The sequence below is a fragment of the Ylistrum balloti genome, unplaced genomic scaffold, assembly GCF_031769215.1.
Source record: "Ylistrum balloti isolate Yb309-2 unplaced genomic scaffold, AGI_CSIRO_Ybal_v1 Utg370046, whole genome shotgun sequence".
Classification (NCBI taxonomy): domain Eukaryota; kingdom Metazoa; phylum Mollusca; class Bivalvia; order Pectinida; family Pectinidae; genus Ylistrum; species Ylistrum balloti.
The window spans coordinates 241,241-313,329 of record NW_026782101.1 but is presented as its reverse complement, the minus strand read 5'-3'; the positions used below and the strand labels follow the sequence as shown (position 1 = coordinate 313,329).

General features: G+C 39.3%; 1 protein-coding gene across 1 annotated transcript; it reads left to right on the top strand.

Annotated features, from left to right (window-relative positions):
- The first annotated feature begins 12,837 nt into the window (after nt 1-12,837).
- On the top strand, nt 12,838-71,432 carry LOC132549193 (potassium voltage-gated channel subfamily C member 3-like). Its single transcript, XM_060213109.1, has 3 exons — nt 12,838-13,117; nt 69,811-70,076; nt 70,296-71,432. The coding sequence occupies exons 1-3, from the start codon at nt 12,838-12,840 to the stop codon at nt 71,430-71,432; spliced, it is 1,683 nt and encodes a 560-aa protein (XP_060069092.1).
- Nucleotides 71,433-72,089: the final 657 nt, after the last annotated feature.

Genomic DNA, 72,089 nt, shown 5'->3' with positions numbered 1-72,089 from the left:
TCTTTGTAATCACGTTTGCCATATACCTCCTACTACGTACAAGGAATCTGATATCTGGTCCAGAACTGTTCTACTTACTCAGAAAAAAAATGGCGAAGATGAGAGAGTATTTTCTGTTTTGTCAGACGCTTCCTAGGACTATTGACAAACAAATGAAAACAATCTGTAACTCATTCCCGTACTACTTCAACATGTAATAAAGATCACTTTGAGACCAAAAAGTCGTTGTCACAAAAAAAAAGAAGAAAAACTTCCTCAGCCAGCCTCTGAACACGATCTTATCAGTGAAATATAAAAAAAATATATCTATTTTATCAATAATTTGAAACAAGTGATCAGTCTTGTTAATCCCGATTCACTGCACTGTGGGACGAACCCTAAGTACACCAGAAAACCTACGTTGTCTGGCAGGCGACTGTTAACTATTACGTCCACTCGGGGTATCGGACTCTGGCTGTCCAGGTGAAAATCGAGTCGTTTCCACAACACCACCACAGCCGACCTCGACCCCACCATCGAGTCGTTTCCACAACACCACCACAGCCGACCTCGACCCCACCACTGACCCGTGTTTTAAATTCCCTGTTGTAATTGATTTCGTTTCTCGTTATTAACGGTGAAGATAAATAAGTATTGATTTTGAACATGGCTGACACTTAAATATTAGCCTCTAGTCTTTTGATAATGTTTTACAGACCCATATAACACCAGGAAGTACTGAAGGAAACGTGTAGCACGTACATATTATAGTCATATACATTGAATGGTCTCGTTATAATATTGATACTGGAAGAATTTCTCCAGGATATTAACGTGAACGGTTTTATTTCGTGTTCATAATTAGGAAATAGTTCGTTTAAAAACCTCTTTTTATGCTGGTTTTAAATTGACGCTGTTGAGGTGAATTCTACAATATGATATGCTGGTCCATGTCTAGTCGATCTATACTTGTCCGGATATTCAATTTCTCCAATGTATTTTGTAAAAGATGTTTTAATTGTAAATTAATATGTTTATCAACAACTTTTGTGGAGCCCAAGTTATTAATGGTACACACACTATTCCTTCCTAAACACTGATGATAAAAATAACACACTGTTTTGTAGGTATTTATCTAACGGGTTATACGTCCACTGTTACGGCCTTTCGGCCTTTTTCAGTGGAATAGGAAAGATAGGAAAATGCTTAGAAGGGTAGGGAAGAAAAGAGTTCAGAATGAGAAGTGATGGGAGAGATTGGGATACAGAGATGAGGCAGAGAGGGGCTGTTTCTTCTACTTGAACCGTTCTTAAACTATAATTTAGAAGATCCCCTGGCCTATTTGTAGACCTCGCCTAACACTAAGCACGTCACTGTAAATGACCGGTTAAGGACACAGAGGAAGGATGAGGAGATCCAACACTAGGCAAATTGTTGATAGTATTTGGGAAGTCCGTGTAAACTGCTTCATAAATAATCCCTATTGCTAATCTAACCCTAACCTGGGGGTCGGCGTTCTTACGCCCGCTTTTCTTCGAAAAAAACTGTTTTATATTGAAAAAACCAAATAGATGGGAAAGTGCCGGTAGCATTTAGGGGATCGAACCTAAATCCTACAACTTCGAACAACAAACTCATCGATTCGTTTTCCCTTTGACAAGAACCATAATTTACACCCTAGAAAACAGATCAAATGTTGATGGTGAAAACCAAGGATTAACGTGCACATAGACACTGATAGGACGGCGTGTAGAACAAACTGCCACCCTCGATCTTTACTTTAAGGATGCTGTGTGTACAGTGGACGTGTTGGTGTAGCAACAATAAGTGTATAGCTGATGTTACCGGTGACCACTCTCTCACCTCGAACTGGTGTCCTGGCTGGTTACCCAAACACCAATCATATCCCAGGATACTAGTGTACTTAGAAGGCGATATTACATGGCCCTACGTCTCGTGTACCGTTGCTTGCTGAATATACTATTATACCTTACAGCGAATACTATTTTACGAAATCATCCTCCTTCCATGTCCCCGTTACCATGGATAAGGTATCTTTTTTTGCATGTCATTCCAATCACAGCAAAGTCAGAATATCTTTGAAATTCGTGCAGCAATTGAGTACAGGCAATTTTACTAGCCTTAGCTAGTGGGAATGTCCATCAATAGAGGATAGAATGTCCAGCTAGACACCAAAGGGTTGCTAGTTCGAACCCCAGTAGTGGCAGTGTGCTTTCCGTTACTCCTTCCTATGACAGATTTGGTGCTGTTGACCACTCCAAAGGTAGACGCTATAGGAGATGCTTCCTTGGAGATATCGAACTTGGGTTGTTGTCTTCGGGGTTGTTGTCTTCGGGGTCGCAGCGCTAGACCAACAGTACAGGTCATCTTACTTCGAGACCAAAGGGTCGCTGGTTCTAACCTCAGCTGTGACAGTTTTTTCATTATTCCTTCCTATTACACATGTACCAAATAAGTATTTTTGTAAACAAAGAGCAAAAACGTGTCCATGTATATATTTGTACATGTAACCGGCATTGCAATGTTTCCTTACAAGGAAATATTTTCAAGCAATGATAGTAAATTAAAAAAAATACCAACACCACTGTAGAAATGTGATTTCTGTAATGGTAGTTCGCGTTTTCAACAGAGTTTGATAAAAAAAATATATCTAGCGGAAGATGTTCTCATGTCAGATACCTATAATTTGTTGATGTAAATTTCCCCGCGTCATATACCTATAATTTGTCGATGTCAATTTTCCCGTGTCATATACCTATAATTTGTTGATGTAAATTTCCCCGTGTAAGATACCTATAATTTGTTGATGTCAATTTCCCCGTGTCAGATACCTATAATTTGTTGATGTCAATTTCCCCGCGTCATATACCTATAATTTGTTGATGTAAATTTCCCCGTGTCATATACCTATAATTTGTTGATGTAAATTTCCCCGTGTCAGATACCTATAATTTGTTGATGTCAATTTCCCCGCGTCATATACCTATAATTTGTTGATGTAAATTTCCCCGTGTCATATACCTATAATTTGTTGATGTCAATTTCCCAGTGTCATATACCTATAATTTGTCGATGTCAATTTTCCCGTGTCATATACCTATAATTTGTCGATGTCAATTTCCCCGTGTCATATACCTATAATTTGTTGATGTAAATTTCCCCGTGTCAGATACCTATAATTTGTCGATGTCAATTTCCCCGTGTCATACCTATAATTTGTCGATGTCAATTTCCCCGTGTCATATACCTATACTTTGTTGATGTAAATTTCCCCGTGTCATATACGTATAATTTGTTGATGTAAATTTCCCCGTGTAAGATACCTATAATTTGTCGATGTCAATTTCCCCGTGTCAGATACCTATAATTTGTCGATGTCAATTTCCCCGTGTCATATACCTATACTTTGTTGATGTCAATTTCCCCGCGTCATATACCTATAATTTGTTGATGTAAATTTCCCCGTGTCATATACCTACAATTTGTTGATGTAAATTTCCCCGTGTCATATACCTACAATTTGTTGATGTCAATTTCCCCGCGTCATATACCTATAATTTGTTGATGTCAATTTCCCCGTGTCAGATACCTATAATTTGTTGATGTAAATTTCCCCGTGTCATATACCTATAATTTGTTGATGTCAATTTCCCCGTGTCATATACCTATAATTTGTTGATGTAAATTTCCCCGTGTCATATACCTATAATTTGTTGATGTAAATTTCCCCGTGTCATATACCTATAATTTGTTGATGTAAATTTCCCCGTGTCATATACCTATAATTTGTTGATGTCAATTTCCCCGTGTCATATACCTATAATTTGTTGATGTAAATTTCCCCGTGTCAGATACCTATAATTTGTTGATGTAAATTTCCCCGTGTCAGATACCTATAATTTGTTGATGTAAATTTCCCCGTGTCAGATACCTATAATTTGTTGATGTCAATTTCCCCGTGTCATATACCTATAATTTGTTGATGTCAATTTCCCCGTGTCATATACCTATAATTTGTTGATGTAAATTTCCCCGTGTCATATACCTATAATTTGTTGATGTAAATTTCCCCGTGTCATATACCTATAATTTGTCGATGTAAATTTCCCCGTGTCAGATACCTATAATTTGTTGATGTAAATTTCCCCGTGTCATATACCTACAATTTGTTGATGTAAATTTCCCCGTGTCAGATACCTATAATTTGTTGATGTAAATTTCCCCGTGTCAGATACCTATAATTTGTTGATGTCAATTTCCCCGTGTCAGATACCTATAATTTGTTGATGTAAATTTCCCCGTGTCATATACCTATAATTTGTCGATGTAAATTTCCCCGTGTCATATACCTATAATTTGTTGATGTAAATTTCCCCGTGTCATATACCTATAATTTGTTGATGTAAATTTCCCCGTGTCAGATACCTATAATTTGTTGATGTAAATTTCCCCGTGTCAGATACCTATAATTTGTCTCCTCAGATTAAATCTGTAAATCCAGAATCAGAGAGGAAGTAAAAATCAAAGTGGTTTTGGAGCTGGATTTTGACATTTCAAATACATCATCATGAGAGTAAAATCTAAAATATAGCCATAATTTAGCAATTAAATATACCAACGCGGTTACAATGTAGCCATATATCATCGAGACTTAAACAAAGAGAATACGAAGTGTCGCTTTCATTCGATTTATTTCCTGTTTTCCCGCCCACTTTCTTTCCGAATAAAATATTGATTTTTTACACTAATTGCCATGTATATGGAGGGGAATAGTAATTTTCAACGTTTCTTTCCCGTGTTTCAAACTACAAAGACCAAGGTCATCAAGTGAAGCCTTACTGGTATATTGTACAGTACAGCAGGCGTGATCAACTTCTACAAATCAAACAAGATGGGTTATACGCTATAAAACATTCTGATAAATTAATAAAAAATTACTTTAGAAATTTCCCATATTTTATCAATATGTTTCCCTGTTTTTGTATGTTACATATTGATAAATATTATGCGGGCCTTTATATTGACGTTAGTACTATGTGCCCTTCCGTGTACTTTATTAACAGTTCAGGTGTGTGACACCAATAAACATCGAATCTGATCGTTTGATATTTTTGGAAGTATATAAGCAGACGATATTGCTTCTTCACCAATAACTCTGTCTGCATTGTTCTCCAAGTTTCTACATTAAGAAAGTTACCGGCGACTGGTACGAGTAAGGAGAAATATACCTTTCCTTTAAATTTTGTTGTCGGTAGAGAGTGAAGTTTGATTATGTCTTATGTACAAAATGATAGAGGTTAGTGAGTCGACAAGCCCATGTAGACAATCCCAGGTAGACAATATCAGGCACCATATAGACAATCCCAGGTAGAAAATATCAGGCACCATATAGACAATCCCATTTAGACAATATCAGCACACTGTAGACAATCCCATGTAGACAATCCCAGGTATACATTATCAGGCACCATGTAGACAATCCCATGTAGACAATTCCAGGAAGACAATCCCAGGACACAGTAGACAATTCCAGCATACTGTTGACAATTCCAGCACACTATAGACAATCCCAGCACACTGTAGACATTTCCAGGTAGACAATCCCAGGTAAACAATATCAGGCACCATGTAGACAATCCCATGTAGACAATATCAGGCACCATGTAGATAATCCCAGGTAGACAATATCAGCACACTGTAGACAATCCCATGTAGACAATCCCAGGTAGACAATATCAGGCACCATGTAGACAATCCCATGTACACAATCCCATGTACACAATCCCATGTAGACAATCCCAGGTAGACAATCCCATGTAGACAATCCCAGGTAGACAATCCCATGTAGACAATCCCATGATGACAATCCCATGTAGACAATCCCAGGTAGACAATCCCATGTAGACAATCCCATGATGACAATCCCAGGTAGACAATCCCATGTAGACAATCCCAGGTAGACAATATCAGGTAGACAATATCAGGCACCATGTAGACAATCCCATGTAGACAATCCTATGTAGACAATCCCATGTAGACAATCCCAGGTAGACAATCCCATGTAGACAATCCCATGATGACAATCCCATGTAGACAATCCCAGGTAGACAATCCCATGTAGACAATCCCATGATGACAATCCCAGGTAGACAATCCCATGTAGACAATCCCAGGTAGACAATATCAGGTAGACAATATCAGGCACCATGTAGACAATCCCATGTAGACAATCCCAGGTAGACAACTCCAGGTAGACAATATCAGGCATCATGTATACAATCCCAGGTAGGCAATATCAGGCACCATGTAGACAATCCCAGGTAGACAATATCAGGCACACAGTAAACATTCCCATGTAGACAATCCCATGTAGACAATTCCATGTAGACAACCCCAGGTAGACAATATCAGGCACCATGTAGACAATCCCAGGTAGACAATATCAGGCACCATGTAGACAATCCCACGTAGATAATATCAGGCACCATGTAGACAATCCCAACACACTGTAGACAATCCCATATAGACAATTCCAGCACACTGTAGACAATCCCAACACACTGTAGACAGTCCCAGCACACTGTAGACAATCCCAGTTAGACAATATCAGGCATCATGCAGACTATCCCAACACACTATAGACAATCCCAGCACACTGTAGACAATTCCAGCACACAGTAGACAATTCCAGCACACTGTAGACAATCCCAGCACACTGTAGACCATTCTAGGTAGACAATCCCAGCACACTGTAGACCATTCTAGGTAGACAATCCCAGCAAACTGTAGACAATCCCAGCACACTGTAGACCATTCTAGGTAGACAATCCCAGCACAATGTAGACCATTCTAGGTAGACAATCCCAGCACACTGTAGACAATCCCAGCACACTGTAGACCATTCTAGGTAGACAATTCCAGCATACTGTAGACAATTCCAGCACACTGTAGACAATCACAGCACACTGTAGATAATCCCAGGTACACAATCCCAGATACACAATTCCAGATACACAATCCCAGATACACAATGCCGGATACACAATTCCAGATACACAATCCCAGGTACACAATCCCAAGTACGCAATTCCGGATACCCAACTCAGGTACACAATTCCAGATAGACTAGCAATGTAAGAGGTATGATGCAAAGATAATTGTTCTTCTTTTTAAATAGTAGACAAGATTCCCGTAATCATATGCATATGAGTGTAAGTTTTCTCGGACGATTACATTCAGTTCCCGTGTATACCCACAGCTACATAAGGGAGCCTCGTTTCATATCATTGTAACGATAAAATGCTGCGCCTGACACCAAAAGGGTGCCGTTATGTTGTCTTCGACCCTAAAAGGACGCGGTTATGATGTCTCCGACACCAAAAGGACGCGGTTATGTTGTCTTCGATCCTAAAAGGACACGGTTATGTTGTCTTCGACACCAAAAGGACGCGGTTATGATGTCTTCGATACCAAAAGGACGCGGTTATGATGTCTTCGACACCAAAAGGACGCGGTTATGATGTCTCCGACACCAAAAGGACACGGTTATGATGTCTCCGACACCAAAAGGACACGGTTATGATGTCTTCGACACCAAAAGGACGCGGTTATGATGTCTTCGATACCAAAAGGACGCGGTTATGATGTCTTCGATACCAAAAGGACGCGGTTATGATGTCTTCGATACCAAAAGGACGCGGTTATGATGTCTTCGACACCAAAAGGACGCGGTTATGATGTCTTCGATACCAAAAGGACGCGGTTATGATGTCTTCGATACCAAAAGGACGCGGTTATGATGTCTTCGATACCAAAAGGACGCGGTTATGATGTCTTCGACACCAAAAGGACGCGGTTATGATGTCTTCGACACCAAAAAGATTATTTTCATCTGACATAGACAGCATTAAATTTGTGTGTTCACTAAGTCAACACTAAACTCGTCATTGTGTTGTCATAGTCAACAATAAACTTGTCATTGTGTTGCCTAATCAACACTAAAGTTGCCATTGTGTTGTCATAGTCAACAATAAACTTGTCATTGTGTTGTCATAGTCAACCATAAACTTGTCATTGTGTTGTCATAGTCAGCAATAAATTTGTCATTGTGTTGTCATAGTCAGCAATAAACTTGTTATTGTGTTGTCATAGTCAGCAATAAACTCGTCGTTGTGTTGTCATAGTCAGCAATAAATTTGTCATTGTGTTGTCATAGTCAGCAATAAACTTGTTATTGTGTTGTCATAGTCAGCAATAAACTCGTCGTTGTGTTGTCATAGTCAGCAATAAACTTGTAATTGTGTTGTCATAGTCAGCAATAAATTTGTCATTGTGTTGTCATAGTCAGCAATAAACTCGTTATTGTGTTGTCATAGTCAGCAATAAACTCGTCGTTGTGTTGTCATAGTCAGCAATAAACTTGTAATTGTGTTGTCATAGTCAGCAATAAATTTGTCATTGTGTTGTCATAGTCGGCAATAAAATTGTCAATGTGTTGTCTTCGACAACAATAAAGTTCTCGTTGTGTTGTCTTAGTCAACAATAGAGTTGTCATTGTGTTGTCATAGTCGGCGATAAAATGGTCAATGTGTTGTCTTCGTCAACAATAAAGTTCTCGTTGTGTTGTCTTAGTCAACAATAGAGTTGTCATTGTGTTGTCATAGTCGGCAATAAAATGGTCAATGTGTTGTCTTCGTCAACAATAAAGTTCTCGTTGTGTTATCTTAGTCAACAATAGAGTTGTCATTGTGTTGTCTCAGGTAACATTTTATATGGGATTGTGTTGTCTCAGGTACATGTAACAATACAGATGTGATTATACTGTGTCCGTTGTCATTACATCACTTGTCTTCGTTAACAAGTCTCGTTTTTACTATATGGAGCATTTTAAGTTAGTAGTTCAAAGCTTTGCAAGTTTTCTGGCATGTCTGTGTTGAGTTGATTTAGAATGGCACCATCTGGATCAGTTTAACAGAACCTGTCGAAGAACTGATTTATATATGTTCAATGCCTTGAATTTGTTGGGCATTATTTCGAGAAATTACACCAGTAGGTCCTCAGCATCATCGACTTTCGTTTTTGATAGCAAACGTCTTAACGAAGACAATTCACATTCAGGTATGCTTGATAAACATTGAATTTTTATCAGCAGGCAACTGTTATTTGATGCTGGTTCATATGTCTCAAGCAAATTAACTTTTAGAATTCTTCGTCCATCAAACCATAAAACCAACCCAGATGTTGACGATACTTTTTAAGATACAAATAGTGTCACAACTTATTGTTCTAATTTCCTTTTAAGAGTAATTTATGAGGAGGAAACCTGTCATGAACTACACACTGTTGCCAATAATACTTCTATCACCATGACAATACAATAAATAAAACGTCATACCGTGTATACATGTATGTATCTTTCATTACTTTGGTTTGGGTTACTTAACTCCTTAACGATTAATTAGGAGAAACAGACAGATGTATGTACAAACATATGTTATATTATAAATTATGATGTAAATGTCACCAGTGTGTGGAAATATGTCGGAGTAGAAATGCTGACATTTATACAGCAAGGCTCCCAAATTTATCTTTTTTCTTTCATTGCAATCATTGTTTGTTAGTAAACCGTTCAATTTTCATCCCATTTAGAAATAATAAAAAAAACAGAGGGAAAGGAGAATTAGTTTGAAGTTCAATGTGCTTATGTTTGTACGACACTAATGTTGATTGACTACACTACGGCGAGGAAACCTACTGATGATCATAGAGATATGACATACTCTAATGAAGTGGTTCTTCATGGTCGGGATCGATGTGATGGAGATGACACGCTATGGGAGATCAATTTCTGAGCATCAAGCGTCCAGATGACTTGACCTGATGGGCGTGGTCGTCAATTAAAAATTGCAAAATGTCACTGAAAGTAATGCTATTTAGTAGTTTACAATAAGAGTGTTTCTGATGTTTATTTAGGTTAGTTTTGTTTCTGAATAATATTTCTTTAGGTTTTCAGACAGACAAAACAAAACGGGCCTGGAATCATAACGACATTGCGAGAGAATGAAACATATAGAGATTAGTACGTCAAACACAAAACAATCAAATGTTTGGTAGCAGCAATATTGTTTCCTATTGTATCACCTGTTGACATTGTTTGTCCCAGTAAATAACGACAGCCTACCTCCTCTGTATCACCAGTTGACATTGTTTGTCCCAGTAAATAACGACAGCCTACCTCCTCTGTATCACCTGTTGACATTGTTTGTCCCAGTAAATAACGACAGCCTATCCCCTCTGTATCACCTGTTGACATTGTTTGTCCCAGTAAATAACGACAGCCTACCTCCTCTGTATCACCTGTTGACATTTGTTTGTCCCAGTAAATAACGCCAACAGCCTACCTCCTCTGTATCACCTGTTGACATTGTTTGTCCCAGTAAATAACGACAGCCTACCTCATCTGTATCACCTGTTGACATTTGTTTGTCCCAGTAAATAACGACAGCCTATCCCCTCTGTATCACCTGTTGATATTTGTTTGTCCCAGTAAATAACGACAGCCTACCTCCTTTGTATCACCTGTTGACATTTGCCTGTCTTCACCCCTCCCTGTCTCTCTCTCTCCCCCCGTTGACATTGTTTGTCCCAGTAAATAACGCCAACAGCCTACCTCCTCTGTATCACCTGTTGACATTGTTTGTCCCAGTAAATAACGACAGCCTACCTCATCTGTATCACCTGTTGACATTTGTTTGTCCCAGTAAATAACGACAGCCTATCCCCTCTGTATCACCTGTTGATATTTGTTTGTCCCAGTAAATAACGACAGCCTACCTCCTTTGTATCACCTGTTGACATTTGCCTGTCTTCTTCACCCCTCCCTGTCTCTCTCTCTCCCCCCCGTTGACATTGTTTGTCCAGTAAATAACGATAGTCTTCCCCAATCTTCTACCGGTATCTGCACATACATACACTGCTACACGCTGACATCTGTTTGTCATCCTTCCATATCAACAGAATGGTCGATAGTTATATATTTGATGTGCTGCCTTGCCTGAGCCGACTACCTAACAACAGGCATACATTTACTTTTTTTATTCTGTCTTCAACAGGTGTACTACTCGCATGCCTCAGATCAATCCAAATCTAATCACTGGGGTTTATGGAATATTCATGAACAAACGTTGTTTTCAATCATAGCTCGTGAACTCGTGACAAAGTAACGCTATAGGTAAAACCGCGGTGTTCCCCCAAGTATACTGTCAAAAGCAGGTTCTGCGACATGGCAAAAAGCCGAGTTTCTCGTCGTACTGGCATCAACAATTATCACATCAGTTTCTACCAAGTTTAATTGACAAATGAAGCTTCTTACGGTTTGTTCCGGTACTAACGATAGGGAGAGATTCTCCATCATGCTAGTGTTCCTAGCTGGAGCGGTCTAAAAATCTTCATCTCTGGTACGGTGTGTGACCCACCCGTTGGTTGCTCCTTAGAATTGTAATAAGAAGGCGGAATCATTTAGAGTGACCAGTCTATAAAATGACTGTTTGATGGCTAGGAGTCCATGCCATAGAGCTCACGTTGGTCTTATGTAAGATGAAGCAACACTCCGGCACGCTGTACGATCGGCATTGGAAACGCTATCGATCGGTTTGGAGCAAAGGCTCGGCAAATGGATATATCTGTATGGAGCTAGCGTCATTATAGTTCTAAGTGCAATGCTGAGCTGGAAACATCAAGCAGTATGTGCTGGCACGTTTGCGGAAGAGACACATCGAAAAAATAACATAGTTTTAAAATCTGTTTATTAGGTTGGAACCTTTCTGTAATAGTTCAATAATAGTACTTTTCTAATTAGTTCTACCAGTGTTCACACCGACGGCCGTGAATAATTGTCAGCGTACCTTTTATCAGTCAGCGTGAAAATAAAATAGCAACACGCTCGATTCGCCTAAGCTACGACTTAGAGTGAACAATTTGACTCTGTCGTGTTAGATGGTATCCAACCTAACGGATATCAAAGCCATTTAACCCCCCAAAAAGATCCTGTCAGCGGAAAGGAGATGAATGACAGGTTTCCATGGCGACAGTGTATATGGCCGCATGGTTGCGGTGAGGAGTTTTCAAGAAGATGAGGTAACAATGTCGGGAGATGAAATGTGATGGCGAGCCAATAGATAAGTTTGTGTTATTCCGTGTGATGGAGAAACGAAAAAAAATCTATCGACATGACATGGACGAAGGAGGTGCACGTGTGACGGATAAGCGTTCTCACAGAGATGCTACACAGTAGTAACAGAATGGTCGCTCAGTCTCATGCCCAACATTAGGACGGTCGTGTAAATTACATGGGTACTCCAAACGGAGGATAAACTGTTGGTGACGTCAGCACCTACTAGTCATACACTTCTCATACACCAGCAAGTATTTCTCTACCCGGAACATGGACCGTGTCTTTTATTCGATTCCGAAAGTAGCGATTGTGTCGCGCAAGGGAAACTACCAAAACATTCGGAGAGCACGTGACTAGCGTCAGTTTGTGCATAACAAATAAAAGAGAATGCGGTTCCACATGCCATGGTTCAAGTAATACATTTTCTCGTCACATAATGGCGTTTCATCTGAACTCCGGGCACATCTGAGAAACTAAGTACGCTGGCACTGTTTAATATTAAAAAAAAAACTGTTTTGACTTGCAGTTGTGAGTTGGAATTTGAAATGCCAGATTCACTGTTATTCAGTGGTAAATTTTCTTTATGAAATCAACTTACCGTTTTTGTTTGTGCAATTGATTGAATTTTGAAGAGGATGAGGTTTACCTGTTAATATTAATCGGCTATGCATAATGGGAGAAAAGTTTCCGACTTCTATGAAGAAGTTGGTGCAACCCCTATCCGCAGAAATGGACCAAGGCTTTGTGGGGATGACGAGCGGATACTGTTGAATGTTGGTGGGGTCCGACACGAGACCCATGTCGCCACCCTAAGGAATATACCCTGTACCCGACTGTGTAAGTTAGCAGAGCTTCACGTCATATCTGCAGACAGCAAGAGGGATGAATATTTCTTTGACAGACACCCCTCAGTTTTCAACTCCGTAATAGACTTCTACAGAACAGGTATGTCCTTTTTTTGTACTTCACATTTCACTTTTTGTTTTAAATCTTAACAATTTCCATCTTTAATACGATGTTTCTATAGTACATGTTCTGTGTGTTTTAAATGTCATTCTCTATAAAAGAACCTACAAACAAATGTATGATATCAACTATTCACACAACTGCACGAAGATTGAGAAAGCGGAGTGGTGAGGGAGAGAGTGAGATCCCCTGAATGTCACCAAGCCGTTCTGTATTATTTATAGTATGTTGTTGACCTTACTGTGTGTATGTTTTGGTCTCTGGTGATTTCATGATACGCGTGGCATTGATTTAGTATCATGCTTTGTTTACACGTGCTAGAGCGCGGACAAACCAGTCAGGCATGGCATTTTACTGGAGGTTTATAAATGTCACCAAACAAACAGCGAAGATTAAAGGAGATCAATTGATCAAGTCCTTTTTGTCATACCGTGTATACTACTATTTGTCAAACCTAAAGCCTGTATGTTCATACTATGTACCTAGTGCTGTTCATTTAGAATGAGCTGCGAGTTTCCAGTTCGACGTCTGCTCATCAGCGTCCCGAAACAACACTGAGTAGCAATAACGCTTACATAGGAACCGTGCCGAGACAGACGTGAATCGGTAGTAATGTATAATAGTCTCGAACTTTCGGCATCGTTTATAATTCATTTCAAATAGGACATGAATGCAGCGCTTCTGTGTTGATCATCAAAATGTTTGACGTTTTAGTGGCGATAATGAAAACAGTGTAATGCTAATAGTTGTGTATGCTGGGTTGTTAGCGCGCCGCTAACGAGCTGTCGTATTACGTTTTACTAATGTGCCCAGTGTAAACGTGTTCATGTCATCGTAACCGTGTTTTGTCTGTCTTTGATTTGAAGAATCCGGTTTATTCTGTTCTGTAATAATCCCTCCCTAATTTCGACGGACGATAACCCCACTCCTACGTACATGAAATAGACCCCCGTCCCCGATCCACTACATATATACAACAGACCCCCTCACCCACCACTATCAACCAAATTCTGTAACAGACCCCTCCCCTAATGCACCAAATTCTGTAACAGACCCCTCCCCCAATCCACTACGTACTGTAACAGGCCCCTCCCCCAATCCACCACATACTGTAACAGGCCCCTCCCCAATCCACTACGTACTGTAACAGGCCCCTCCCCAATCCACTACGTACTGTAACAGGCCCCTCCCCAATCCACCACGTACTGTACTGTTGTAACAGGCCCCTCCCCAATCCACTACGTACTGTAACAGGCCCCTCCCCAATCCACTACGTACTGTAACAGGCCCCTCCCCCAATCCACCACGTACTGTAACAGGCCCCTCCCCAATCCACTACGTACTGTAACAGGCCCCTCCCCCAATCCACCACGTACTGTAACAGGCCCCTCCCCAATCCACTACGTACTGTAACAGGCCCCTCCCCAATCCACTACGTACTGTAACAGGCCCCTCCCCCAATCCACTACGTACTGTAACAGGCCCCTCCCCCAATCCACCACGTACTGTAACAGGACCCCTTCCCCACCACGTACAGAAAGAACGGGTGACAAAACTTCGACACGTGTGGATGACAGAACACCCCCATCAAGCACGTGTAGGTGACACAAATCTCCCTCCAGCACGTGTAGGTGACACAAATCTCCCTCCAGCACGTGTAGGTGACTGAAATCTCCCTGCAGCACGTGTAAGTGACAGAAATATCCCTCCAGCACGCACGAGTGACAGGACTATCTAGCATGTACGGGTGAATGAACACTCCCGTTTTAACACTTACGGGTGACAGAAATCTCCATCCAGTACGTACGTGTGACACAACACCACTCCAACACTCTTTTCCTATCATGTACTTTAACTATCCTCTCCCTCCCAGCCTTCCAATCCCCTCCATCACAATCTCGTGTTGAACACTAGTCCTGAAGATGTTTCTAAAAATCTAGCTGAGTGCTTAATTTTCCTTTGGCTTCTCCTGAAACCCTATTAAATAGGAAGCATGTTTTAAACAATATGTCTCTGGTGACATTTTGAGCAGAATGTTTATGTAAACAGTGTTTAGTAATTTCACTATCATGATTATATTGATGAAATTGCATCATTTGTTGGAAGCTGGCCATGTCAAAGCACATGATCTGACATCGTTAAAAGTCGATGGTGTTTTAGGTTACCGAATACCAGACTTTCCGCCAGAAATAAGTTTCTGCTTGTTTTGACAGAGTTGCTGGACTGGACCAGCAACAATAGTTTGTCATTGACATTGATCCGCACGTTTAGAAATATTACGGTATGAATATGATAGGCTTTACATGATGTAAAATGCTGTGTATAGAATAACAATGGGTCACGTGACTGGCCAAAGACCCCGTATACTACATAGTTGTACATTGTACGTTTTAATAGGAAAAATTAACAACATTTGATATCATTGTGGAGTATGAATACAAACACGTTTATAAATTACACTCCAGTTAATTCATTGCACGTGATTTGTATGAACAGTTTAATACATGACACGTGGATTGTATGAAAAGTTAAATACACGACACGTGAGTTGTATGAACAGGTTAATACACGGCACGTGAGTTGTATGAACAGGTTAATACACGAGACGTGAGTTGTATGAATAGGTTGATACATTACTCGTGAATTGTATGAACATGTTTGCACGTGAATTGTATGACTATATTAATACATTACAAGTGAGTTGTATGAATATGTTAATACATTACACATGAGTCGGTTGTATGAACATGATGATATAATACATGTAGGTTGTATGAACATGATAGTATATTACATGTAGGTTGTATGAACATGATAGTATATTACATGTAGGTTGTATGAACATGATAATATATTACATGTAGGTTGTATGAACATGATAATATATTACATGTCGGTTGTATGAACATGATAATATATTACATGTCGGTTGTATGAACATGATAATATATTACATGTCGGTTGTATGAACATGATAATATATTACATGTAGGTTGTATGAACATGATGATATATTACATGTCGGTTGTATGAACATGATAATGTATTACATGTAGGTTGTATAAACATGATAATATATTACATGTCGGTTGTATGAACATGATAATATATTACATGTCGGTTGTATGAACATGATGATATATTACATGTCGGTTGTATGAACATGATGATATATTACATGTAGGTTGTATATATAATATATTACATGTCGGTTGTATGAACATGATAATATATTACATGTAGGTTGTATAAACATGATAATATATTACATGTAGGTTGTATGAACATGATGATATATTACATGTAGGTTGTATAAACATGATAATATATTACATGTCGGTTGTATGAACATGATAATATATTACATGTAGGTTGTATAAACATGATAATATATTACATGTCGGTTGTATGAACATGATGATATATTACATGTAGGTTGTATGAACATGATAATATATTACATGTAGGTTGTATGAACATGATGATATATTACATGTCGGTTGTATGAACATGATGATATATTACATGTCGGTTGTATAAACATGATGATATATTACATGTCGGTTGTATGAACTTGATGATATATTACATGTCGGTTGTATGAACATGATGATATATTACATGTCGGTTGTATGAACATGATGATATATTACATGTCGGTTGTATGAACATGATGATATATTACATGTCGGTTGTATGAACATGATGATATATTACATGTCGGTTGTATGAACATGATAATATATTACATGTCGGTTGTATGAACATGATAATATATTACATGTCGGTTGTATGAACATGATGATATATTACATGTCGGTTGTATGAACATGATAATATATTACATGTAGGTTGTATGAACATGATAATATATTACATGTCGGTTGTATGAACATGATAATATATTACATGTCGGTTGTATGAACATGATAATATATTACATGTAGGTTGTATGAACATGATAATATATTACATGTCGGTTGTATGAACATGATAATATATTACATGTAGGTTGTATGAACATGATAATATATTACATGTAGGTTGTATAAACATGATAATATATTACATGTCGGTTGTATGAACTTGATGATATATTACATGTCGGTTGTATGAACATGATGATATATTACATGTAGGTTGTATAAACATGATAATATATTACATGTAGGTTGTATAAACATGATAATATATTACATGTAGGTTGTATAAACATGATAATATATTACATGTCGGTTGTATGAACTTGATGATATATTACATGTCGGTTGTATGAACTTGTAATACTCTGCACGTGAGTTATAAGGGCATGTTCTTAACGTGATATAATATAGTATGTTGTGTAAAAAAACCTCGAATAGAGGTAGGTTGGGAACACACGGAGAATATTGATTGGCTGGTTGATATGGTGTTACTGGTAGACATGACAGGAGAATGTACATACAGGAAGGTACTGGCGAGAGTATAGGACGTGGTTATGATGAACAGAACATGTATCACAGGTGTACCTGGGATTAGAACATTCATGGACGAGATTTTAAGAATACCTTGCAGGACAAATGCTCGACATATGTGGCATGAAATGGAGATGTGTACACACGTGTAGCTCAACTACATTGCAATGCGCACATAATCGATTCTTACATAACCTGAGGAGTTACCTATATCCTGTATTTATTCGTCATAAACTCCGCCAGTTTTACATCACAAAACACCGCTCACTCAAATACTATCTGCTGCGCCATAATAACTGAAAGCTGCCGAGTTAATAATAGATGAATACGATCGTAAATATCAGATATTCCGTATTATTGCGTAGATTAGTGATGAATGTTGATAGCCCAATAGATTGGATAAGCTTTTCATATTTAATTGAAATGAGAAAACAGATTTCGAAAGAGAGCATTTAATGGACCTTCGTACACCCATTGTGATTGGGGAAACAATAGATATCATTTGTAAATCCACAGTAATGGTTATGGTTTGTGCCGGACCTTGCCACGGCGGCAGTAGTGGTTTGTGCCGCGCCTTGTCACGGCGGCAATAGTGGTTTGTACCGCGCCTTGTCACAGCGGCAGTAGTGGTTTGTGCCGCGACTTGTCAAGGCGGCAGTAGTGGTTTGTGCCGCGCCTTGTCACGGCGGCAGTAGTGGTTTGTACCGCGACTTGTCACGGCGGCAGTAGTGGTTTGTGCCGCTACTTGTCAAGGCGGCAGTAGTGGTTTGTGCCGCGCCTTGTCACGGCGGCAGTGGTGGTTTGTACCGCTACTCGTCTCGTCATTACTGTTTTATATCCTTACTTGACACGACGGAAGTAATGGCTTGTACCGCTACTCTCCTCGTCAGCACTGGTTTGTACAGTTACTCGCCACGGCGGAAGTGATGGTTTGTACCGCGACTCGCCTCGTCAGTACTGGTTTGTACCGTTACTCGCCACGGCGGAAGTGATGGTTTGTACCGCGACTCGTCTCGTCATTACTATTTTGTATCCTTACTTAACACGGCGGAAGTGATGGTTTGTACCGCGACTCGCCATGGCGGAAGTGATTGTCTGTACCGCGACTCGCAACGGCGGAAGTTATGGTTTGTACCGTTACTCGCCACGGCGTAAGTGATGGGTTGTACCGCTACTCGCCTCGTCAGTACTTGTTTGTACCGTTACTCGCCACGGCGGAAGTGATGGTTTGTACCGTTATTCGCCACGGCGGAAGTGATGGTTTGTACCGTTACTCGCCACGGCGTAAGTGATGGGTTGTACCGCTACTCGCCTCGTCAGTACTTGTTTGTACCGTTACTCGCCACGGCGGATGTGATGGGTTGTACCGCTACTCGCCACGGCGGAAGTGATGGTTTGTACCGCTACTCGCATCGTCAGTATTGGTTTGTACCGTTACTCGCCACGGCGGAAGTGATGGTTTGTACCGTTACTCGCCACGGCGGAAGTGATGGTTTGTACCGTTACTCGCCACGGCGGCGGTGATTATTTTTAATGCTACTCGCCACAGCAACTTCTTATAATGAGTGACACACATAATCCCGTTTAATCTACAAAAATACTGATAGATCAATGAAATTCGCGAGCTCCTCAATCATAATCACTATACATGCCGCGTGTTTATCTCACAGGGAACCGTTTTGTTCAGATTGATAAGCAGCGGCAATGTTTCGTTTGTCCACAAGGCTGAAGGGAGAGCTTAAGGAGTTTGCGCGTCGATTTATCTCCAAATCTACAACACTATGAGTCCATTCACCAACATCTGATGTGAAATGCCATGGGGAGGACTTTATTTAGCGGCTATTTATACTACAAGTAGGTTTTAATTCCAATGTATCGGTTAATTTAGAATCGTTTACATGGCATGGATGTGCTTTTTCAGCCCGAGTTAGTCATACGATTCCTCCTTTCTATGAGATGCCAAAATTTCCGTCCTATATGGCGTCACGTGTCCATGAAAACCAATAGTACCTTACTTAGTAATGTCACGGAGAATTTTATTGGAAAAGTAAGCATGAGCTGGTTTTTCTGATTCGCCCACCCCCTTCCCCTTATCTGTTTGATTTCTTTCCTTGTCGATATCTATCCCTCTGAAATCGGACGATGAATACCGAGAGTTAGGCTTGATATCCGCTATAACTCTAATGATATATTTGTCTTGTTTGAAATGCAGGGAATTGGATGGTATAATACGGAATTTGGCCGTAAGGATGAGTTATGATAATGATAAAGAAGCATATATACCATTGCTAATATATTTAGTGCCAGCATGGCATATCACAATAAAATTTATGTTCTTGGCAAACGATGAGGATGCCGATTTTCATCAACAGATACATTGTATGACATCACTGTATATAACATATTGTCTACCCCTCCTGTGTGTGATACCACTGTATATAACATATTGTCTACCCCTCCTGTATGTGATACATTGTATGACATCACTATATATAACATATTGTCTACCCCTCCTGTGTGTGATACATTGTATGACATCACTGTATATAACATATTGTCTACCCCTCCTGTATGTGATACATTGTATGACATCACTATATATAACATATTGTCTACCCCTCCTGTATGTGATACATTGTATGACATCACTATATATAACATATTGTCTACCCCTCCTGTGTGTGATACATTGTATGACATCACTGTATATAACATATTGTCTACCCCTCCTGTATGTGATACATTGTATGACATCACTATATATAACATATTGTCTACCCCTCCTGTGTGTGATACCACTGTATATAACATATTGTCTACCCCTCCTGTATGTGATACATTGTATGACATCACTATATATAACACATTGTCTACCCCTCCTATATGTGATACATTTTATTCCCTACTTACAATCTCCCTCCCTTACCTACCGCACCACTCCTTATATCGCATATCTCCTTCTCCCTTCCCTACTCCTCCCTATATTTGCGATATCCCTCCATGCCCTACCTCCCCCTCCCTATATTTGCGATATCCCTCCATGCCCTACCTCCCCCTCCCTATATTTGCGATCTCCCTCCATGCTCTACCTCCCCCTCCCTATATTTGAGATCTCATTCCATGCCCTAACTCCCCTCCCTATATTTGCGATCTCATTCCATGCCCTACCTCCCCCTCCCTATATTTGCGATCTCCTGCCATGCCCTACCTCCCCATCCCTATATTTGCGATCTCCTGCCATGCCCTACCTTTCCCTCCCTATATTTGCGATCTCCCTCCATGCCCTACCTCCCCCTCCCTATAGTTGCGATCTCCCTCCATGCTCTACCTCCTACTCCCTATATTTGCGATCTCCTGCCATGCCCTACCTCCCCATCCCTATATTTGCGATCTCCCTCCATGCCCTACCTTCCCCTCCCTATATTTGCAATCTCCCTCCATGCTCTACCTCCCCCTCCCTATATTTGCGATCTCCCTCCATGCTCTACCTCCTACTCCCTATATTCGCGATCTCCCGCCATGCCCTACCTCCCCCTCCCTATATTTGCGGTCTCCCTCCATGCCCTACCTCCCCCTCCCTATATTTTATATCTGACCCTCACTATCTCCTTTAATTTTTACAATATGCCCCTTCCTACACTACACCTCCCTATATCTCAGATCTGTTTCTGTATCCTACCCTTCCCCTCCCTATATCAAAAATCTACTGCTCCCTGCCCCTCCCCTATGTATACGATATATACTTCCTACCTTGCCTCTCATTACATTGACGATTTTCTTCCGTACCCTACCCTATACCTCGCTCCCCTATAGATTTTCTTCCGTACCCTAACCTATACCTCGCTCCCCTATAGATTTTCTTCCGTACCCTAACCTATACCTCGCTCCCCTATAGATTTTCTTCCGTACCCTAACCTATACCTCGCTCCCCTATAGATTTTCTTCCGTACCCTACCCTATATCTCGCTCCCCTATAGATTTTCTTCCGTACCCTAACCTATACCTCGCTCCCCTATAGATTTTCTTACGTACCCTACCCTATACCTCGCTCCCCTATAGATTTTCATGACTACCCTCCTGCACTAAAAACATACTAGCTGAAATTGTAGGAGTAAGTTGTGTCTTTGTATTAATGTGCCTCATTAACTGCGTTCATTGACGCGTTACATCCACAGGTCTGCTAGTGTGTCCCCCCTCTCCCGTCTCTACTCATGTCACAGCAAAGTAAGGCGATCAAATGACTCACCATTCAGATCTCTGAGAACGCATGGTTTAGTGTCAAGGAAACTGGCTCTCTACCGAAAGCTTATAAATATGCTAATTCAAACAAATGTCAATGGAATTTCAAAGAACATTGAAAATTTACTGAGAATAATAAATTGATTTAAAGATATCGAAACACAAACGCACTATGAATGTTTTCATCAAATTTCAACTGTATTGATCTATTAATTATATATATATATATATATATCCCGACACATTTACATGTGTTTACTTACCCTGTATAAAACATATTGAGGCAAAACCTCACAATTGTCAAGAATATTTACAAACAATAAATTGTTTTATGATGTATGAGAAGCCTGATTTAGTAATATGCTGCTTCCCAAACCTGTGTCTTGGTCCTAGTAGATTGATATTCAAAGGGGTACTCTTGGTCCTAATATCAGAAATATCTTGAACCATGCAGACAGCTGACAGGTAAACACAGTGCTTAATTAGGTGACTGACCAGTGTGAAGCGCTACGACACTGAGATAACATATATAGTGTACGAGATAGCCCTCTTATGAACACCAAGATAGAAAATATTGTGACGATGTGACGATAAGATAATGGTTAAGCCGGGAGAGAGATCTTCTATCACTACATCAGTTCGTTACAATGTAAATTTAAAACTTTGGTATATGAGTTGGAGTTCACGGGCCCTCTTGTCCAGGATAAGTGTCGGCCTTCCTTGTCCTGCCTTTTGAAAATATTCCTTGTGTTTTGTTTTAAATTTGGCGTGTATACTAGTACATCCTTGTTTAGCTTTGGTGGCAGATGTTGATTTAAAACTAATTCTGATTTGTTTACTTCCAGTGTTTGCTGTTAACAGTAACATAGCGTGGACAGCTTATTGTTTTATTACGGTAGACTACCTAGAAGTTGTATACATATCTCTCTGTATACGACCCTGTGATGTATTCTAGCCTGTAGAGACCAGCAGCGTTTACATGTTCTAGTCTAGTGCAATGATTCACACACAGTCACCATAAAATATCCCTCTAGAGATTTACAGATCTGAGAGACATGAAATATTCATTTCTGTGAAAAGTTTTACTTAATGGACATCATATTAATTTCAATAGTAGAATCGTTCTGTCCCAGTTAATTACATCAGGCTTGTGTATAAATGTTCTCTTACGGAACAAAGACATGTTGATATTTAGCGTTTTAGTTTTCACGACGAGTTCGAAACATTGTGCAATAAATATTGTACATATTTTCACACAGAACATCTGATACACGCCATTGAATCCGACGACGGTTTCTCTATATTTAGAAATGACATAACTCCAGTGACAAGGATTTATTTGTTCTACATAAATTGAAATGAGCTGCTGGTAGAATGATATCAAACCCACGATATTAACATCAGCGATAAACGTCAAGCATGTACAGTGACGATCAGCCATCCAAATCACCAACTTTGTATTTATCATTAATCATCTGTTCGTTGTCATCAGATATCGAATAAATACAATGTAACTCTATTGTATGAAATGTTTGGTAACTTTGGTAACGTGTCAATATCTGTGTTTACTCTGTAGGATATTACGTAAGTCGGAAGCACGTTTCCCACCCAATCTATTTTCACCAAAGAACGTAGGGCCGAAATGAGTCAGTAGGCCGGTCTGGAGTCACAGTCCAAGATCCCACGCACAAATCTTGTACAATGAATACAATTTGTTCTAGAGCTGCAGTACAGTCTGATGTTAAAAAATATTTTAAAAACCTATTCATGCAACAGAAATTATATGATTCCCTGATTGTTATAAACCAGACTTGGTCAGGTGGCGCATGACTTAGTCAAGTGGCGCACGAGTAGGTCAGATGGCGCATGACTTAGTCGAGTGGTGCACGAGTGGGTCGGGTGGCGCATGCCTTAGTCAAGTGGTTTACGAGTAGGTCAGGTGAGGCTAGACTTAGTCAAGTGGTGCACGAGTAGGTCAGGTGAGACAAGACTTAGTCAAGTGGTGCACGAGTAGGTCAGGGGAGGCAAGACTTTGTCAAGTGGTGCAAGAGTAGGTCAGGTGAGACAAGACTTAGTCAAGTGGTGCACGAGTAGGTCAGGTGGTGCAAGACTTAGTCAAGTGGTGCACGAGTAGGTCAGGTGAGGTAAGACTTTGTCAAGTGGTGCAAGAGTAGGTCAGGTGAGACAAGACTTAGTCAAGTGGTGCACGAGTAGGTCAGGGGAGGCAAGACTTAGTCAAGTGGTGTACGAGTAGGTCAGGTGGTGCATGACTTAGTCAAGTGGTGCACAAGTAGGTCGGGTGGCGCATGACTTAGTCAAGTGGTGCACTTAAGTAGGTCAGGTGGCGCATGACTTAGTCAAGTGGTGCACGAGTCAGGTGAGGCAAGACTTAGTCAAGTGGTGCACGAGTAGGTCAAGACTTAGTCAAGTGGTGCACGAGTAGGTCAGGTGAGGCAAGACTTAGTCAAGTGGTGCACGAGTAGGTCAGGTGAGGCAAGACTTAGTCAAGTGGTGCACGAGTAGGTCAGGTGAAGACTTAGTCAAGTGGTGCACGAGTAGGTCAGACTTAGTCAAGTGACAAGACTTAGTCAAGTGGTGCACGAGTAGGTCAGGTGGTGCAAGACTTAGTCAAGTGGTGCAAGTGGTGCACGAGTAGGTCAGGTGGTGCAAGACTTAGTCAAGTGGTGCACGAGTAGGTCAGGTAGGTCACGAGTAGGTCAGTGTGCAAGACTTAGTCAGTGGTGCAAGACTTAGTCAAGTGGTGCACGAGTAGGTCAGGTGGGGCAAGACTTAGTCAAGTGGTGCACGAGTAGGTCAGGTGGGGCAAGACTTAGTCAAGTGGTGCACGAGTAGGTCAGGTGGAGTAGGTCAGCAAGACTTAGTCAAGTGGTGCACGAGTAGGTCAGGTGCAAGTCAAGTGGTTTACGAGTAGGTCAGGTGAGGCAAGACTTAGTCAAGTGGTGCACGAGTAGGTCAGGTGGTGCAAGACTTAGTCAAGTGGTGCACGAGTAGGTCAGGTGGCGCAAGACTTAGTCAAGTGGTGCACGAGTAGGTCAAGGCAAGACTTAGTCAAGTGGTGCACGAGTAGGTCAGGTGGTTAGCAAGTGGTGCACTGGTAAGTCAAGTGGTGCACGAGTAGGTCAGGTGGTGCAAGACTTAGTCAAGTGGTGCACGAGTAGGTCAGGTGACTTAGTCAAGTGGTGCACGAGTAGGTCAGGTGGCGCATGACTTAGACAAGACGAGTAGGTCAGTAAGTGGTGCAGGTGAGTTAGGTGGTGCAGGTGGTCAGGCAAGACTTAGTCAAGTGGTGCACGAGTAGGTCAGGTGGTGCAAGACTTAGTCAAGTGGTGCACGAGTAGGTCAGGTGAGGCAAGACTTAGTCAAGTGGTGCACGAGTAGGTCAGGTGGTGCAAGACTTAGTCAAGTGGTGCACGAGTAGGTCGGGGTGCACGAGTAGGTCAGGTGGCGCAAGACTTAGTCAAGTGGTATACGAGTAGGTCAGGTGAGGCAAGACTTAGTCAAGTGGTGCAAGAGTAGGTCAGGTGAGGCAAGACTTAGTCAAGTGGTGCACGAGTAGGTCAGGTGGTGCAAGACTTAGTCAAGTGGTGCACGAGTAGGTCAGGTGAGGCAAGACTTAGTGCACGAGTAGGTCAGGTGAGACAAGACTTAGTCAAGTGGTGCACGAGTAGGTCAGGTGAGGCAAGACTTTGTCAAGTGGTGCAAGAGTAGGTCAGGTGAGGCAAGACTTAGTCAAGTGGTGCAAGAGTAGGTCAAGTGGTGCAAGACTTAGTCAAGTGGCGCACGAGTAGGTCAGGTGAGGCTTAGTCAAGGGTGCACGAGTAGGTCAGGTGGAGCAATACTTAGTCAAGTGGTGCACGAGTAGGTCAGGTGTTGCAAGACTTAGTCAAGTGGTGCACGAGTAGGTCAGGTGAGGCAAGACTTAGTCAAGTGGTGCACGAGTAGGTCAGGTGAGGCAAGACTTAGTCAAGTGGTGCACGAGTAGGTCAGGTGAGGCAAGACTTAGTCAAGTGGTGCACGAGTAGGTCAGGTGAGGCAAGACTTAGTCAAGTGGTGCACGAGTAGGTCAGGTGAGGCAAGACTTAGTCAAGTGGTGTACGAGTAGGTCAGGTGAGACAAGACTTAGTCAAGTGGTGCACGAGTAGGTCAGGTGGTGCAAGACTTAATCAAGTGGTGCACGAGTAGGTCAGGTGAGGCAAGACTTTGTCAAGTGGTGTACGAGTAGGTCAGGTGGTGCAAGACTTAGTCAAGTGGTGCACGAGTAGGTCAGGTGGTGCAAGACTTAGTCAAGTGGTGCACGAGTAGGTCAGGTGAGGCAAGACTTAGTCAAGTGGTGCACGAGTAGGTCAAGTGGTGCAAGACTTAGTCAAGTGGTGCACGAGTAGGTCAGGTGGTGCAAGACTTAGTCGTGGTGCACGCATGACAAGTGGTGCACGAGTAGGTCAGGTGGGCAAGACTTAGGTCAGGTGAGAAGTGGTGCACGAGTAGGTCAGGTGGCGCATGACTTAGACAAGTGGTGCACGAGTAGGTCAGGTGAGGTAAGACTTTGTCAAGTGGTGCACGAGTAGGTCAGGTGAGACAAGACTTAGTCAAGTGGTGCACGAGTAGGTCAGGTGAGGCAAGACTTAGTCAAGTGGTGCACGAGTAGGTCAGGTGAGGCAAGACTTTGTCAAGTGGTGCAAGAGTAGGTCAGGTGAGGCAAGACTTAGTCAAGTGGTGCACGAGTAGGTCAGGTGGTGCAAGACTTAGTCAAGTGGTGCACGAGTAGGTCAGGTGGCGCATGACTTAGTCAAGTGGAGCAAGACTAACTCAAGTGGAGAACGAGTAGGTCAGGTGAGGCAAGACTTAGTCAAGTGGTGCACGAGTAGTAGGTCAGAGTCAAGTGTGTGCAAGAGTAGGTCAAGACTTAGTCAAGTGGTGCACGAGACTTAGTCAAGTGGCGCACGAGTAGGTCAGGTGAGGCAAGACTTATTCAAGTGGTGCACGAGTAGGTCAGGTGAGGCAAGACTTAGTCAAGTGGTGCACGAGTAGGTCAGGTGAGGCAAGACTTAGTCAAGTGGTGTACGAGTAGGTCAGGTGGTGCATGACTTAGTCAAGTGGTGCACAAGTAGGTCGGGTGGCGCATGACTTAGTCAAGTGGCGCACGAGTAGGTCAGGTGGTGCAAGACTTAGTCAGGTGGTGTATGAGTAGGTCAGGTGGCGCATGACTTAGTCAAGTGGCGCACGAGTAGGTCAGGTGAGGCAAGACTTAGTCAAGTGGTGCACGAGTAGGTCAGGTGAGGCAAGACTTAGTCAAGTGGTGCACGAGTAGGTCTGGTGAGGCAAGACTTTGTCAAGTGGTGCAAGAGCAGGTCAGGTGAGACAAGACTTAGTCAAGTGGTGCAAGAGTAGGTCAGGTGAGGCAAGACTTAGTCAAGTGGTGCACGAGTAGGTCAGGTGGTGCAAGACTTAGTCAAGTGGTGCACGAGTAGGTCGGGTGGCGCATGACTTAGTCAAGTGGTGCACGAGTAGGTCGGGTGGCGCATGACTTAGTCAAGTGGTTTACGAGTAGGTCAGGTGAGGCAAGACTTAGTCAAGTGGTGCACGAGTAGGTCAGGTGGCGCATGACTTAGACAAGTGGTGTACGAGTAGGTCAGGTGAGGCAAGACTTTGTCAAGTGGTGCAAGAGTAGGTCAGGTGGTGCAAGACTTAATCAAGTGGTGCACGAGTAGGTCAGGTGAGGCAAGACTTAGTCAAGTGGTGTACGAGTAGGTCAGGTGGTGCAAGACTTAGTCAAGTGGTGCACAAGTAGGTCGGGTGGCGCATGACTTAGTCAAGTGGCGCACGAGTAGGTCAGGTGAGGCAAGACTTAGTCAAGTGGTGCACGAGTAGGTCAGGTGAGACAAGACTTAGTCAAGTGGTGCAAGAGTAGGTCAAGTGGTGCAAGACTTAGTCAAGTGGTGCACGAGTAGGTCAGGTGGTGCAAGACTTAGTCAAGTGGTGCACGAGTAGGTCGGGTGGCGCATGACTTAGTCAAGTGGTTTACGAGTAGGTCAGGTGAGGCAAGACTTAGTCAAGTGGTGCACGAGTAGGTCAGGTGAGGCAAGACTTAGTCAAGTGGTGCACGAGTAGGTCAGGTGAGGCAAGACTTTGTCAAGTGGTGCAAGAGTAGGTCAGGTGAGACAAGACTTAATCAAGTGGTGCACGAGTAGGTCAGGTGAGACAAGACTTAGTCAAGTGGTGCACGAGTAGGTAAGGTGGTGCAATACTTAGTCGAGTGGTGCACGAGTAGGTCAGGTGGTGCAAGACTTAGTCAAGTGGTGCACGAGTAGGTCAGGTGGTGCAAGACTTAGTCGAGTGGTGCACGAGTAGGTCAGGTGAGACAAGACTTAGTCAAGTGGTGCACGAGTAGGTAAGGTGGTGCAAGACTTAGTCAAGTGGTGCACGAGTAGGTCGGGTGGCGCATGACATAGTCAAGTGGTGCACGAGTAGGTCGGGTGGCGCATGACTTAGTCAAGTGGTTTACGAGTAGGTCAGGTGAGGCAAGACTTAGTCAAGTGGTGCACGAGTAGGTCAGGTGGCGCATGACTTAGACAAGTGGTGTACGAGTAGGTCAGGTGAGGCAAGACTTAGTCAAGTGGTGCACGAGTAGGTCAGGTGAGACAAAACTTAGTCAAGTGGTGCACGAGTAGGTCAGGTGAGGCAAGACTTTGTCAAGTGGTGCAAGAGTAGGTCAGGTGGTGCAAGACTTAATCAAGTGGTGCACGAGTAGGTCAGGTGAGGCAAAACTTAGTCAAGTGGTGTACGAGTAGGTCAGGTGGTGCAAAACTTAGTCAAGTGGTGCACAAGTAGGTCGGGTGGCGCATGACTTAGTCAAGTGGCGCACGAGTAGGTCAGGTGAGGCAAGACTTAGTCAAGTGGTGCACGAGTAGGTCAGGTGAGGCAAGACTTAGTCAAGTGGTGCAAGAGTAGGTCAAGTGGTGCAAGACTTAGTCAAGTGGTGCACGAGTAGGTCAGGTGGTGCAAGACTTAGTCAAGTGGTGCACGAGTAGGTCGGGTGGCGCATGACTTAGTCAAGTGGTTTACGAGTAGGTCAGGTGAGGCAAGACTTAGTCAAGTGGTGCACGAGTAGGTCAGGTGGCGCATGACTTAGACAAGTGGTGCACGAGTAGGTCAGGTGAGGCAAGACTTTGTCAAGTGGTGCAAGAGTAGGTCAGGTGAGACAAGACTTAATCAAGTGGTGCACGAGTAGGTCAGGTGAGGCAAGACTTAGTCAAGTGGTGTACGAGTAGGTCAGGTGGTGCAAGACTTAGTCAAGTGGTGCACAAGTAGGTCGGGTGGCGCATGACTTAATCAAGTGGCGCACGAGTAGGTCAGGTGAGGCAAGACTTAGTCAAGTGGTGCACGAGTAGGTCAGGTGGTGCAAGACTTAGTCAAGTGGTGCACGAGTAGGTCAGGTGAGACAAGACTTAGTCAAGTGGTGCACGAGTAGGTAAGGTGGTGCAATACTTAGTCGAGTGGTGCACGAGTAGGTCAGGTGGTGCAAGACTTAGTCGAGTGGTGCACGAGTAGGTCAGGTGGTGCAAGACTTAGTCAAGTGGTGCACGAGTAGGTACAGATGACGAAAGTCAAGATGAGTAGGAGTAGATCGGTGTAGCTCGGATTTTTCACTTAAGGATTGCAATTTTTCTGAAATTGAAAGACTGGGATTAAGCCTGTTCGAAAAGATCGATAAAATGATCTGTTTTCAGCTTGAACGGGTTGATTACTCATGTTGTGGTAATGAACAAATTTAATTAAGTTCATGATGTTAGATCGGGTCCTAATCCAACGATTCCCACGCAACAGTAGTCGGCTAGTGGTATCTGCCAGCACTGACGACTCTATCTAAAGTCGGCAAACAACCAAAGATGTTTCGTTCATATCGTCATTAGTGAATGAATGACCAAAGTTATGGGAATGTTTGCCCGTCTTGTATTTTGGGTGTACTTTGTTAATTAACGCTCGGTTTAGTTCTTGATAAACAAACCTCTTCGTAATTATCTCAGACGAAATAATTACAATAATTTTGCAAAGCTACAAGCTAAAAAGACTGCGTCATAAATGTAGATTTTCATCGTGTTCCCTCTGATATTTGTTCTGTGAAGGTCAAAAAGAGCATAACTTTGAATTTGGCAGATTGCAGGGATTTCTTTGTGTCCTAAAGAATGGTAAGAATAATACCCATAAGGTCTTGTTTAGGAATGGCAGATGGAATAGGGAATGGATCTGCTGATCAATGGGAATGGTTAAATGGCAACACGAGGTGTAATTAGTAGACAATCTATCTACAGGGTAGGCCAATTAATGGTTAGCGTGTAATTACAATAGATAACAAGGTTCACACGTTAGCTCTCCGTGGTGTTTTAATTGTACGACAGAAATAGCGTAACTCTGCATATATTATACTCCACATTTCGGAAGCTTCAAGGACATGAATCCATTCTTATGTATTAAATATTTATTTTAAATGCATTTATATTTTTTTTATTTTCTTTTATATTAGATAAATAAAGAATCAGTATCAGGTGTGAGCGAATTGTGTTCACACGAATAAACGAATTATTTTAGGAAGACAGATAAATACCCTATAAATTTGGAACTGGCTACAACATACGCATTAGACTGTTGTAAGGAGCTGTTTTATCCCTCCAGGTGCGGTCTATAATGCTAACGGGCTTTATTTTTGAAGAGGCGGCTAAGGAAAATTCCAATTGATCGAAATGAATGTCAACGCCGGTTTGGAAGCCCCAAAATTTATTGTCATTATTTTTATATGTAAAATTATGTAATATAATGATAAATGTAAACTCGTAAGAATAACAGAAAACATCTGTTAGTTTTTTTTCTTGAAAAAAAAGTACAGTTATAAAAATCGTGTGGATTAGTTATATATACCTCCTTAACTATCTGTGTACACTGGATAAACCCGATTAACGAACTGGCTATCCTTTGTATTTGATAGGAAATTAATATCGTATATAGATATCCGCGACCATGATTTATACAGCACTGTTCTGATAGTAAATTAGTGACACATAAACTAGAACCAGGTCAGATCTCATCGGCAATATAGATTACGTCACAGGCTATCAATTACAGCGCCATGTCACTCGGTTCACCTCGGTTCACATCCCTATCAAATGAGAGTATCGATACTATTTCATGTTGTGGATTCCGCTGAAGTGTGAAGACGCGTACGTACGATAGCAAGCCACATAACACGTACATTGCCTGATATTAAAAAGCCAATATAATCGGGACGGCTGACTTATGAAAGCTTCGGTTTTAAATTAATCGAATCTTTTGAAGATTCCAAATGCTTTAGAAATGAGGTACATACTGTAGAATATTCTCGTTGGTTTTCGTATGCAATTCGTGCGAGACTGGATAGGAATCGCGCATGCACAGTCATTATTCCCATGATATGTAGATCGTGTTAGAGGAATCACGTAACTGTAAATGGTTTTACTTTCCAAAAGTTACATTGGTCTGTAGCTATTTGTTCTTTCTGTCCTATTTTGTTCTTTAAAGTAATACAATTAATACAAAAACTTCTCAATTAAACGACGGCAAATTTTAGCATATTTGAATGACGGTAGTGGAGTCTTTCAGGCGAGCCGACGTCAGATTTTGTTTTGCTTTGTTTCTTATGCCCACTGATTGAAAAATCGGGGGCATATTGTTTTTGGGCTGTCTGTTTGTCTGTTGTCAACTTTAACCTTGCCTATAACTATTGCAACGTAAGAGACAGGGCTTTCATGCTTCGCATGTGTGTTCCTTGTGACAAGACCTTTCTTGTGGTACGAAAAATTTCACCATGTGACCTTGACCGTGACCTTTGACCTACATTTGAAAATTTAAAAAAAAAATCACCACAATGAAGACATACGTGTTTCACAAATTAGCACATGCCTCAGACAATACAGTTTTAATGTCTCATTTCACAATTTGTTGCACGCGGGGGCATAATGTTTCATAAACACATGTTATTATTTCGTTTTGTTTTACATAGTTGATATGTGTCGGTATTTTTACATGTATGATATGTGTCAGCATTTCTTTTTCATGTTTGATATGTGTCGGTATATAACGTGCTTGTTATGTACACGTACCCGCGGTTACAATGTTGGAGGTCATATGTTCTCACCCAACTGCCGTGCCAGAGAAGTATTACGCTGTTTGAAGCATAAGTTTGGTGATTACCCAGGAGACGGAGAGGTTTTTTTTCGTAATATCCTGCTACAGTGGGCCGCATTCATCGATAATTCATGGTCCGTGACAACTTGAAACAACTGGTCACTATGAAATATACATCATATTCCTCACTGGAGCAATACCGATGCTTTTTGCCATATGAACACAACAAAACGAGGTCTGCCGGATATGACACATACAATGTACTTATCACAGTGTACCCTTGGGTTTACATCAATAAATGTTGTCAGTATAATAGGTGTTGTAAAATCCCCATGTAACGGTTTCAGCTTGAACTTCATACTTTGCAATCTTTCTTCGCTCTAAAACACATACGATCAAAAGCTACGAATGGCCATTTAACCTCTTGAACTTAGCATATTGCACGAGAATTAGGAGTTAAAATATTTTAGAATTAAAGTATAACATAAAATATATTAGTAGTAATGATAAATTAGGTGTTATCATTGGAACAAATGCAATATATGTTTTTCACAAAAGGTTTAACTTTAGAATAATCACTGGTAATGGAGACATATAAAGCTTCACTGTATATACACAGTTTAAAAACGGTAAAAAAAAAACCCACACACATCGAGAGATAAAATTTGCTATCACTGTCGCACTCGGGCAATGCAATCTTCACTTTATAGTTTTGTCATAAAGAACAGCAATTTTAGTAGGAAGAGTAATTCCCTCCGCGTCACCGTTATGAATGTGGCGACGTAAGTCGATCTACTGAGAGGAACACCTACAATAAAATTGATTTCCTCCATAACTATTTTACATTCCATCAACCGACTCCACTCGACAAATCCGCAAAAATCGATTTTCAGCTGGAATTCGATAATATATGCTGAAATTCCATATTCTTGTTAAAAATGGTTTATTGCTAGTGCGATTTAACATGATAGCTTTTACCCTGCCCCAGCTTTGGTTAGCAGCATTTTATTGAGAGTTGTAGTTCCGTATCCACCAAGCAGTTTAACACGTGTACATTACTGATTTCCCCAACTCGCTGATGAGTTATTGGGACAATTTAAAACGGCTGAGAATTACATCGGCTTTCCTCTGTATTCAATTAAACTTGCATAAGAAAACATGCTTTTTATTCTAGTTGATGCGGCAGTCATTCCTGTATGTAGCACACGATGTCCTGCCAGTCTATTCCAGCAAACTCTCTGGCTACAAAGTCGATCTCTCCTGTCTTACATCAAACACGCCATCCAGATAAGAATTCAGTACATTAATATCGGGATACCTACTTCATTCCTTTGTAGGTCCCGAAAAATATATAAATTTTAACATGGAACTTTCTGGAATGGGATTTTCGTTATTTTCATATGCAACACTTTATTTATCAAATACGTATGGCATGTGGACTGAAGTGACATTTTCACTGCATTATACTTGTGTGATTTGATAGATCTTATCAGAAAGCATACACATTCATGACATAGTCATCTTATCTTTTCTTAATCACACTACGTCTAGAAAGCATGGAATCGCTGAAGTAAGCAAAAGTATGGGCGATCCGCAGTAGAAAACTGCGGAATATCGACCCACACTGCATTGCATGAAGATGTCGTCTGCCCGAGCTTTTTTCCCGCCTTTATTTCACTTCTATTGGCTTCTCGTTCCGGAATCTAGAGTCTTGTCATTGTAACACGTTTTACTATAAAATATCTCGTTGTCTTTACAAATGTTCAAGCTAATAATCATCACTGTGATATGGAGTGCGTTCTTGAATTCACAATATAAAAACTGTATTGATTACGCTGGAAAATGCTTGAAACACAAAGCCATGACATCATAATCGATAGGTCAAACCGAGCGTATGTGTCTTAAAATCGAGAATCAACAGTTGGTCGTGTTGCTCATTACTGACTATTACCGGGCGTACGCCCTGCTGTGTGGTAATGTTGTCTGTGTTACACAAGCACCCGTACAACCTGTTACAGAGAAAACTAGGGAAAAAAAAACCGGGAAATGTTTGTTTCTTTAATTGTACTTAACTAAAAATACAACAGCACACAGACATTAATGATGATATATAGACAGACCGATGTAATAATTCAGTTTTGTCTGTTATTGAAGAAATTGTATCTGTACGAAAAAGTTGTGATATAATACATAAACAAAGAGGTGTATTCAAATGCGTTGTTTAAAATGGATTCATTTTTGTGCTGACATTTCACATATTTTCTCAAAATATTTCCTTTGACAGAACCTGTACACTGATATGTTCTTTTGTGTATGATATAGCTTTCCGTGTTGAGAATTTATTTTCCAATTTGCTATATATTTTCATTTTCCCCACGTAACATGATATAGCTTCAAATGATATCACGCTATAAATCAACTTAATGTTTGGCAGATAATAACGATTGGAGATTTTGTACATGTTTCAGCTTCTAAATATATTGCAAGGTATGTTACTCAGTATTTCCATTTGCTTATGTAGACATAATTTTGTAGGTTCTCTATTTTTTTCCAACTTTGTTCACCTTTGTTTTGTACATATTGGCTTGCTGGATGATTCGATATATCTTTTGTTCATTTCAGCATCGTTGTTTGTTTTCTAAATGTGCTGCTATCATTTAAGTGGTTCCCTGAGAAATTACCACCTAATTCTATATTTGATAAATAAAGAATAACGTTTATTACAGTTTTAGAAACTGTACTTAAATAAGAAAAAAATTGCTGTGTAAGCATCTATTTATACTAAAAATTGCAGCGATGTTTCGATGTATTGAAGTGTTTCAAGACTACCCTAAACGATAACTGTAAGATCATACCTCGGTTATTCGATGGGGTTTAATAAGTCTTGAGACTGTTTTCTTTGATCGTGTGTGTTGACTTTCAGCTCTTTGGCAAATCATTAAGTTATCGATTAGATGTAAATATGGCGAGTGGCGCATGGTATAGCTTTGATGGGCGGTCTGACTTGTAGTGACTTCTAGAACTGATGGTATGGCGTCTTATGAACAGTAAAACAGAATCTAATGTAGTCTAAAGTTTTCACAATCTGTTTCATAAGTAATAGAAATTCCACATGGTATTTTGCAAACCATTAAAAAATAGTTTATTTACGCTGTCAGACAAACATTTATATATAGCGAATCATAGTATCATATATGCTGATTAGTAAGATTAATTAACTTTGTAAAATATGGGAAACACGTTTCCCTTTTCTTTCTTTTTTTTTTTTTTTTAAATTTTTGCCTGTGAGATATATTGAGGATATTTGATAGTTTCTCCCTTCATATCATGAATGTTTCACCAGTGTGACAGAATATCTATGTTTTTCACGCGTGAAAGCACGAACTATTTGATGTTTAACGAAAAACCATTGGAATGCTTAAAGAAAAAAAAGGATAGCTACCCAAACAGAATATGAGAATGTTAGAAGGCTCTTTAGTCTGACGTTACTATCGAGAACAAGACATGGACTGCATTACGTTGTTCTCCCAAGGTATATTACGGTATTCCAATCACACCTATGTAAAGATTCGTGAAAAAATCGTGTATTGTGACTAATAAGAAACGACAACTCTGGTACAGAAAGTACGCCGTATTGTACCATTTAATTTAATCAATTACGCAACTGTTCTTATGTAGAGAAAACCCGAAATGTACACGGGGAATCGTTGTAATACCAAATAAGGATAGAATTCGCCACAAAGTACACTCTGAGAGAGATTGCGTAAAGTGGTCAATTCACAATGGCGTAGTCTTCATGTAAAGAGTAATATCAATTTTCTCTGACGTAAGAGATCGTGCCAATATTTCCCGAACTTATTTAGAATAACGGATTTTATTACGTTTCGAAAGGCATTTTCAATAAAAGGAAAATTTAATAATTTCCCGTCAAATATATTCTGTTATACTCGATTTATTCATTATTCCTGTTGTCATCAATAACGCTAAGGTACATCTGTTAGTTTGCTGCTTTTAAACTTCATTGGCAGGATAAAAAAATCCTAAAATTAGAATTAATCATATACTAAAGCATGATTAAATGAGTAAAGCAAATACGACAAGTGAATGATATCTACCCATTACCAGTATTAACAGATAATGCCCTGTCTCGCTACATTCCTCTCCAGATCGACTGCAGTAATGCTTTGGTCCTCGTTGTGTGGTGATTGAACTCAATGTCAGCTGTGGGTAACGCAATGACCTGTCTGCCGTCAAACCTCGTTAACACTGTCGCCCTAGCTATCACGTGGACGTGGTATAGGCGCCATGGCGATGTATCTGATAGTACAACTTCGTGCTATCGTAAAAGCGATTTTTTTCAACAATAATGATAATGGGGAGGAGAATATATATATTTACATTTTGTTTCCATAAAAAGTCTACAGAATCATGTTTGCATAAAAAGTCTACAAGGTCATGTTGTAAATACCGCAATGCGTAAAATGAACTGCTTTTCTATCTTAGACGAGACTCCAGAATTAAGTATTAAATTTCTGTAGTTCTTGTTGAATTGATTCCTGCTTACTTAGATTGACCAAAATTTACATATTTTGTCCTAGATTTATTGAATTTGAGTTTGGATTACGATAATGTTGACATGTGGGAATTTTCTTGATGTTTATTTTTCATTTACACGTATCTTAACAAGCTTCATCAATCTTAAAAGAATAGAAAAGATTACAATCACCAGTAAGATTTTACATTGAAAAAAGAAAACGAAAATGATTACGAAAATTTGTAAATTTTAGATAAAAAATTATTAGTGAATTAAAACCATAGTTTACTTAAAGTATCATGATGATGTTGCCAACAAGGCTACTCACTCGGCTACAATTTACTGTTTTGTGGCACGTCTGTAGTAATAGCTGATACGAATGTTACAAGCTTGCTACGTTTACTGTCCTTTTTTGACCATCTGCAATGGCAGCTGAACACAAATAATATGCCTCGTTTGAAATTCCTCCTGTTAGGCAGAGTTGATAATTGAACTAGCTCCTCCTTGTCTAATGTCGGTGGAAATGTCAAGATTTATTTCTAAATATGACAAACAAACCACTAACATAAATGAAGTATTACAGGTACTCATCGTTTATATTTATTCTGAAGATTCAGTTTTCTAATATAAGATAAATGGAAAACGAAATGAAACTGTGACGTCAGTATTCTTTTTGTTCTTCGTCATTACAGGTTGTCGTAACCCTGTTATACTGACTGGCTACGTCAGTGACAGGTGGTCGCGCGCAGCCTTCACATCGTTAGGATTCCCCGGGGTGGGAAGCCTCCTTTTAACTGACAGTTCCAGTCTTACTACTTGCTCTTTGTGACGATTGTGGAATGGCACTGCCGACATGTATTGCTTACTCATAAAATATATACGTTTTATGGCAGTTGGCATTTGGTTTCTATGTCAGAGTCATTATAAATTGACATTGATATGAAGTAATTACCCAACATGTTAAGTTTCAGGCTCAGACATTTAAATGGGAGTTGCTTTGTTGAAATTCCAAAGTGTGTCCCATAACTATTAATTCATTCCTCTTTTCAGGTAAAAAAATATTTTCTGAATCGGTCACTTCAACCTGACCGCCAACAAATCGTGACAGGACAGATAAAGTTTAGGTTATCCTTTCATAACCATCCTGAGAAACGAGGATACAAATCATGGGCTGGTTGGTTAGATAATGGCGCTGTGATTGTAAAAGCAATTGTTTTAGAAACTGAGCTATCAGTACTACTGATACTTTGTATAATCGTGCAGGTGACAACACGATGGCAACAGACAATGTTACGATAAACGTAAAATGACGCCAGTTTTCCATCAATAATCCTCCGTTTTAGTGATGGTTCTTTGTGTACATGTTGGTAGGCGAACAGCAATGGCAGAACTGTCATCAAAGCCAAAACTGACTGACATTTATAGTAAGCAAATTGGATACATGGTACATTTAGCATGTATTGACACTGACATAATAATGGATTGTAGATTTAGAAGCGAGAATGAACAAGAATGTATAGACATTGTAGGTTTAGGTGTAAGGGTGTATTGACACCCGTATGATACATTGTAGGTTTAGGTGTAAGGGTGTATTGACACCCGTATGATACATTGTAGGTTTAGGTGTAAGGGTGTATTGACACCCGTATGATACATTGTAGGTTTAGGTGTAAGGGTGTATTGACACCCGTATGATACATTGTAGGTTTAGGTGTAAGGGTGTATTGACACTTGTATGATACATTGTAGGTTTAGGTGTAAGGGTGTATTGACACTTGTATGATACATTGTAGGTTTAGGTGTGAGGGTGTATCGACACCTGTATGATACATTGTAGGTTTAGGTGTGAGGGTGTATTGACACCTGTATGATACATTGTAGGTTTAGGTGTAAGGGTGTATTGACACCCGTATGATACATTGTAGGTTTAGGTGTAAGGGTGTATTGACACCTGTATGATACATTGTAGGTTTAGGTGTAAGTGTGTATTGACATTCGAATTCCGCACTGATAGAAGTCTGTTCCTCGCAGAGATGTAGATATACACTGTGTAAATTTGTAGCCTTTGCGCATAAAAAGCAGATTATAAAACCTTTTTTCCCATTCGAAGTTCTTTTCCACATACAGATGCGAATCAATACATTTTTGAGTATTCCTACAAAGTGGCTGTCGTATATGTCAAAGCCTCATTAAAATGCATGTGCTCGTCCCTGTTTATATGGAGAGTGCGTACACAGCAACTAGACGTCTGCAGATGTTTACAAATTAATGGAATCTTAATCAACGTTGTCAAAAAACGGAATTATGCACGAAGACTTCGAGAGTGTTTCTCCTATGAATAATGGAGCCTTTTGGGCGTTATGTTACTGCGAGCAAGCAAAAGACACATTCTTCTTCCTTACACAGTATTTAGCAAGTCTGTAACGTGTCACTATCCATATTGTGACAGAAGACAGTTTCAAGGCGTTCTATAGTTCTTATACAAAAGATAATACAGGTCTGGATAGTAGCGTTGTAGCCTGCTGCAAACGGTTACTGCATGGCACCAACACTCAGCCAACAGGAAACCCACTGAGATTTGAACAGACTGGTGTTGTACTGATTTGATATAGGTTCCAGGTTTGTTCTCGCCTATACACATGCTGATGGGAGAGGCTTGCCAAGCTTGGAAGGGAAAATAAAATTGCGATTTTCATGTTAGAAAACAATCGAAGTTTTACAACACACACGTGCATGGTTTTGACATCCTGCCGTATGCGTATGTTAAGCCCGTCAACACAAGTTCATAGCTTATCATGAAAACTGCCAATATCTTTCAGTATTACACAGCATCAGCACTAGTATTTACATTCGGGCATTTACGCCTCAGTATCAACCTCGGGTACACAAAACAAAATAAATATTTATTTCTGAATATGAGCAATATCAATTGTTTGATGTAAAATCTTAAAAATAAATAAATAGATAAAAATGATAGCACAAGTTAACGTCCGCAAGGCACGTTTAATAAAGATGTTAATATTGTTCGGATGTTGACACAAATTTTATGGCAGGTATTGAATGCTAAGCGGGCGCCATTTGTGCCGTTTTGTATCCGTTCAATTTTTTAACACAGAAAATTTCCCAGTGATGTAGACACTGCTGGATGTTTGATGTATCTAAGTCTGTACGATAGGTGTTGTCAAGTGTGTATCGTCCTTTGATAATGTACATTGAAAAGATCTGTGGATTTTAGACTCGGCTGAATTAATCGTATCATAATTACTTGGAACATATTTAGTTCAGTCCAAACATTTGTCTGCATCGATCTCGACTCCCAGACTCTCAAACTTTTTACTCTTAACATCACTGACGAGCCCTAGATCAGCCTAATTTATCAGCATAAACTTTCAAAATTATGGTAATGGTGCTTAAATTCTCTTGTCTTTTTCTCAAATATATAAAGATATGATCAATGAACTAATAACGACAGTACGGACAAGTGAATTGTCAAATTTCAATTTCGAGGCAATCTGTCCCTTTATTAAGACACAAATATTACATAAATTACATCATATTCATATAACATAAAACAAATACAAAGTTATAAATCGAGAGCGGTGGTGTAAATTTAGGTGTCGCGATAATCTCTTCGGCCGATAGACAACGAAGGCCCTTTTTAACGGGCAAAAACCATACCAAGTTGTTGTATGTAAGATGGTGATTAAAATATCAAAAATGATTTATGTCAATTTCGGTATGTTTCGCACTGAGTGTATATGAGATCGCAACGAAAACAATTGCACGTCACATTCCGAGGAAAGTAAGCTACCGGTACATCTCGGCCTCATTCTAAATGAGGTATTGTTTGATTAAAAATGAGAATTTAATTGTAAAAAAAGAGAAAAGAATGTATGTGTAGTTACAATTAAAATTAATTTGATACAAATCACAAGTTAAATGCGAAAAGAAACAACCAAAAATATATATAAAATGACCTAAGTGATATATATATATACATTACATAGATAAATTCTCCCGGAATAAACTACAGACAGTTGTAAGCGCAATGTTGGTAACAATGCCAGCTATTGTTGACCGGGGTATACTATCAAACATTTCCTGTGGAATGCGTGGTTTCCAGTTTTTATACTCCTCCCGCAGTCTTAAGATACAGAAAACATGAATAAAACGCGACAACAGTTGTAAAATCCAGTCTCGAATATAAAATGTAGATTAAAGTAAACACAGACAGTCTAAAGGAAACCGTCAACGTTTGGTTACAAAGGGATGTTTACGTCGGTGTTCGTATAGTTTGATATCAACATCACATATGTTGTCATATTAATTCAGTCAACATCACATATGTTGTCATATTAATTCAGTCAGCATCACATATGTTGTCATAATAATTCGGTCAACATCACATATGTTGTCATATTAATTCAGTCAACATCACATATGTTGTCATAAAAATTCGGTCAACGGCACATATGTTGTCATATTAATTCGGTCAACATCACATATGTTGTCATAATAATTCGGTCAACGTCACATATGTTGTCATATTAATTTGGTCAACTTTGGTTTTTTAAACCTCAGATCGCAACCAAAACTATATGTTTATAATACATTACATAATATCTTTATAATTGAGACAGATAAACTTGAAAAGAAAGTAGATTTCGGTTTTTTACCCCTTAGTTTTTTCTTTGTTTGGTTTGTTGTTGTTGTTGTTGTCTTAGTTTTGTTGTTGTTTTCGTCTTTATGTATTGTCAAACTAAACACAACAAACGGTTTCTGTAAATAAATATTTTATCTGGTTAGTGATAACTTGTAAACAAATAGTTACTTACAGATCATGAATAATCATTCAGAGAGTCACAACTATTTATCATAGTCTATTTAGGATATACTGACCAGTTACTCCTTTTGTCAATATCATCACACAGTTGTCGATGTCAGCTTGGATATTTTGATTTAAATACTTTAATGACAAGGTCAAGATCAAGGAGTATAATATAAGGAAGCAAAACATAAATTCATGAAGCAAATTATTAATCTGTTTTAGAGCCAGACTTGATTGAGTCACTTCAATAAATCTGAAGACGATAACTCCGCTGAAAATTTCACTGTTTACGTTTATAAGAGTGGTAGGTTAAACTTTTCTTTACAATTTTACTTCTTTTCATCCATTTCAAGTATTTTTTAAGGTTTTTGCTAAAATGCCAGATTTTATTTACATGGTGTTTGTTCGAGACTATTGTGAAATTTGTGAAAAGTTCATAAAGATACGCCTCTGTCTTAATTCTCTAGAACACAACAAACATTAACATTACTCTCCTATAATTTTGAAAACGAAAGACTGCTAGCAAACTGTTTCGAAGTTAAAGTAATCAGTTTATGTGAATTAAACTGTTTCACAGTAGCTAAATTTTATCAAAATGTTTTTGTATCGCCAATGTCACTCCCAGATTGTTAGCATAAGTATGAGTCGCTATGTGAAATCCCCATCAAAAAGGCACCATTATAACACGACAACTGCAATTTCCTGTGTAGAAGACACGACACCGAAATTATGTCTTTAACGAACTCTTACTGAAGATAAAAAACATACAAATATACAAATCTATATCTAGATTACAATTGGGCACAGAGTAAAACAAGAAGAAAAAATAAGAAAAACTCCAAAACAAACAAAAATATATCCGCTTCTTTTTATCTTTGTTTAATTTTTTTGAAACTTCGTCTTAACGAGTAAGAGTGTTATTAACTCGATAGACAATACTTTGCTAAAACTTTGGACGAATAAATAGACCAATCGTCTAAAAATCATCATTTATTGATTTCAATTAAATCAATGTGATTCAAGTATTAACAAATATGTATGGATTAAGATAGAAGAGACAAATATTTACCACCATCAACAGATCAACCTTGATGATACAAATATTTACTACCATCAACAGATCAACCTTGATGATACAAACATTTACCACCATCAACAGATCAACCTATATGATACAAATATTTACCACCGTCAACAGATCAACCTATATGATACAAATATTTACCACCGTCAACAGATCAACCTATATGATACAAATATTTACCACCATCAACAGATAAACCTATATGATACAAATATTTACTATCAATAACAGAAGAACATAGACAACAGAAATGTATACCACCGACCATAGACAAACATGTTGCCTATGTCACTTTTGACCGTTAAGATGATGCTACCTCTGTTTGTTGTAGTTTGCTTAGCAATGCTTCGTAACCTTGGTATTACCCCGTATATCTATCCACAAGTCTATTTAGGGAAGGTGTCTCTCAAATGATAGGTATCAGCAGACATCGCAGAACAAGGATAGCTCTATAAGGATTTTTTTAGATCATTGTCGCCATTTTAATGCATACTACTGTTGTCAATACTGCCGACACACGTTCTGAGGACTAGCTTCTCTAAACAGATGCTGTGGATGCAGTGGTCGTGTCTTGGCATTCAGAGGTAATCACGGGTTCAAGGTCGCCCAGATCAACACCTGATGAACGACTCGTGCTAATCTCGACTTTCATGCTAGGCAGAAATCAATCTTTCACATTCGTTTTCAACACGGAACTCATCGCAGGATGTTTCTATCAAAATGGAAAAAAATCAAGTCAACAATTAAACACAAATTTGCGTGTTGAAAAGAGTATAATTATTTTTCAACTGTTCCAAGTTTTTTCTTTTGTTCAGGCAAATTTTGAGGCTCAATATTCCGGCAATGGTATAAACCAAGACATGTGAACTATTTGACGTATAATATTACGGAGTTCTACCTGACATCTGCTCGCTAGAGTGACTTGTAAGATTAATGACATGTTCATTGGTCACAAATGTATCTTAAATAACGTGAGATATGACGGATGTGTTAGAAACCACTACCATTCCTGGTTATAGTGTACAAGAGGTTGTGGTAGTTGAGAGGTTAAGGCTTTTGACTGTCTTTATCACTACTTGCAGATTCGAAACTTACGACGAGTAGTCGGCTGGTACTGGCCGCAGGTTGGTGGTTTTTCTCAGGCAACACCGGCTTTCTTCCACCACCCAAATCTGGCACGTCCTTAAATTAACCTGGCTGTAAATAGGACGTAAAAATGACAGTTTAGTATACATCCATCTCTCTTCCGTCGACGTGACAATTATTAAGTATGCATCCATCTCTATTCCGTCGACGTGACAATATTTAATCTACATCCATCCCTATTCCGTCGACGTGACAATTATTTAATCTACATCCATCTCTATTCCGTCCACGTGACAATTATTTAATCTACATCCATCTCTATTCCGTCGACATGACAATTAATCAATATGTATCCATATTTATTCCGTCGACGTGACAATTATTTAATACAAACCCAGAACTCTTCTGTAGACAAGACATTAGACATTTTATTACCACTCATCTCTTCCTGTCGACTTTACTAGCTTTTACTCTTGGCCTTCTATCGACATAGTCACTCCTTTACCACGTACAGCAAAACGTCTTTCCTCAGCCACGTGTTAATTAAAGTATCATCGACATGGATGTTTTCTTAATCAAAATATCGTGCAGTATTTATACATGTACAAGCCCAAGTGATATCAAATCAATGAAAAAATATGAAAACATTCGAGGAACACATATCAAGTTATTGTAGACACTGCTGTGTAATATGGCGGAATAAAACTTTTGAAGACGTTATTCTAGAGATGTTTGGGGATAGCATGGCGATCACAGGACATTTGGGAATAGGTTGGTTTTAATTAAAACAGTGGCATATGCAATCGGTTATATTATCAAGATGCAACAATGCATGTTATTACGCGGGTTTATTGTTTTGATTACGAAGTTCTCCTTTAGCTATTCACTACAGACCGTATTATGCTTTAAGTGTATAGTGTAAATAGGTCTCCCCAGTAAATTGACTTTTGTTGTAAAATAGATTGCAACAGATCCTTCGTTGTCTTAAAGGCAATTTGGTCTCGTGCGTATGTTGGTATACCAGTCTACAATGTATATCGTTTTGCAATATATTACATAAACAAATCGTTGGTAGCTCAATAGTCCAGTAATAAATTGTAAGAGCAGAGACACACCTCTTTTAGGCTGGCTTTCATTGTATTGACGGTTACCACTCACAGCATTTATCCACATTTCAACAAGGCAGGGTTGGTTTGATTTTAGACCAGACCAATGAATTAATTTGTATCGCGCCTGTCAGTTATTACTCGACACGAAAAAGTGATACAGAGCAGAAAATATAGGAGAATCATGTTAGATGTGGCATCTAGCCACCTTGTCAGCATAAGTAAAGGAAAGCTGACACCTTGCTTGACATTTGACAATCTTACACGAACCTTTTTTTTCAAATTGACACGTTAAACAAATCCCAATATCTAGCCATGTTCATGTCTATTCACTGTAATTGAAATCTAATTATTCAATCCTACAGTCAATTTCAGTTTAACAATTATTCAATCTTCTTATTCTACAAGAACAGCTGGTCTTATTGTCGTTGTACGTTTTCAGGAGTCTCCTTGCAAATCTTTCTTTTGTTTATATTTTGCCCTAGTTTTATGAAATGTGAGTTTGGATTTTTATTATGTTGCCATGTTGGTATTTTCTTGATTTGTTTTAGTACTGGACTTTATGATCGTCATATGACAGTGCGGTCGGCAGACCGACGTCTGCAATACAGGGACCACGACACTGCAATCCGCTTAGGCTCAATAGAAGTCACTTAAGACGGTGGTAGAGGAATATCAAACCGCATTTTGTTCAGGCCGTTCTAATTAGTCTGGCTTGAATAAACGTGACCCGTCCTCCGAACTGAATAGATAGCGATATATTCTTGAGACCTACCAATCCTCTTTTTCCACAAGACAATATATCTATGTAACAGAACAGAGCATTGTGAAATGCTATTAGGATGTCGACATGCCGTGTCATGGTAAGAAGTCTGGTCACTACCACTCATTTAAATGCCATTTTGAATTGGGTTGGCTCTCAGACTATATCAGGTATAAAACTTTTTTTTAAAATTTTGTTTTCTAAATAAACTTTTGAATAGTTACAAGGTTCATGATTTATTAATCTAATTTATATGAAATTCTTTTAAAATCATCCTCTATTGAATATTTCAACGATAGGTTAAATCATCGGTCAACTGCACTTTCCTATCCAGATTTGCTCACGTTTATTTGTTGATATCTTGTGTCAATATATACAACTAAATAAAACAACGCTCATTGTTACATTTTGTATTTTAAATATTTTTTTATTCACAAAGTTCCTAATCTATGAGTATGGTGGATTATACCTGACATTTCGTCTATTGGCTATGTTGTCCACAAAAAGACGCCTGGCGAAAAGTCTAGATAACAAAAGGAAGAAAACCCGCCAAAGCGAAACAATGAAAGGACATCAAACCAAGTTAAATAAAAGACAGAAAAAAAGAAAAACGTTCATTGACTTATTAAACAGTTGTTTAGCACCCCGCTATTTCCGTAATGTTATTTCGCCTGCCGAGCTTCCCTGTTTCATTATTTCATTTTTTGCCAGGCATTTTTTGCGGGCCACGCGAGGATAAGGCAAAATTTGAGGTACAAGCCACCAAAGCTGAGTGGTAACATTCACAAAACCAATTGTACGACAAACCATGTAAAACACCATTCACAAAACTAACTGTACGACAAACCATGTAAAACACCATTCACAAAACTAACTGTACGACAAACCATGTAAAACACCATTCACAAAACTAACTGTACGACAAACCATGTAAAACAACATTCACAAAACTAACTGTACGACAAACCATGTAAAACACCATTCACAAAACCAACTGTACGACAAACCATGTAAAACACCATTCACAAAACCAACTGTACGACAAACCATGTAAAACACCATTCACAAAACCAACTGTACGACAAACCATGTAAAACACCATTCACAAAACCAACTGTACGACAAACCATGTAAAACACCATTCACAAAACCAACTGTACGACAAACCATGTAAAACAACATTCACAAAACCAACTGTACGACAAACCATGTAAAACAACATTCACAAAACCAACTGTACGACAAACCATGTAAAACAACATTCACAAAACCAACTGTACGACAAACCATGTAAAACACCATTCACAAAACCAACTGTACGACAAACCATGTAAAACAACATTCACAAAACTAACTGTACGACAAACCATGTAAAACACCATTCACAAAACCAACTGTACGACAAACCATGTAAAACAACATTCACAAAACCAACTGTACAACAAACCATGTAAAACACAATGATATACATGACTGTCAACGCATTCATGTTCAGGCACTGCCGGGTATACTTCACATAGAAATTACATTGAAAAAATACTTTAATCATCTAATTTGGATCCGTATATAACTATATCTACGATGTATATGTGTCACGTGATATTTCCATACCGTGGAATGTAGTCCTGAGGGTGTTCTTGCATGTGAACTTGGCTTTTACATGCACTAAACCCATGACACGGTGAAGTGTTATTCTGTACTCGCGTTATTTCCCAGGAGGCGTCTACTTCTCCAAAAACCATGTTCTACCGTTCCAGTGATTGCAGCGGACTTGCGACATCAAAGGGTCCGTTAGCTGAATGTTCCTGATCACAGACTGTCCATTGCCAAGTTCCAGTCGGTCGTGCTCGACGACTACTAGAAAATCTGATACTCCGTCATTGTTCTATTATCTAGTCCTTAAATAATATGTAGAATAATATAATCGTAAGTACACGCGTTTTACATACAAGATAAAATAGGAGAAATACGAACCGAACACTTCCTATCTCTATACGGTATTGCTATGATAAAATCAGTTTGGTAATATTACTCTATCAAAGAATGGATAACGTGCTACATTGAATGTCATTTACACCCAAACTGTTGCAATCTTCGTAAATATGGTGTTTTTTCTAAATAATTTGTTCCATCATAACGTAAGCGATTCATATAATGTTTAGTATTATTTAGAAAACTTCTTTTTCGAAACAGAAATCCTCTAAGTGATAAAAAAAGGAAACGAAAAAAGATAATAAACCAAGTTGAAAATTCTGAACGAGTTATAGACAGTTCAGAGAATGCACAAACGAATAGTACCAAAGAATGAAAATTTAGATAATATACCACAGAGCTAAATAATGAATTAAACTGCATTACACAACCGTTTCGTCATCCTAGGACTGTTCTGTGAAGGAACTAAAAGTTAAACATGTGGCTAAGGAAATTACAATCAAAAGAAATGTCAGAAGCTAGATGAGAATGGACACAACTAAGTTGTTCAGTAGACTTCGTAACAAGTAACGGATTATCTTAAAACAAGTATAAACGATTAGCAGCACTAATATGTACATAGACAATTCGTGTAAAGACTCTATATCATTATGGTGATATTCATTAAGATTACCATGTCGAAAAACGACATGATCGCTGACTGGTAAACCAACCAAAATTCAAACACAAAACCAATAAAACGGGGGTTACGATTGACATGGGAACTAATACATAATTATATTAGGGAGTGGAACCACATGAAAAACATACATAGGTATCACTTACATCAAAGTATTATGAATTTCTTGTGGTTGTTACGTATACCGTAGTTAAGGGAAACAGGCAGCTACTATTGTGAAAAGGAAAATTCACTAAAAGAAAATCATTGCGGTTTTTCAGTAGTCTCCATGTAAATGTTTCTTTTGTTCATATTTTGCCCAAAGTTTTATGGAATTTTAGTTTGGAATGTGATTATGTTCAAATGTTGGTATTTTCTTAATGTTTTAGTGGTTACTGTGTCTGGACGATGTTCATAGAAATTAAATTAATTAACAACTAGTCATTAAAAAAGTTGACATGGTAAATATCATGATGATTGAAGGTCATTAATTTGAAATAAGTTGCAGCCTTCTGAATTTGAGAAATCTGACATAAAGAAGACATGCCCTGATCATTAAGATGTATTCAGAATGTTAGCCGGGAGCATGCAGACGCCTGATCAAAGGGTAGACTAGCGTTTAGCTTTGTTGTAACTGATTGACAGTGGATTCAATGCATCATGCTTGTCACCTGTCTGGTATATTCTAGTCCGTAATCAGTTTACAGTAGTTAGTAAGCGTTTTGAAAATTTCCAAAACTCTTGTAGATCTTTTGCACCTCCCCATCTGGCTACTGCACCTCCCCATCTGACCTCTGTACCTCCCCATCTGACCTCTACACCTCCCCATGAGGCCTCTGCACCTCCCCATCTGACCTCTGCACCTCCCCATGAGGCCTCTTCACCTCCCCATGAGGCTTCTGCACCTCCCCATGAGGCCTCTGAGCCTCCACATCTTGCTTTTGACACTTATTTCGATCAATTAGATTTTCCTCAATGGAGTCTAAGCTTTCAATAATATAGGTCCTTAGCATCGGTTGTATGAAGCATTTTGTTTTATTATTTGGCTGTAATCTATAATTGTTTTTATGGAAGATGTTATTCTTTTGTGTGGATTTTTGTGTTTACATATCTAATCCTCAGAGAGAGCATAGCTTTAATTTAATGGACATTTTCATCTTACTCGATCGCAGTTGTTTCCATTGAAATATGTAAATGATAGGTTACATATGAAATATAGTAGCGATAGACCTCATTTACCACTCTCTATATACCGTCAGAACGTACAACCATGTTTGAGATAAACAGAACATAGCAATTCAATTGAGACATTGGGCCTTGGAACCGAAGAAATGAGTCTCGGAGACATTGGTAAGGAGACAATGTTGTAAGACAATACACATTTAGTGAAAATCGATACCAGGGTCCGTGTTTCTTACACTGTGAAGACAAACTTCTGAAATTCACATCCAATAGACAAGATTTCAATGGCTTTTTCATTGTAAATGTATGTCTTACAGTCTTAGACCTACTAATAAAGATGTTGAGGTGGACCAGACACAAGTCGGGAGCTACATACGGGTTATAACAATACGGGGGATACCTAGCGCCACCAGAATTACTAACATAAGATTTCATAAGGGCGTTAAGCCCCTTAGCTACGAATGGGGCGACACATTCTGTAGGAATACTACCTCTCCAGACACATGTTTAGAAGCTTATCAAATTCTCGTATAATTTATTATACCTGTTGAATTAAAAATGTGATATTTTGATACAAATATTGATTATAAATGTTCTCTCATCTACCTATAGACCTAACAAAACTAATGCTTAATGTGCATGCTTGTTTGATGAACACTTTAAACAACAGCTTGCGGTAGAGCTGTCTGCTGACGGTAAGCATATTGTCTTGTCACATCTATTAACCCACTCATATTAAAAAGAACATGCAATGCTCAAACACAATTGTTTCAGACATGTATTTTATGAGTCAAATTTCCATTTACAAAGTGAAATATTGCGTATATTTGTCACATCGACAATCCGACTCCAACAGCGAGCCACATGCAACGTCAAAATGCAATTATTTTGGACAACTAGCTTTCAGTCAGTCTTCCATAGCGACGTTTTGTGTACATATTTTCAGCTCGTAAACACACAGAGTAATGATTTTATCATTGCAGAAACGATCAGAATTCCGTTCCTCTAGCGTGATAGCGCACTTTAAATGTGGAGAAGTGTTGCTATTTTAATCCCTTTACTAAGCACGCGACCTCTAATTTTAATTATGTAATATCTTGTAATTGTTCATGACATTAGAATCCATTTGTCACTAGAAGCGCCCATACGACCATGATTACGATAATTAATTCCAGTCCGTGTGGTCCCACAGTTGAATTTGCGTTACTGCGGAGCTATTCCGTGGATTGCGTGACTGCTTCTCACAGATAAAGCATTCTTTACATATCTATTGATTATCTGTATGAGAATGCCCGGTAGCTTGATGCAGGTATTGCATTTTATCACATATTTCAAGCTGAAATTAAACAGATAACTCTACCCTACCATTCGAGTGATAACAGGTTTTAGTGTAGAAATATGGAGAGTACTGGATAAGAAGACGTATACATTTATCATTGCGGCTGCTCGACCATCGCTACCGTTTTTTGTAGCCCTAGTCTGTGGTTAAAAGTCCATCAGAAATCGAACTTGGCAGCTTTCAAGGTTAATGATACTTTCATTGTAAATTTCTACATAAATATCACAATTTATCACACAAAGTCACAATTTAAATTTGCTAAAATCGAACGTTGTGTCTTTAATCGTAACCGATAGATCCCGCTAGTCCATTACACGTCTTTTTCATTACCAAAGCGACTCGCAGTTGATTCGATCTGAACACAATTCAGAGGCTGAAGGCACCTTCACCAATTAACAATACCCCTAATCGACAATTTACTAACACGTCTATAGCATTCTTGCACTTTTTTGTAATATTGTCCAATAACAGTCACTGTACCACAAGATATTAGGGAACCCTGTAAACCTTATATTTTATACAACACTAATATCACGTGACAATTTCAACAAGCAACATTTATGATCATACACGAAACATTTGTGACAAGTACAGGTAGACAGGTGGTATATCCAGCCTGTCTATGCCTTCTCCGCTGTACCTGGCTAGGCTTATTTCATCTAGAACGCGCTAGTAGTATGTACCTAATCTAGCGGTACAATGTAATACTAGTTATCCTAGCAATATATTGAGATAAATTGATAATAATAGCAGCTAAAACAAGGGTAAAATTACAGGAATAGTGGTATAAACTCCAAGGCGTCTTTTAAAAGTAGAAAACGGTGTAAATAATACTGGAACACCGAGTAAGCTAACAATGTTCTGTCAATGTTGCCTGCCTGCCGCATAAACAAAGGCCAGGAATATCTGATGATGCAGCAGGTTGCCGTGACGATATTCTTTGTATACTTGCCAACTCGAAAATTCAAAAGCCCTGCCGACTACTGAGTGGCACGGACACCTTTATTTCCTCCGACTGTAGAGAGACAGTATACCTTTCCCACCTCCGAGCCTAGAGAGTTACTATATTATTCATTTGAATCGCTGAAAATCTAACATTAGCTGTCACACTAATGCCATTTTAAAGTACGGAATTTGGTACATGAATGTACGAAGTGGAAATACGTTAGCAGTACATTTAAATGACAGCAAAGTACAGATGGTTCTAATTCAGGCAGCGACCGCCAGGCAGCGATCTCTGGCGAAATCACATTAGCCGTTCACATAATAACATCAACGTTTTAAACTTCCTATCACTAAAATTGTGTGCAGTGGATGGATGTAAAGGTCGGTAACGTTTACCTCGAACTCACGTTTCTCTAGGAGAATCAGATCAGCCTTTAGTAAGAAAGCATGCGGAGCTCTATTCTGAGATCCACAATAAGTCATAATGCAGAATTGCCAAGTCATGCCGTGCCTCATCTGCACACTGCATCAATACAATTGCTATGGAGATTGGAAATTCTGAAGCAGATGGACATGTATTATTTTGTCTTCAATTAGGCATTCTGTCTGTTACGACTGTCGTGGTTTGAATAATAGCATTTGTAGATCTGGAGACACGCTGGCTAACTTTGTATTGGTCGGGCCTGTTGACAGTCTGTGGGGAAGTTGTTGGAAATATTGTCTAGGATATCAACCACTGGGTTGATGCATTGCAATACATGTTTCCGGAAAAGATCATGTACATCCTATATATTATTATAATCATACATCTCATCGCATTCACTCGTCAGCAAGCCCTAAGTACTGCCTGGTGACGTTGTAGCCAGGGGATGTGTCACAGATCTAGGACGTCTGAGGTGATATTGTATCTAGGGAAGGGAATGTCACAGATCTATGATGTCTGAGGTGATATTGTATCTAGGGAAGGGATGTGTCACAGATCTATGATGTCTGAGGTGATATTGTATCTAGGGGAGGGAATATCACATCGCATGTTTTCTGAGGTGATATTGTATCTAGGGGAGGGATTTACACAGATCTATGATGTCTGAGGTGATATTGTATCTAGCTAGGGGAATGTCACAGATCTATGATGTCTGAGGTGATGTTGTATCTAGGGGATGTGTCACAGATCTATGATGTCTTAGGTGATATTGTATCTAGGGAAGGGAATGTCACAGATCTATGATGTCTGAGGTGATATTGTATCTAGGGGACGGCATGTCACATCGCATGATGTCTGAGGTGATAATGTATCTAGAGGAGGGATTGTCACAGATCTTTGATGTCTGAGGTGATATTGTATCTAGGGAAGGGAATGTCACAGATCTATGATGTCTGAGGTGATATTGAATCTAGGGAAGGGAATGTCACAGATCTATGATGTCTGAGGTGATATTGTATCTAGGGGAGGGAATATCACATCGCATGTTGTCTGAGGTGATATTGTATCTAGGGGAGGGAATATCACATCGCATGATGTCTGAGGTGATATTGTATCTAGGGAAGGGAATGTCGCAGATCTATGATGTATGAGGTGATATTGTATCTAGGGAAGGGAATGTCACATCGCATGATGTCTGAGGTGATATTGTATCTAGAGAAGAAAATGTCACAGATCTATGATGTCTGAGGTGATATTGTATCTAGGGAGGGGAATGTCACAGATCTATGATGTCTGAGGTGATATTGTATCTAGCTAGGGGAATGTCACAGATCTATGATGTCTGAGGTGATGTTGTATCTAGGGGATGTGTCACAGATCTATGATGTCTGAGGTGATATTGTATCTAGGGAAGGGAATGTCACAGATCTATGATGCCTGAGGTGACATTGTATCTAGGGAAGGGAATGTCACAGATCTATGATGTCTGAGGTGATATTGTATCTAGGGAAGGGAATGTCACATCGCATGAAGTCTGAGGTGATATTGTATCTAGGGGAGGGATTGTCACATCGCATGATGTCTGAGGTGATATTGTATCTAGGGGAGGGATTGCCACATCGCATGAAGTCTGAGGTGATATTGTATTTAGGGGAAAGATTGTCACAAACTTATGCTGTCTGAGGTGATATTGTATCCAGGGGAGGGAATATCACAGATCTATGATGTCTGAGGTGATATTGTATCTAGGGAAGGGAATGTCACAAATCTATGATGTCTGGGGTGATATTGTATCCAGGGGAGGGAATATCACAGATCTATGATGTCTGAGGTGATATTGTATCTAGGGAAGGGATTGTCACATCGCATGATGTCTGAGGTGATATTGTATCTAGGGAAGGGAATGTCACAAATCTATGATGTCTGGGGTGATATTGTATCCAGGGGAGGGAATATCACAGATCTATGATGTCTGAGGTGATATTGTATCTAGGGAAGGGATTGTCACATCGCATGATGGGTGTTTAAATCGTTTTTCGTCCACGGTCCATGATCAGTGGTTCGTCTGTCATTAAAGAAATGTTGTTATTGGTAATATCTTGAGAAGTAAGGGGTTGATTATTTTCAAATTCCATATAAAGTTTCCATTGGTCATTAGTTGTGCATTGTCCCGTTTTGTGACTGATCTACCCATAAACCGTCAACTTGGTGTTGGATAGTCATAACTTGTTATCCTTGTTTCTTTTCGGAATGTTTTCTCCTTAATGTCTAATGTGGCTTTCCTTGGTCACCTGATGTGATTTGATCGGACAAATAGGATCTTTGAAAGGCATCCATCTTGGATTAGGACTATGAACATTTGTTAATTTGGAGAGGAAGAAGGGACACAAATCAGGATCCTTCTGGAGTCTCTTGTTTGTTTTACACAAGAACTGAGGATGTCCTTTACTCTACTGTACAATATAAATGGTTTATTATTGCCCGCTTGTATTCACTCAAAAATTAGTGATATAAAATATATATAAATCTCAAACATTAATATCAACAAAATCTGCAATGAATAAATAAGAAATCGATAAATGAATAAATAAAATGCTTTGAATCATTCTTTACATCGATAAAGTGATATCGGCAATTACTACGGGAATGCTTATCAAAATCTTTCCAAATAACCTTTGTTTTATTGTGATGATGTCGTAAAAACGAAATGGGGCGTCACTGAACGAAGCTTTTAAACCACCAAAGTGTGAATGCTGACTAGAATATTTATTCGGAAGATGTCGGACCTCAGTCTGTTCTGTGTTGAAGTGGATTCTTCGGTTAGCACAATAACTTACTTTTAAGAATTTATTATGAGGTGTTGCCGTCAAGTTGTACTTTATCGATAACAGACACTTTTTTACCAGTAGTAATACACCCCGTGTCTGGGTGAGTATGTTTGCTTAACACCTATTCGACACAGAGTCGGTCCCCTTTCCTAGTTCCCGGTCCTGTCCTCGGTTTTACGATTGGTCACGTTTTAGGCCGAATGAAGAAAATGGATGTGATCTTTCGTTTTCCAATAGGCGGTCTTTAGAGAGAGAGACGCACACACACACACACACATTCACCATATATGTGTGTATATAAATAAACCTTGTGTAGTCTAACTTCAGAATTACCTACTCTTATGACGCAACATGAGATCGGTGTGTAGATCAAACACGGAATGTCGGATCAATAATTTCTTCAGAACAGCGGAAACAAGGGAGGTAACTCCTGTTTTTTTTTTTTTTTTTATTATTATCATTATTATTTCTTTTTATGTGTCAAGTTACAGGTATGAAAACGATTGGCAGCGTACACATCACTGTACACTGTATCATCCTTCTCTTCGCGCAGGTGCTAATTTCGTTCTTGTGTGTAAAGTTTGTAATTTGTAGTCCCGTACCGGAGATGACTCTCATTACATGTGGGCTACTTGTAATAGTATTTGTCATGAAACGGATATCAATTATCTAACTTTTGTTATTTCCCTAATTGAACCACAGCATCAGATGTATCCTACATGTATAAACAAACAGCATCGCCGGGCTAAGCTGCTTTTACAAATGTTTCCGATTGGGAAGTGGACCGAAAGTGTGCGGACGGATGATTAACACCAGAGGAAACCCGAGTAAATCAGCATTGTAGTAGGCCAGGCATAAGATCCTAGCTTTGTTGTTGTCGACAGTCATGTACTAATCACCGTTATTTGTCTGGCATAAACACTGTCTGGTCGGTCCGGATCAGGGTGAGAACTCCGGGTCTTCTACTATAAATACCCCGGAAGGGAAGCGGACGTGTGAAGAGAGCCATTTGAGCTGTATGAATGGGCAGACATTTGATTAATTATGCCTGTGAAGAAGCCGTTATTGTGGAAATGTATGTGTACATGTCTAGATTGTTGAAAGGGAATAAATCTATGATTTATTTAATTGACGTGTACTGTTATGATGACCATCCGTCTGGACATAATTGGTTTTTGATACATGTTACGTAACGTACCTCATTCTCGAACAGTATATGTTCTCATCAGATATATTTTGTTATATAAGCAAACCATGTTAAAACATCATATGTAAGGAATTCTTGTTTAGAGAAATAATTTAAAAGATCCAGAGATGATTGTAAATTTGGTCAAGGTGAATGTCCACTAGTGTTCGTCTCCTGTTGAATTACCTTGTTATCGTTTGAAGGAATGACTTCACGTTAAGAGCGTTAAGAGCACAGGAAATAGTTCTACGATCGAATGTTTTAGATGTTCATATCCGGTTTTTAGCAGACCTGTCTGACGACGGTCTTCATGTGTTTATCTCGGTGTACTCCAACTTACAACGAGATAGAGACTATATAAAGCACAGAGAGATCACGACGAACTTCCGGTGACTTCTAAGCATATACCGGAAATTACATTAGAACCTATTCATTTCCACACTCCTTACTTAGGCTGTTGATTACAGACAGTTAAGGACCGACGGCGCAGCTGAAATTAAAATAATGGACTTGGTAATAATCTACATTTGTTTGTTTAGTTAGCAATATACAAATGTATTACAAATATTGTACAGAATTGGTTGGTTAGTTGGTTGACAGGCTTTCCGTCTCCATGACTACTCCCGTGTCCGGATATCGTCTCACTAACGAACGTCTCAATGACTCCTCCCGTGTCCGGGTATCGTCTCACTGACGAACGTCTCAATGACTACTCCCGTGTCCGGGTATCGTCTCACTGACGAACGTCATTTTTCTGGCGACGTTTTGTACAAGGAAGACTCGCAAACAACTTTTTATACAAATTTAGAATTAAATACAGTGGAACCAAACAATGAAACAAACTACATCATACAGCTATTTTATCCTGCTAGGACCCGCCAATGATGCTATATCATACAGCTGTTTCATCCTGCTAGGACCCGTCAGTGATGCTATATCATACAGCTGTTTCATCCTGCTAGGACTCGTCAATGATGCTATATCATACAGCTGTTTCATCCTGCTAAGACCCGTCATTGATGCTACATCATACAGCTGTTTCATCCTGCTAGGACCCGTCAATGATGCTACATCATACAGCTGTTTCATCCTGCTAGGACCCGCCAATGATGCTATATCATACAGCTGTTTCATCCTGCTAGGACCCGTCAGTGATGCTATATCATACAGCTGTTTCATCCTGCTAGGACTCGTCAATGATGCTATATCATACAGCTGTTTCATCCTGCTAGGACCCGTCAATGATGCTACATCATACAGCTGTTTCATCCTGCTAGGACCCGTCAATGATGCTACATCATACAGCTGTTTCGTCCTGCGAGGACCCGTCATGATGCTAAGGGTCTACATTTTGAAGTCTAGGAGGCAACTGAGCAAAATCCAAAGCGATTGAAAGAAAATTTAGCTGGAGTCAATTGTGGTTACGAATTAAATGTGGTCCATTTACGGTTGACCGATTGCCACTACAGCGCGGTGTGTTAGGTACATACAAATTGAAAGTCAGTTTAGTTTTTTGCAGGGTTTATGTAACGATCCAGCTTTAGATGTTATTCGCCAAGTGTAATCAATGTTACAATGGGACGTTACATGTATCATCATGGAGTTTGGATGGCTTGACATAAAAACTCCATATACTTCTCCGTCAAAGAAGCGTTTTGGTTTTTTCATCTTGTCCCGGGTTAGCAATATGTCGCTGACGTTATAATTTAATTAAGCTGAAACTCCGTCCATAAGGAAATTGGTTTTAAAATCTTTACACCAATCATAGGTGAGAGGTGTCCAAAATATAAAAGTGACCAGCCGATGGATCCAGCACCACCGCCGTGTTATATCATAGAAAAGCCGAACTCGTATACAGCGAGATTCGAAATTTAGAATGATTAAAGTGCTGTTTGGATGAATCAACTCCACTTGGTCGATATTTACATGAAAAGCGTTGATTATATCGATGCATTTATGACATAATCAAGTTTGGTCTCTATATACATAATGCACAAGTAATCAGTTCTGTATGTTATTTTGACGCTCGTTCACGATGGGCCATGTCACATGGAATAAATTAAATGAGTTCAGTAATTTGATAAGATAGGAGTATTAATAAAAGTGTCCGACCAAATCATTGGGCGGCTTAATCTGATATGACATGATCACAAGTGAAGGATTCTGTTTATCACGTCACTCATAGATACATAAAAAGCAACAACAAAGACGATAACGACAAGTCAGTGGAACTTTTATTTAAACTCAAAACCGAAGAAACAAGACCAAAAGATGAATTAAACATTAACACGGAAATTCATGCAAAAGTCCAAGGGGAAAAGACCAGCGCCCGTATTCATGAAACCGTTCTCATGCTCAAGCGTGAATTTTGTGCTTAAGCCTTTTGTCTGTTTAAGTTAAAAAATAATGAATAAGGCTGATTTTGCCAAAGATCTTAACATTTGTTTGAAAGGGCTTCAAGTCTAAGTTATATTCAATGTTTATATATGACATTTGCATTATTTTATATGATTTAGGCGAATTATATAAAAAAAAGTTTCCTTGAGCACAAAATCTATTCTTGAGCATGAGAATGGTTTCATGAATACGGACCCAGGAGTTCAAGTCGGCGGAACGAGCGTCTTCAGGTTCTTGAAGACACATGTCCTGTAAACATTGGCCAATCCCAGGAAGTAACGTAACTTTGCAAATGATCGCCAGTCATACCACCGATAATCAAACAGTCCGAGTTCATTTCATACAAGGAAGTAGAATATTTTTCATTGGGATTATTACAAAGTAACCCTTCCCTATGACCCTAATCAACCTGCAGTTATCAACCCTGTGTTGAAAACTTGTCTGTCTCTCAAACTTTGAAAATCGGGATATTGTAGAAAAACATTGAATATCGAATTAACTGCGATAAAGACATATCATAGGTTCAGGATGTAGGTGTAGATTTCCAGAGATCACGTTTATTGTACAGCTTGTTGGGAAGCTGTCTGTTGGTTTCGTCGAATGAAAAAGATCGAGGAAAGCTGCTGATGCAGAAGAGCGTTTCGTGACTTCATCAAATGTATATTTTGTCGATCAAGATATTTTGATAATCAGTAACTTAGTCACAAGTTCCAGCTACCTAAGGTATCCGAGACCAATTATATATATTTGTTGATTTGTTTGCTTGGATCTGTTATCTACGACGAATTTACAAACACCATGTCACCGGTATTATGAGTGTATGTCCACAGGCATCTTTACAGATGCTCGGATACGCCCTGGCTTTGCATTGCGTTGTGTTTGGTGTTGCTTTCTGCCTCTGTTTGACAGATAAAGCACTACAGCTTTGCGGCGTACCTCCCTTCTTGTCCTACTTTCTCTCTCATGGTTTCAATATAATTCCATGAATGTATGTTTAGTGGTATACAAGTATAATCCATGTTATAGATACGCTGTCTATAATGAAACCATTTACAAATACCAGCTTGCTTCATCACTTGTTGGACAAATAATTCTCACTTACAAAAGAAATAATTTCAAGAATTTGCAATATTCTCACTGTTCTCATGAGATTATAATGTACAAAGTCAAAACAATATGTATGAATTTTTTAAGGCAGTACATACATTTGGTATGTCAATATGTCCTCTTTGTTACTGGCGCTGAAAGTGCCTATTGTTGCTAAATTGAACATGCACTATTACATCTATCCTCGGTAGGCTGTCATACCACTTCTTCAGTGTAAAGAGATCGTCGGAAAGTGCCATTTTGAGTAGCGATAAATTATGGAGAATACAATTTGGAATCCATTGCCAATCCAATGTGAAAACATGCACCACAACATTCATGCGTTTTGTCGATAAATCTTCGGAAATATTGATTGCTCCGAAACAAAATGTTAAATGCCTCCGTGTCTCGGGATATACCCGCGTCTTGTAGCAGTGTCGCTGCTCCGACGGGACTCTCTTCACTTGTTACAGGAATATAGACGGCGCGTACTTGCGTGACGGACGGCATGGTCTGTTGAACAGATGTACCCTCCCGAATCAGTGCGTGCTATCTCTAAACTGACGTCAAACTAGCGGCCCCTGGTGGTGTAAGACAAAAGATAAGTTATCACGAAGGACGAGTCGTAAATGAAGCAGACCTTTTCGGCGGCTACATGTTTACACTGCTAAGCTACCTATACCAAGAGACATGTTCGTCATATCAAATGTAATGCTATCATGCTATTTGATTATTAAGTTGTTTAGAAATCCATTCACTTGTTCTGGTGGATTACTGCAGCGAAATATCAATTGCGTAATTTGTCACTGATTCAATAAGTTTATCATTGTTGTCACAGGGTCACGCAGCCAGTAGAACGGTCTATAGCTGTATATGTTTTCACCATCAATATATCATATGTCGCATCGGACATTTATTAAATACATATCATGCATAATTAATACGATATCAGTTCGAAACGAGGTCAATTGATGTTTATATAGAGAGTATACGCTGAAGTACAATCGTTACAACACAGCGCTTTGTAGCAAATTAACTTCCTTAGAATCGAGACGAGATGTCAGTGCAGAGACAATTGTCTTCAGAACGAGGTCCGTTACTTAGTAACGACTCATTGCCTCTAGTTATATTGCACAAATACCCTTGTAATAGTAGACTTTAGCGTTGATTTACAAGTCGTTGTGGTGTTGTTGATATCGAAATAAGGATGCACGGGTTTACTTCGTTTTCATGTTTAAGTATAAACTGTATGTACAACAATAAGATATCGTCTGTTTTCATTAGACTGTTGGATGAGATTTTATTTTTAGTAATCATTGGAGCGCAAAAATTAAAACTTCGAAACGAGTCTGGTATAATCTTATATACAATGAAAACACATGTAAAACACTTTTTTTTACATAAAAAACTTTTTGATAGATTACTAAATATAATGTGGGAGACAAAACCAAAGTCATTTTGATGAATATATTTTAAAAACACCGCATGGTGTGTAACACTAGCGACACATACGCAAAAATGAAATGGGAAAACGCGGACTCAATGTGTATATCTGTTGATGTAGAATGATATTGGAGAACGCGGACTCAATGTGTATATCTGTTGATGTAGAATGATTTTGGAGAACGCGGACTGTTGATGTAGAATGATATTGGAGAACGCAGTGTTGATGTAGAATGATATTGGAGAACGCGGACTCAATGTGTATATCTGTTGATGTAGAATGATATTGGAGAACGCGGACTCGGTGTTTATCTCTGTTGATGTAGAATGATATTGGAGAACGCGGACTCAGTGTTTATATCTGTTGATGTAGAATGATATTGGAGAACGCGGACTCAGTGTTTATATCTGTTGATGTAGAATGATATTGGAGAACGCGGACTCAGTGTTTATATCTGTTGATGTAGAATGATATTGGAGAACGCGGACTCAGTGTTTATCTCTGTTGATGTAGAATGATATTGGAGAACGCGGACTCAGTGTTTATCTCTGTTGATGTAGAATGATATTGGAGAACGCGGACTCGGTGTTTATCTCTGTTGATGTAGAATGATATTGGAGAACGCGGACTCAGTGTTTATATCTGTTGATGTAGAATGATATTGGAGAACGCGGACTCAGTGTTTATCTCTGTTGATGTAGAATGATATTGGAGAACGCGGACTCAATGTTCATCTCTGCTGACGTAGACAATTTTGTGTGTAAATCACTATGAAGAGTCAAATACAAATGAGCAAGCATTCTAGATCGATACTAATTACGAATTTTCGGTTTCCGATTAAAGGTCATAACCTTAGGCGAAGACATAAGCTATCACATGTCGTTTTTATTACGATGATTGACATGCCAAGCTGCTACAATCTTCCACCATGTACATCAACATTACATTTCTGTCTTGTCATCTTCGGACGGTCCTGTAAACAGTAAACCGCCTTTGATACTGTTTATCTGACCAGTTAATGCTCATTGACTAATTACGAATAGCGTTATCTCTAGCATTCCCCCCATTTTTCTCTATACACATCCCTCAACCAATGAATATTTGATAAATGTTTCTTGTGTTCTCCTGAGTGATCAATCATACATAACACTCTATCCCTAGGACGGAAAAACTATATCCGGATTCTTGAGAAAATGTCAGAAATTAAAAAGAATCGTAATATTTTAGTATAGAGATTTACGAGGAAATTTCATCTTTATCCCCGTTATTATACACGGAAGTATAACTGTTGGTCCTGATTATTGATTAACGCACCGACTGTCCGCTTGGTGGCGCTCAGACGTAACAATGGCCGTGATCATCACACGGGCCAGGATCTCATCGTCCCCAAGGGTGCACCACCGATTCATAATTCATATCCTCCTGTCATCCGTCATCATTCTGAACGTCAGACTTACTATTGTTCAAAAGTAGCCCATGTGGATCCCTGTCGGTGCCGAAGTAATAGTGCTGGGAAGCTTAAGAGAGCGCATTCCGACCTTTTCATAAAACATCAAAATGACGTAGCCATTCATTGTGGCTGTATGACGTTCCTTTGGCATTAGTTCAATAAAATTGGCAGCATTGGTCTCTCGGGAGTTGTTAATCGAAGACTGGGATAAATGTCAGAGGGTATGCAGCTCTCCGACAAACTTATCACTTGTTGTAAGGACATCTGTCAGAGTGCAGCAAATAAAGTCAAATACAGGCCTTTGTAGAATATCCGACTCCGGGTTCTAGTAGAAGTCGAATCTTTTTCCCGCAATAGGTTCATTTCTGTCAAACCAGAACACCGATGTGAAATAGAACCGGAAATAAAGTTCATCCGAAATGAAGATTTCCCCAGGGTTTACCAAGTCAGAAATTAAAGCAAGTTAAATTTGTAAACACGCCGTTTTGTTAAACCTTAATGCCGTGGCGCCGAAATTTGTAGACAAATCTAGACGTGATATCACAAAATAAATAAAACACATTTTTCTTAAAGTTCACGCTTCCAAATACACAGGAAAATAGACAGCAGTTAAGTATGTGGATATGTTGGGTGTGAACTTGTATGTTTTGTTATGATGATAATGATGGTATTGATTTCCATTCTTAATATTGCCTCGATACCCGTCAGTGGTCACTAACACAGGCTGATCTGGATGTAGCGAGTCGTCACTGACTAACGATACAGTTGGGGCGAGTCGTCACTGACTAACGATACGGTTGGGGCGAGTCGTCACTGAATAACGATACAGTGATAACGAGTCGTCACTAACTAACGATGCAGTCGGGACGAGTCGTCACTGACTAACGATACAGTCGGGGCGAGTCGTCACTGACTAACGATACAGTTGGGGCGAGTCGTCACTGACTAACGATACAGTTGGGGCGAGTCGTCACTGACTAACGATACAGTTGGGGCGAGTCGTCACTAACTAACGATGCAGTCGGGACGAGTCGTCACTGACTAACGATACAGTCGGGACGAGTCGTCACTGACTAACGATACAGTTGGGGCGAGTCGTCACTAACTAACGATGCAGTGATAACGAGTCGTCACTAACTAACGATGCAGTCGGGACGAGTCGTCACTAACTAACGATACGGTTGGGGCGAGTCGTCACTGAATAACGATACAGGGATAACGAGTAGTCACTAACTAACGATGCAGTCGGGACGAGTCGTCACTAACTAACGATACAGTTGGGGCGAGTCGTCACTGACTAACGATACAGTCGGGACGAGTCGTCACTGAATAACGATACAGTGATAACGAGTAGTCACTAACTAACGATGCAGTCGGGACGAGTCGTCACTGACTAACGATACAGTGATAACGAGTAATCACTAACTAACGATGCAGTCGGGACGAGTCGTCACTGAATAACGATACAGTTATAACGAGTAGTCACTAACTAACGATGCAGTCGGGACGAGTCGTCACTAACTAACGATGCAGTCGGGACGAGTCGTCACTGACTAACGGTACAGTTGTGCGAGTCGTCACTATCTAACGATGCAGTTGGGACGAGTCTTTACACTCAACCTTGACAATTTGGTTGGGGGATGGGGGAAGATGATGTGCAGGATACATATCCCGAGAAAGAAATCTGAATTTCATGAAATTTGCAGTCATTGAAGTCAAGGACCCGCAGTTCTAACATCGTGTGTGAATACATCGTTTACTGGTGATTCCTTATCCAAAACCAAGAACGAAGTGTGGTGTTTCTGTTGCAACCCCGAGAGGTTTGGTATTTGGTAGAGCAATGGCATATATTCATACACTCTATCACGTATGTCTGCACTCGTTCACGAACGATGCACTCTGGTGTACGAAGACTCCGTCTCTAAGTCTCGCGAGGTTTAGTTGGACAATGTAATTGGAATCTGTAATGTTTCAAACTGAGTGCATGGAACCTTGAGTGGCAAATGTCCAGGTTTGTCTACGAATTTGCGAAGGACGATAAGTAACAGGATAGTGTAATTATGGAAGAAGGCATGTCTAATCATTGAAGTTATCGGACTGAACCTGAACTTTAGGGCCCAACATTGTCACAGTAAACCTGTAACACCAATTTAAAAATTTTAATAGTCAACATTTCACTGTCATGATATGTAAACGAAACAAACCAATGTCATTATGAGAAATAAAAATTGTTTACCTTGTAGAGAGGTCACTGTTGCTAGGCAGATAACTTTATACATGGGGCTTTATCTAACGGTTGATTGGAATTAAGGACGTTACAGTTTGAGGAAAGACAGCATACAACAATCAATATTCATGTACCAAACACACCATAAATGGTCCAGCCCAGTGATACACATCAAAATAAATCCTGGTTACATTAAACATATACAAAATGGCTGATAGTCTGGGTATCGCTGACTACATGGACATGACATAAACACAGTATAATAGTCTAGTGTAACTCTCGGTATGACTTTATCTCAATCACGACAGACTCTGAATATTTTCAATAGATGTTGAATATGCTGTGAAAGACACGGTCATGTCGTCACCTTAATGACAGGACAACCGTTTTAATAGTTACACGATACAATCAAGCAAGAAAAAATACTGACAGATGACATATCTGTAAGGAAGACAGACATCAATAGAAACAGTAGCGCAATAGTGTAAAGAGCGTCTACGTTTCGTTAATAAAAAAAATTAGAGTCGAAAACGTATCACAAGGTGATTGCCGGTCAATCAGCGGGATTCACTTTCCGTCTTCAGTGTGTCAATCAATGACACATTGAACATCTGCATTCTTCACAAATGCTCTGTGCGATCGAAGAGATAAATATCAACACGTTAAAAGGTAGCATTTGTACGCTTGCCTTGTCACTGAAGCGAAACCAAGCAGGCTATACTTGTCCGATATATTGATAAATATTTCTGTACAAAAAGAATCTAAAAATAGAAGATTTTAAACTGTTTTTGTTATTATTTTAAAAAAACACTCAAGAACATAAGTAATTTATTGTTAGATCGAGGTTTTCATTGTAAGTTATTTTCCTGAATGGGTGTGCATCAGTTCATTTATTTGGTTTCATTGTACCTAGAAATGCGTTGATTGAACAGGTCATAGCGACGGGAATACCTTGCGTGCCTACGTACCATACAAGCAGACACTAGTTAGTCTGCAGCAGTGTTTATGCTGTTGTGTGATGCTCACCAGCTACATCCATTTGGTAGGTATAAACTCGAGATTCCTGTAATCAATACAACCTGCTTCATGTTTTATCATCAAAAACCATCAGGCGAACTGTGGCAAACCATTCCCTCAATATACGTAATGCTTTCATCTTATCAAGGATTTCAGTTTCAGAAGGATCGGGTAGGATGGGAAAGAAATCAAATTGTATGAACAACAAAAATGTATGGTATCAATTGAAAACCATGCCTTTCTGAGCCTACTTGTTATTGAAGGCTCTGTTGTAAAGACAGGAAAAAAACAATCAAATTTGTGATGGCTTAAAAACTGAAAACAAACTAGGTTGTCGGATGTGTACCCCATGTGTGTTGTGACTTGTCAGATGATTGAAATACTATGCGTATCAGTTATTACAACATATATACAAATAATGCTAAGTCGGTACACATGTACTGAGTGCAAACTCCGTTTTAGCCATCGCAATAGAATGCCGATAGACCATAGCAGTGATATATGGTGCGATCGATGGTGTCCGGTTTTCCCTGACGGATGGTCAGGTTGTTGCTCAATCAGGAATAATTTCGCAAAATATAAAGAAAATCACTAGACATCGACGTGATTGCTCACAAACAAACAAGTTTACATTGTCTCGGGGGAAATAAGAACAGATTACTGTCACTGATGACGTGTGGAAAGAGGTGGAAGGAACCAGTGTTGTCACCACCGAAGCGAGTCTAAAAGGACATAATGCTACGTGAAAAAACCAATGATTAATTATTCATAGGAGACATATATTAGAAGTGTCAGCATTTGAAATAATTCTATAATGCTTTATAACTACTTAAAACATCATAATATGCCAACTCGTCATTGCGAACATTTGACGAGTAGGTACAGTAGAGGCAGAGTCCATGCTGTTGAGAAACTGCAGTACCACGACTGCAATAGACTATGTATTACTCTCTTACCTCGAGCCTAACTTTCAACGCCACCAACAGTGACTGCTTTCGACAGAGATGTATGAAAATCACGACGATTTCAACTGCTCTGTAGTGATTTTTCCGTTTCTAGATAGTAACATAGCTTCTTTCCTAACTTATGGCATTTAAGTATTGAAGTTGTCTCAGTATACAAAGACATGTTCCCCATATCACGATTACCTTGCCAATAGCTGACGGATAATTATTGTTTGGAGAGATGAAGGTAGACGAGTGCTTTCGGGGAAATTTGAAGTCAAAATTACTATTGCATTAGGGAATATTTAGAACATCGAAGACAACATAACATAGCACAAGGATATAGAATCTTTCGTTACGAAATCTTGACAACCATTATACAACTTTTCCTTTTATCTAGTGCCATCCTAAGCTACATGTGTATTTCTATCAGATGTCAGCATCTATCATGAATATTACCATTGATTTAAGGATATCCTCGATACTGCAGGGGTTATGATCTCTTTCGCTCTCGGCACCCCTAGGACATGTCTTGGCAAAATTAAAGCCACAAGCGATGTAACATGATTGGTTCCTGGAGAAAATAAATGACCAATTGATACGCTTCTCTTGAAGATTACAAACGAGTGACACCCATCTTCAAAGCCATTACAACATACAGTTATATGACCTAGATATTCGATTGACGTTCTTAAAAGGATCAAACTAGTCTTTTGGTCTCGTCCACAATGTGTCACACATTGAACCTTTTCATGGTACAGGGAGTGAAAGTGATCGTAACTCATGGAGTATCGAGGATGGTTTAAGGAAGGAAAGAAGGAAAAATTAAAAGAGAGTGTGAAAGCTGTGACCAATCATGTGACTGATCATGTGATGCTTATTGTATATGCTGATATATTCTGTTCACTCAAACATTTAATAAATTTAGCCCAAGACACTTTCCCGATTTATGTACTTTTTGAAAGTTAACAATTTTTGCTTACACATTTGTGCATCGTATATGTGTGATGTGTACACACTGGGATATGTACCAGTTCTGTGCTAAATATTGTTATAGATGTATATTTTACATAACTATCAACAGCAAATGTATACAATGTAAGCTGGGTGTAATGTTTGCCTATTTTGCCATAGATCTTTGTAAAACTTTGTTACAATGTATTGTATGTAACGTATTACTCTGATGTATGTGTATACACTGTGTAAAAATCGGTTAAATAACTGGTCTGTTGTTTACATATTATGTATCTTTAGATTAATTATGAAAATTATTATTGTTCATGTAATGTTTTGTTCTATACGTCCTTTCGAAATGCGAAGACGCTGACCTCAGTTCCACATCTTTACCAAGCTCTCTTCCTGTGAAAAATAGTGATACACAACCTGAAGTTATCGATCAGTATTTTTCCGCGTTTGTTTCGACCTCATTGTCATCGTTGTACCGTAACTCTGTGACGGTTTCAGGTGTACACTTGAGGCGAATTCAATGTTACACCCAGAGCAATGCAGTTACGCTTGAGCAGACAATTGTTGAATGTCGTCGTGGTCCGAGTGACTACTACTGTGTTTCGTATTGATTCATCGACAGCATAAAGAAACAAATGAATAATGATTTGCTTGACGATGCAGTGGTATGTCTATCGCTTCCTAGTAAGGTTTTCTGTCGGAGGAACGCAAAATTTCCCGCCATTTACCCAGAAACAAGCGATTGATATAACAATACTTTCATTACTAAAGAGCACATTTAAATATGTGCAAATAAAAGATTCCAGATGAGATTCTATACGTCTTCTATATTGATTTCATCATCATCATCCCGTTGCCTGATCCTCAAGTTATTCTGACAGAATGCAACTTTCATAAGTATGTTTTTTCCTGACGTCAGAACGAACGTTTCGGGCCATTTCAGGAAAATGTTAGGTGATCTTTGGCTAGCAGACCGGCAGATTAACTGGGAAGTAACCTACTTACTCTACTTTTCTTAAAAAGCTTGCACATTATGTTGAAATTATTTTAAGTTTTTTTTAACTTTGATTTGAGCAACATATAAAATCAAGTATTTGACCTTTCCTATATATTTTGATACGTTTAAACGCACGACAAAATACAAAATGTCACAAACGCACAAACGCACGCCTTCATTTCTCAACACATGTCCGTAATGACATGGCGTGTTTTCGTGCCATTCACGAATAATTCATGTGATTTTAAATAAGATAAAATAAATGCATCGTGCAAAAATCGGAATAATATTGATTAAGCTTTAATAAAACATTTGAGTGCAAAAGTCATATACTTTAAATGGACCAACAGCAACATGAATATTTATAAAACATGTGAAAGGCAATTGTTTTCAACGCTATTTTTACACTTTATGCAATCTGCACATGTTTTACATTATTTTAACACCATATTTTGGTTGTATTTCCATCTATGTGTCTACGTTTTTAATCTCCAAACCGCATGATATGCTGAATTCTGCTGATTTATAAGCTCCCCATCACTTCATTTAACTTCATACTCGTATACATGCATAGCTTTCGTCCATCCAAACATAGAGAACATGCTGTTATATATAAAGATATTTCATGTGTATTCACCATTTATAGTTTGTCATTAAATCTTAGATTCTGTGGATCATTGATTTTTGTCTATCAAATTATGTTTGAGCAACGAACCTTAACTGTATAACAATATAGAATTTCTCGGCCGTCCAGCAGCTGAAACAGGCGGTGGGATTCGTGGCTGTTGTAGAACTAGTCATGCAACAAGGACCTGTCTGACACCCAGTCGTCATGTCCTTCATAATCATGACCACATTACCAGCATGCCCAGATTTGCTAAGTTTTGCTGAACCTTGGTTAACATTGCTTTTCCAAATTGTGTAGCTTTGAAATAAGTTACTACATATTTCACCCATGTATCCTAGACTATAGAGACCAGAATATATCAGAATTACCTCATTGGTTTCTTAAAATCTTCAGTTTGCATGCATGTGTTATTATCAAATACTATTGATTTTGTATATAAGAACAAGAAATGTGTTACCTTGTAATGATGCCTTTGAAATAATTATTGAAGAATACCTTAACTTCAATCACATCAACACTTTAAATTATCGTTATTGAAATCATGTTGGTCTAATCGAAAAAATCTGCTTCAACAAATTTAATTATCAAGTTATCTAACCATGTCTATGAGACTGACAAGTCGTCTGTATTAATTTTCCCTATTAGTCACAGAGAAACGTAAGACTCAATTATGGAACAATGAGATGTATTCTTCATCGGGCGTCAGTATAATCGAGGCGTCTTAATACTGTACTGTGTTTTTGTTGATATAGGAGAACTTCACGTTCCGTTAGAAGTATGTGGAGCTGTGGTGAAGCGAGAGTTGGACTACTGGCAGGTAAACCAGTACTGCATCAAATCTTGTTGTTGGCGACATTACCGTTCCTACATTGAGAACAAAGCCATACTCGACTCCTTCAACCGTAGTCTCGCGAAGGAGAGAGTATTCGTCAATATAAATGAATATGAAGGATGGAAACGATTTCAGATGAAAATTTGGCTGATTCTAGAACACCCGAGGACATCACGGGTTGCTATGGTAGGTCATAATTGAATATTCAACACGATATTTTTATGTATGGGAAAAAAGTGATGTTACTACTGACGAGGTAAAACAAAGGTATATTTGAATGTTGTTAGATTGTATTCCCGTTTCCTGATGAAAAGCATATTTCACGAGTGAGGAAAAAATTCCAAGACCTTTATTGAAAATTATTTACTATAAAAAACTTGAATTTTACTTCGTTTTGTGTTGCAGATCTATGGTATCATATCCCTACTGTTTGTCATCGTATCAATCCTGGGATTCTGCCTGGAGTCACTGCCCAGTCTCCGACCAATGAGAAATTTCACGCGCATTGATAACACGACCTCCACATGCGACGATGGTTCACAGGGGGTACAGGTCATGGCTCAAAACGAGGGTCTTAACATCCTCGATATCATTTGTACCGCATATTTTACTATAGAATTGGCAGTGAGATTCGTGTTTGCACCAGAAAAAATCAGGTTTGTTCGTTCTATGATGAATATCATAGATTTGTTAGCGTTAGTTCCTCTGTATATGCAGTTAGTGTTCAATACTGATCATTTACAGTTCTGTTATGTAAACGAACGATTGATGATAGAAATCATGTTCGTTTTACGGATCGTTCGAATGTTCAGAATTTTTCATCTCGTGAAACATTATCAAGCGCTGAAGATATTAGTTTATGCCCTCAAGGCCAGTGTACAGGAGCTGCTCATGCTGGCTATCTTTCTCATCATCGGCATGCTTGTATTTGCATCCATGATTTACTATGCAGAACGAAAGGACGCTGTTCAACCAAGCGATAAGTTCAACACAATTCCAATGGGATTTTGGTGGGCGCTTATTACTATGACTACGGTAGGGTACGGTGACATATTTCCTACTAAACCAATCGGATACGTTGTAGGGGCCGCTTGTGCTGTAAGTGGTGTATTAATGATAGCACTTACCATTCCTGTTATATCAAACAACTTCACGCTCTTCTATACGCACGTGCGATCACGTGGAACTAAGGAAGAGGAGCGCGATAAGTACAGAACAAGCCAGAGCACGTGCGTGAATAATCCTTTCCGAGAAAATTCCTTGCTCACGAATTCGGAGGAGGATGGATACGGGACAATTACGCTTGTAGACAACAATAGGATCCCATCCCGCGAATCTTACATAGAGACATACATGAATGGCCATGCTACAATTAAACAATTCTCCGGAGACGAATCGCCAAATTTTAAATATTTCAAAAGTATAAACGAAGCTTCGTCGTTAAAGGATATAGTTATTCGAAACTCTGATTTCGACCTGCATAAATCTAACAAAGCTCGATCTGACGATGGTGTCACCTATTCAGAAGAAACAATTTTATAATACTAATATTTTCAATGAATTTTCGCTCATCACGGAAATCATCATTTCCTCGAAACCATTGCCACTTTTAAACCAGCATACCCAGAAACTTGCACCTATTTTACTTATGTGTTCAACGTTTCGTCACTGCATGATATTAGTAATACTTCCATACAAAGACGTTACTGGAATTAAGGAAACTTTGCTTTTAGAATCAACTTCCGTTAAAGAGTTGAGTAGAGTTTAATCAGAATGTTTCCTCGGTTCCAATAATGGTTTCTTTCGTAATCACTTGAGTGAAAGGTGTTTAAGTATGTGGGACCAAATTCACTAAATCTTGTTGATTCCTGGAATTTCTGTACATAAACTCATTCATGGTTCCCTCTTTTTAGGCCTAATTTGACCCATACACTTATACATTGATGGTTCTTTACTAAGTACATAAACATTTACACATGTATCCTCATCAATTTTATGGTTTTCAGCCATAAAATAATACATTTCATAAATATCCACTTACTATTGGTAGTTCTTATGCCACGCACGTGTACATACGTATTTCATACAGGTATACTCTCCAATTTCACATTTCCAGCCACGAACTTGGAAATTTTATATTTAAAAGAGTAGGGCATTCATAGTTCTTAACCGTGAAGTTACAATTTCACACCGTTAAAC

Coding starts and splice junctions, on each gene's coding strand:
- LOC132549193 (XM_060213109.1), top strand. CDS start 12,838: ATGCATAATGGGAGAAAAGTTTCCGACTTCTATGAAGAAGTTGGTGCA. Junction 13,118..69,810: donor AATAGACTTCTACAGAACAG/GTATGTCCTTTT, acceptor TTGTTGATATAG/GAGAACTTCACGTTCCGTTA. Junction 70,077..70,295: donor GGACATCACGGGTTGCTATG/GTAGGTCATAAT, acceptor TTTGTGTTGCAG/ATCTATGGTATCATATCCCT.